The 72089-nt window shown below is 41.3% G+C and overlaps 2 protein-coding genes and 2 long non-coding RNA genes across 5 annotated transcripts in view; 3 read left to right on the top strand and 1 right to left on the bottom strand.

Moving 5' to 3' along the window:
- Positions 1–18799: 18799 nt before the first annotated feature.
- LOC128878581 (uncharacterized) lies at positions 18800–19763 on the top strand. Its single transcript, XR_008457437.1, has 3 exons — positions 18800–19068; positions 19209–19336; positions 19656–19763. It is a non-coding gene; the product is annotated as an uncharacterized LOC128878581 (long non-coding RNA).
- A 434-nt stretch (positions 19764–20197) lies between these two features.
- LOC128877996 (transcriptional regulator Myc-A) lies at positions 20198–56761 on the top strand. The gene is made up of 3 exons (XM_054125737.1): positions 20198–20725; positions 26804–27562; positions 44215–56761. Exons 2-3 carry the CDS (start codon positions 26809–26811, stop codon positions 44817–44819), a joined length of 1359 nt encoding a protein of 452 aa, XP_053981712.1. The 5' UTR covers positions 20198–20725; positions 26804–26808; the 3' UTR covers positions 44820–56761.
- On the bottom strand, positions 27585–40293 carry LOC128877997 (uncharacterized). Its single transcript, XR_008457330.1, has 3 exons — positions 36160–40293; positions 32740–35830; positions 27585–30109 (listed from the first exon to the last, which is right to left on the bottom strand). It is a non-coding gene; the product is annotated as an uncharacterized LOC128877997 (long non-coding RNA).
- Positions 56762–60880: 4119 nt separating the features above from the next.
- The window catches only part of LOC128878179 (tRNA dimethylallyltransferase), a 72185-nt gene continuing 60976 nt past the window's right edge, over positions 60881–72089 (top strand). For both annotated transcript variants that reach the window (XM_054126172.1, XM_054126171.1), the window contains exon 1: positions 60881–61047. In XM_054126172.1, the coding sequence (XP_053982147.1) occupies positions 60886–61047 (162 nt within the window). In that variant the 5' untranslated portion in view covers positions 60881–60885. The remainder of the gene's footprint in view (positions 61048–72089) is intronic.

The following is a 72089-nucleotide window of genomic DNA, read 5'->3' as shown; positions in this document are numbered from 1 at the left end:
CAGCACCTTTTCCGACCACCTTATCAACCAAAGTGGATGTTTACCGTAAAAGTGTAATCATTCTCTCGCGACCGAGAGCGTAACGCAGATCAAACGATCGAGAAACGGGATATAAATGACATAACTTAAATCCATCCGAAAGTAGGGAAAGGGGACAGGAAACATCGTGCAATTTTTCTTTTGATCTGGACGTATACTTAAGTTTTGCAACGACAAGAGCAACGATATCGATTGCTATTACAGGCGCAATTGCGTTCGCGTAACGCATTACCACGAATTAATCAACGGCGGCTGTTGGTCAAAGAGGAAGTCTTAAAATTGGGCTTGCAGAATTATAATATTTCACGCGTCACGCGGTCAAGGGAAACAGGAAGAAGATGAATGAAAACCTGATTTTCTTTTACCCTCGAGTATCAGGCGATTATTGCAAGAGGGATGCGTTTTTAAATAATTTTCTCGGAGCAGCTGCAAGCAGCACACTTTTATTGAATTCGTGACTAAGTGGACTCGCAGTCTCTGGCAAATCTAATCGTAAGACATGCGTAAGACGAGTAAATTAAAAATTATTTTACATGAAAGAGGGAACCTTCCAGGAAACATGGGCTTTTGTTTACCCAGTCAATCCTGTATAATCGCAAACAAACTTCGTCAGATGCACTCTCAGAGGGACCATCCGAGTGCAAGGGGTTAAAGAAGATTTTGGCAGCTCGCCATCGCGCATACAGATTACGCTCCATCGCGGTGCAGACAGTGTTGCCACTTAGCCGTGCGAGAAATTCCAAATTTCCCTTCCCCCTGCCATGCACGAGGGGGTCAAAATTTAATATTCCGTCGATGCTTTGACGATTCTCTGCAAACCTGCCACTTCCGACGAATGTGCAACGGCAGTTCCGGTGCGGATGGTAAATGTTATGCATTAACTTCTCCACGGGTTCCAGCTCGTGTACCTTCACCCTCCTTTTTTTTCCAAGCACCGTGTCCCTACATGGGTTTCGCTCACGCGCGTCGCGACCTTTAAGGAAGCGCGGCAGGATGCGTCCAGGATCAAGATTGTTGCGAACTTAATTGGGTAATTAATAAAGACTCCTAATTACTGCGTAGGTTAACCCTTTTTAAGCTTCTCCCCTTCTGTCCTGCGGGATGGGATTCGGTTATCTCCACTCATTCGTTCCAATCGAATCATGAATTTCACTTTCGTTGGTGGTTTCATCCTTTAACCTCCGAGAAGCTACCGAACGCTCGAGTGCTAATTAACGTTTAACGACGCCACGGATTAAAGTATCGTATTTAATAGTTCTCAACCTCGGAAGAACCTCCAGCTCAGAGAGTTGTCTCCACGCTGCTTTTTCTTGTTTGGGATTATCGAAGGCTTTACAGTTACTCTTTCGCGACTACGAACAAAGAGTAAACTACAGGTTAGGGTATAAAATATTATCACGATCACAGAATGCGTTCCACCGAGAATTCGATGCATTAAACCGCACATTTAATCTCAATGAACTAGAATCAAGCGGCAAAGAGTGAACAAAATTACAGGATGCAGTAATTATGTTGGGAGTAAATTTACAACAATGTAGGTAGGAAGTAAATTTATAACAATGTCGGTTCCACCACGTGTCAAGGGGGAGGTATCCCCCATTTTTTTCACCTGACGCGCGGATATTGTAGCTTGTTAAAATGCAATAGGTATCCACATAAATGCGAAAACACGGTTGCAATCTTTAAATCTTCTTTTAATTTAACACTGCCAGATTCCAAGATTTTGTATCGAGGCAATTGGGGAACTGGTAATATTTTCTACAAGCGTCCTACTTAGGGTAAATTAGAGGTATTCGGGGCAATTTGGAAGAACAGGTATGTAAAGATGTGTATAACGGGTGGGTCTACGCGTCAGCAAAAAGTTTCGTCCAAGGAGAACAAGCTAAAGAGGAGAACACGTGGAGAATGCAGCGACTCGATAAATAGTCCCTACTACGAGATTATTCGAGTTTATCGTCTTCATATTCTCCCATCAAAGTAATACCATCACGAGATACTGTTTAACGCCCGCTCTGCCTTTCGAGCAGGTAATCCCGGCGAAATTTCGGGCCAGGTAGAGAGGTCCCTTTGTACGGAATTCTCGACGTCCTTATTCGGTCGTGAAACCAACTGGACTTTTGCTCGTTATTGGGTCCATTTATTTTCGTTGGTTGCCGCGAACGTGCCACAAACGGGTAATTAAAGTATAAAGCTGAACAAGACCTTGGGAATCGACTTAGAGTTTCGATAGGAAGTTCCCCGGGCCCCGTCTCGCAATAAAGGGCAATGAAGGAGTCGAACGATTCGATAATTGAGAAATACACGAGTTTCTAAAAACCTCTGCCCTTCATCCGCGGGAATTCCATTCTCACGATTTAGGCAGCGCTGATTGTTCTCGTTTTCGAATATAATACACTGGGTATGTTGAACAACGTCTCCCACGGATTCTCTGGTCCTCCTTTATTTCTTTTTTATCTGGATTTCATCTTACCGATCGTATCACCTTAACATCGACGACATTCCAACGAATCGTAATTAATCAAAAAATAATCGGTCTGCAAAGAAAGATTTAAAAGGCTGTCGCACGTGTGCGACTTTTAACTGAGTCTCTGATACGATTATCAGGATTAATTTCTCTACTTGACGGTTATCTACGCGCGTGCATCGTATCTACATGTAAGAGTACTTTCAACTTATTCCAAGTGTTTCGACACATTTTCGGTCTGCTCTACGAATCATAAAACGAAAACTTGTTGTAAATCATTCGGAATTCGTGTCTATTTGCTTTATTCGTTTAAGACGTTGAATACACGTTTGGGTGGGTAATAAAAACGTTCTTCGAAAACGAATTATTGCTATTAATTTATTACTACTTTCAAGAAACTATTCTCAAGTCTCATCGAAATTTCACAAAAATGTTTCGAATCGATTTTACAGAATTAATTAAAAGTGTAGAATTTTAAATGGGTACAATGATTTTATAAACCAATCGTCTCATTTTTGCTTGTTCCGGTGTGACGTGCGATATCAGTGACAGATCAATTTCATCTACTATCACTTAAGTCATAGTTTGTCGTTATCAGAAGATTGATCTTCAAAGTCTAGACAAATCCAGATGCCAGTCTTTTCGCGCGTTGTCGATTAATTGCGGTATCCGTATTGGTAGTATATGTATATCGATAACTTTCACATGCCAAATAATTGAAATAGTCGATCGATGATTTCTATCTCTCGTTTGATTAAAATTACGTGGATTAACATGAAGCATGTAATATAGTAACAGGAACGTATCAGAAAAAGTTTCAAACGACTTTTAATTTTATTGCTTCTTCTACGAATCATTCGCGTAAAGAATGGCATTTATCGCTAAGTTACTAGATAAAGAAGATTTGTACAGCGTGGTCCAATCGAAACAGGTCATTTAATTATCTCGTTTAGTTGTGACGCACAGTGGGGCAGAATTAGAAGAAAGCGATAAAAATTCTGAAACTTTGTAAGTGAGCTGACAACGCGTAGATAGGAATGGGAGAATATTAAAAACAAGTTTAATTGAAAAATGTCGGGAATTATAAAAGGTACAAAATAAATAAATAAAAGGGTTCGATATTAACTTTAGGCAAGCATTGAATTTAAAAACCTTTAAAAAATTGAATTGATTCTGCTCAAACTCGTAGAGAAATTTTATCTTGGCAGACGGATAAAAATTGCTCTATAGGTGGTATATAAAAAGTGTACATATCATACATCATACGATGAAACGTCAACTTCCTTATTCTTAAAAAGGCATCAAATAGAAATCTCTAATAGCCATCTTCTCGTCGCATTTGTCATTGTAAAAATGTTTGCGTAAAAAAACAAAGATGTCTGGGATGACACAGCACGCTCAAAATAGAGAAGCCAGTTACATCATCTGGAGTGATAATTGATCCTATTTGTAACATCTTATCTAGCTTGGATATTAAACAGACAATGTCCAGACATACTGGGTAGTGTCCAGTATTTAATGCAATAGAATTTGGATAAAGTTCGTTGGTTCTTCATGTACGACTGAGCTGCCAATTAATGAAATTTTGTCTTCAATCGATACCTACATTCGAATATTCATTAAAGAAGTGAATTTTCGAAGCAGAACCGAAATTTAGTTCGCGATGTTATCACCCTCCAATGTACCCGAATGAGCAGATACTGTTCGTGTAGTTGAGTTATTGCTTGGCGAAGATTACACGAGTCTGCGAAGGCCGTCGATTATCACTGAACGCTACTTTCGTTCGAGCGTTTTGTCCACTTGGTTAACATTTGAGGACCGATAATTAATCCTCGCGATTCCCAGACGTCAAGGTTACAGATTGTAGATGTTCACGGTTCGCCGAACGCTGGAGCTTCGCCCGAGACGTGGTCTAAACTCTTGTCTAAATAAAAATGTTTAACAAGAGATAAAAGAAGTACTCTATACGTTAACAATAGAATAGAAATTCAAATTTAATTCTATCCTACTGTACCACATAACTTCATAAAATGAACAAAATTTGTACAAATATTTGTTCTAACAGTGCCTTTTTTAAAACAGAAACGTCTTCTTTTTTTGTCGATAATCATACTAATTCGATCGACGACTGTGTATACCGATGGTTCGAAGACCTCACTCGGTACCGTTATCACCAAAAAGTCTATTTTTAAAACCGAATTACACAATAATGCTCCAGTCTCCCAGAGTAAACTGTCTGCTCTAAAACTAGCTATCGAAATATCATCATCGGGTTATAATTAAGATTATGCTACATTTATGACTCCAGTAGTCGCAAGAAAAATTTAACCGGCTACCCTACACACATAAGGTCATTTTAATAATTAATTTCATTGCATTTCGAGAAATTTGTGCCTACGCTAAAGTATCTCGAAATTTGAAATGAAAGTGCAAGAATCGCATAAAAAATGTCTAGTTCATTTTAGTCGATTCGTTACCTCCGGAAATCGGCTCAGATCGTTCGAGCGTGCTTCAGGATCATGCGAGTACGCGAATGGTCAGATCGCGCGCGACTTCGAGACGTTAGGCTTCGTCGAGATAAAGACATTCGGTGACTGGTTAATTACCAAAATCGGAAACAGGCCGAGATATCAGCCAGTTGCTTTCTTATCATCCGACAACTTCTAAACTTTTCCATGATGGGCATCACTGCCATTCTTTTTCTATTTGTCTTCTCTAGTGCTGTTGATCCCGCGTGACAATTTCATGAACAATAAAATAGGAAAATGTGACAGTGGTCATGGAAATTGGACCGCTCGTTGAAAATATCGTTTGTTGAATGCGTCGAGGACATTGTATGGATGGTAGTTGTGTTTAAGATGATGGAACTTCCATTTTATTTAGATGGATTTTCCTATTTTATTTTTATATTTTTCTGAAGGACCACTAAAATTTAGAAACAATAAGATACTAAGATACAAATTGAATAATACTATTAGTATATTTAATATATGATGCTTGTTTTATAAATGCAAAATATCGACCCATCTTCCTATAATTGTTGCTTATGTACGGAACGGTTCGCGAAACAAATGATTGCATCTAAATTTATAGCTCGTACAAACATATAATTTCTGTGGAAAACGTAAACGTAGGCATTTTAAGTGGAGCCTGATTAGACTCTTACAGTGCGAAACTAGGTCACTAATCTTTACGATATGACGAAAGATGCACAAATAAAATTGTACACGTATTGGAAGAATTTAAAAATTAGAACAAAAAACATACCGCTAAATTAATCAAAATCGTTCCAGAAAAAGTCCCAAAGTCAAATTGAATTAATTTAGAAAATAATTTTCAAACAATTTTAAATAAAAGTTCCATGTCTTTTCTCAACTTTAATCCGAAAGCCTCTTTCAGAGAAGCTCTTTATGACGATAAAGTGTACAAATTCGCTTCGATAAAGGTGTGTCATAACTGTCTCAGTAAAAATGCTCACGTTAAGATTGTCTGATATTTTCCCCTATCCAAAGATACGAGCCCCACTATCGGTGACTAATTTTCACCAAAAAATGATTAATCGGTAGGCGAATTTCGGACTTATCGTTGATCGCTATTACGTGGGTCGGTTTAAAGCGTGCCCGAAAGAAAACAGCGGTGGTTACTTTCTCCAGCGCGCCAGGGTGCTACCGAGAAATTTTGTAAGCGAGGAACCAACGCCAACGCCATACTCGGGGGTAATAAATGTTTGTCACGGAGTCGAGTGGATGTGTTTATTTTCGAAAGTTCAACGATATTTATGGAAACGTCGTAAAGCAACGACTTCTCCGCGCTTTTTACCCTGGATTACCCTCGTTCGCTTCGGTTTTTTTTTTCCTTTCCCCGAGGGTTGCTCGGAGGTGTTGTGTGTCTCCTTTCTCCGAGGCGCCCGTGACCATTGGAAGAATCGTATTGCCAGAGGACGAAATGCCTGGAAACTTTACCCACGGTGGGCTTTGAGGAAATTTATGGTTTAATAGAACGCAGGTCAAGTACTGGGTGACCGTGGCGTTACCGTCTCGTGTATTGGGTGTTGAAAGAAAAGACTTGGCGACCTCGGAGGGCGAACTGTAATCGCTGAACCGAGCATATAGTGCTTGGAAAACACATCTAGCTGAAAATATTAACATGTCGATTGCCGGGTCATTCATATACGGGTGACGGTGATTTTCACTGAAAAACTAAAGAAATTAATTCTGAAAGATTTCAGAAGTATTTCAGAGTATCTCCCTCGATATTACGTAATGTTCGTGGTGGTCCTCCGGAGAGATAAATTGCCAGATATTTCCCTCGTAAGTATTGCATAAGACGTAATTACGTTTTATTGGTTGCTTGGAATCATATTGATCACTCCAAATGTGAAAGCACCATTGAGAGATAAGCTTTCGCAAATAAATATTAACATCGCTTATCACCATAAACATTTGCGAAATCCAAACATCGGTAATTCGGATTGAAATATTGTGAATGACAGATTCAATTATGCGATGATACGGTACACGTGGATTATGTCAACATGTTATCCGTATATGGCTGATCTATCGCCAGTTCGCTGTACAAGTTCAAACGAAAATCGTTGAAACTACAATACTATCGAAAAGTTGATAAAACGGAGATAAACCGTGTCCGCTAGATGTTTGTTTTTCGTGAAATATTATCTAACTCTGTAGTATTAAATAAACAATAAAGAACAAACAAAATCACGATCGCTTTTAACTTGAAAATCCGTAAAGCATCGTTCGAATTATATTTCGACAAAATTATTAAACAAGTATCGGGAAGTTTTTTTTGTTATTTGAATTTGCGTTATTAACGATCCGAAAAATACTAACACAAAACCAAACTGGGCATTAATAAAACGATCTGAATTACGTCCCTTTTGTCGGCTCGAGATTATCTCGTGTAGTATTACATTCCACCTATTTTGTGCCTCTTTCCGAGAAAAAGGGTTGCCAAATTCCACAGGCGAATCGGTCGGGAGGTGAAGGGAAGGCGATCATATGTGCGTTCCCAGAAATACCTTTCTTTTTTAGCCTATTTCCCTTCCACGCTTTCTATTCGGTAGACAGGTAATATGCGGTACGTGGTAGGCCAGGTAATCAACGATAAGGTAATTAAACATTTCGTAGGAATTTCGTGGGTGGCTGACACCTAACTGAACCTCACGTAAGGATGCATGTATATCGATCAGGTGCGCTGCATTGTTTTACATTCGTCTGCTTTTGCGGAACAGGTGCGAAGTTTGAAAACAGACGAAGTCCTCCTAGGAAGTTTACGACAGTAAGGTTTTCATTTATTCTGCAAGAAGTGCTTCGATCTCCTTTTTGTAGCTAGTTAAATCATGATGTCAACGCTCTAAACAAAATTCTGTCGGTTTTTTGTCAGGCAGTGTTCGGCGTGGAATTGTTTTGAAATATGACAGATCTATATGGAAAGATTTTCAAGAATCACGAAATATCTATAGTGGCTTGTTGCCAAGCTCGAACATCGAATCACGTTCCATGAAAAATGAGCCCTCGAACGACAGACGTTAGAACCGATCGCGAGATACACCGGCGTATCTGAAGCATATCTGATAGATACAAGACCACGGTTGACAACCATGATGAAATATCGTCAAGCCTTGATAATAAAACGAGTGTCAGAACTGTTCGACGTCGATTAACACATCGACTGCCACTTTGGCCATATCTGGCTGACGCCGTGTGATTCCTCGGGGACCCAACCTATTTTTGGCTGACCACGGTTCGACTGAACCGATTAGAAGTGACTTTCTTAAATAGGTATGTACAAGAACCTCGTGCGGAAGTGGTGAGACATCATGGTGGAGCATATTTATTCGACGAAAAATTAATTAATATAAGGTTGTAGTTCATGGTGGGTATTGTTAAATAATGAAAATGGAAGAAAAACTATAATTTAGAAATTAATTAAACATGTAATTTTAGAGTATTTTTTAAAAATTGTTAAACCACAAGTGCATTCTCTCAAAGCCCAGTCTTAAATTTCAATGAAAAGAAAACAGAAATAGGAATTTCATCCTAATCCGTGCACTCCAGCCAAAAGTTCCTCTTCGTCGACGTCCTAGAAAAACACATAAACGTGCACAGATTTATATTAAATCCACACGACAAACGAAAGCACGTGTAACATTCTTACCGAGCCTCGAGTGCGTCGTTGAACCCATATGACAGGTTCGAATACCGTTCGAACATCGTCATAAATTACTTTGTTACACAAAAAGGGGTTAATTAACGCCCGTTATTAAGGAAACGAAAATCCTCACGAATCCCCGGTTCGAAAGTTTCACACAATGCGGGATCCTTGGCTGCTGCGGCCTAAATTCTAAGGCACGTTATTTACCATAGACCCCATTACTCTTTCTCCGTCGGTCGGCCCCCTCTCCGTGCCGTCAACGTTTCCGGGGCCTCGAATCGTTGCGAAATTCGGGAACCCTTTTTCTGAGTATTCCCTCGGATTGGTAGCTCGGCTGCAGTCTACCTGATTCCTGTTACTCGAGAAACGAACCAGAAAAGCGTCATCGAATCTCAATGGACCGAGAAGCGATTATTCCGAGATTTACGACGCGACATGTGGTCGCAAGCTTCTAAAAAAAAAAAAAGATCCCTCGAAGAAAGAGGGGGAGCTCTCTTTCCCTCTTTCTTCGATTTTCCTTGACCCCACCCACCTCCCCTCGTTGGACCCGGATGGGATGGTGCTCTAAAATGACACTTCGAGACGCGGTTAGACATTTTTACGGCGGCTGCGCTGACGTTTTGGCCTTTCCGTCGTTTTTTTTTTCCAGCGGGTCCCTTTAAGCAAAACCACTTGTCGAATCTCGAGGAGCTGGTGAACCTCTGTTAGCGAGGACGATCGCCTCCATTTGCTCGTCTCCGGTTGCTGTCGGTCTACAGAGGAGGTCGGCAAACTTTTTCTGAAGGGGGCAGCCTCCGGATGATAACAATTTCGGGCATTGCTCGTCGAGAGATAATGCGGGGGGAAATTATCTACGTTATATATAAGTGGAGAAGAAGATTTGTATGACTTTTTTATTGGGAACGTGCACGATAGTTGCGTTTAGGAGGGCGTTGTAATCCTTTTGGGTGAGACATGCTTATCTCAGCGTGCTATTAATTGGTAATGTTGTAACGATTTCCTTGAAATTTTCGTGTTTTTATTGTTCCATTCGTGATACGTTTTACCAAGATAACGATGCACCCTTGAAGACTTGATAATAATAACGCTCACCCACAGAAAAGAAACATATACAGTTTAAATACAGTTTTACTTGAATCCGGAATCCGAATAAAATTCGAGGATCACGGTGATATAAATGTCGCCGTGGCGCCAAATAAAACAAATTCTGGGCTTGTTCAAATACAGTACCGTGCAGGTAAGTACATTTAAGAAATGGTCTGTTACCGAAAGATACGGGCGAGGGTTCCGAGAAAAGATAAAGATCGGACAGTCCTACTTGGTTTCGAAGTTTAAATAGGAGGCGTTAACATCGTTATCGCGGTAACCTTCTAAGTTTGTTAGTCTCACAAAGAGATTAGCGCCTGACCGTTACGTTATCAGCGGCGTCCCTTTTTTTGTCACTATCGATACATCGACTCGAGGAATTTCGACAAGTCTTGTCGGACTGTGTTTCATGGTAAAGAACGAATGCACAAGGCCTGGTGATGAACTTGAGATTAACTTGAGGGAAGCGCTTTGCAAATTTTTGTTTAACATACAATCGTTATATGTATATTACAAAAATGTTACAATCAATTTTATAGGACGATTTTATCGGAAACGGGAAGACTTTCGCGAATTACATAGGTGTCAAGTGGGTCCTTATGGAAACAAGACTAAATATCGAGCACATCTGAAGTGAACTGATACCGTATCCTTTCTTAATTAAATTCGTATCGAGTGTTTAATTAACGCGTATAATTAAAACGAACTTGTAGATTTAATTTTGGATAACAAGTGCTTGTATCTTCTATTGTAAGATAAGCGTTCCCTTCGCAAAGTTTCGCGTAGGATATTTTTACGAGATCGCAACGGCAGGAAGTAGTGCGTTAACCTCGAATTAAAAACACGAACATTTATATTAATAAATTTTTATGGCGGAACGAAAAGAACTATACAAACACTGAATTACAGTCTGTTAATTAAGCAAAAAGCATCGACAGATCACCTTGAAACAATCGTTCAGAAAGTTATGTACGTTATAATTACGATGCGTGAAGGGATCTCAGTTGAAGTGCACTGGAGATACGATCAAATTTTTACCGCCAAAAAAAGGTGAAAGTGAGCATCCTCGATAACTTTCGAAACTTACCACTACTTAATCAAACCACACGGAGTATGAAGCAACGTTGAAGTCGTACACAGTTACTCGGTAATACGCACCTTAAAAATGTCGGTACTGTAACATCAATCACTCGTTGAAGAAAGAATTATTCTCCATGACACGGCTTTATTCTTCCCGTGAATGATTTCATGCTGAATGCATCGATCTTTTGTTACGCTCCGCTTTCTTTTTTTTTTGTTCACCTCCTTTAACCACTCTTAATAGCAAAACATTGTTGCTGGTATCTCCCTTGATGCTAACAGACACTCGCAATATTGCAAATCATCGAGATCAATCATTCATACTGCGCGCAGAATCTCGATAAAAAAAGTGAACACGATTTCGTCCTTAATTTCTGCCCCCAAAATATCAGGAATTTAAGCGACCATTTTGCTGATTTCGAGTTTCCCTGAAATATCGAGCGAAGTAGGCTTAGGTAAATGTTCGTACATGTCAAGGATACAATGTCCCAAAATGTCTTAACGAGTCGAATTATGAATCTCTTTGATCCTTCGCGACGCTTCGCTCTTTTTCACCTCCCTTTAAGTATTCTTAATGGCAAATATTGTTACCGGTATCTCCTTCGATCTTGACGGACACTCGACATTCTGCAAATCATCAAGATGAGTCCATACTGCGCCCGTGCCCAGACTTTCTGCAGGAAAGAATATTCCACAAAAGATGTAATACCATTTCATTTTGCACCCCCGTGAAATGGTCTTCTATGGAATGGAATTACGTTTTCCTATTACACTGTTTCTAAATTTTACAATTACTTCAACGATGATCAACCTTAAGTCGAAATACAAACACGAAGACCATTCGTATACAGCACCGTTTCTACGCGCAAAGGGCGTTACGAGCAAGCCGCTTAAATGAAGATTGTATATCCGAATTTGTGTGTTAAAAACTAACTAGGAACGAGAGGAGCATATTGAACCGGTACGGCTAACTCCATCGTACGAAAACCTAATCCTGAGGTGGCAAAAGGGATTTATTGCGGGTGCTTCCTTACTACCTGGTACCGTTAGGTCTAAGGACGGTACCTGCGGTCGCTGCGAACTGGTCAGGAAAAATTCACAGAGATACAATACCAGAGTACTTTATATTAGGCGTTATTAAATCAACATGGCTTCCAGGTTACGATTCTGTAGTAGGTTTATAGAACAGGGTATAATAAAGTACACAATTCCGTTTCATCTAATCCCAGAAAACAATATCCGAGTAAATTATTTTACGACCTAGTGGACGATTGCCGCGGATACCGATTGAAATTTCTACATTCCTCCATAGCAATTTCAAATAATATAAACTGTTTCGGTATAGTTGCATTAAATATGCACATGGTAAGTATGAATACAGCGAAGTCAGGCATTGTTGTTGATTGATGTGATTAACGCTTTCGATTATCTCGGTTTCCCTCAATTTGAATAAGAATTTTCGAGTGGTTCTCGGGGATTTCAAGCAAATTCAATTCTGACCTGACGTGGGGATGGGAAGATAAGGTTCGAGGAGGCCTAGATCACCGACTAGATTATGTATATCTCTGGTAGCCCTCGGGAGTCATCTTTTCATTCTCGCGCGCTATCAAGCCTTATCACAGTGTAGGGCACCCGGGCCCACTTACAAGGATCTCGAATTTACACACAAAAAAGATAGTTAAGTTTGTACGTTCCCATAATCGGTTAAACATTCTTGATACCAAGAGCACTATTACCGAGTACTACGCGCACCATGAATGACATGATATACAACTATAAGCTTGGGGGTCGTCAAATGCCTGAAATCCAAGTATATTGTTGAACAATAGCTTCCTCCCTCTAAGCTTTGGTTTATTTCCATGCGACCAGTGCTCGGGGGTCCAAAGGGTTAATCGCGTGATGAAACGCGGCGAATCGATGGCGAATCGAAGGTTACGCGATTGCAGGAATTCGCATAAGATCCTCTCGAAAGATGGACGTATCCAGTGACGTCACCGTTGGCAAATCTCCTGGGTGGAGGCTAGACGCCGGTTGACCTTGCGCGCGCGGTCATCCGCCACTCGGTTATTCACACGAGATGGCCTGGAAGAAGAGGTGCGAAACAAGAAGAGGAGAAAGACACACACCGGGTGGAGAAAAAGCACCAGAGAGAAGGGTGTGGAGAGTCGCGCATGCGGCCACAAGCTCTCACTCCCACTCCACCGTCGCACGTCGATCCTTCTCCACCTCTACCTTTCACTATCTTCCGTCTGCCGTGGCCGAGGATACTTATTGCTGTCAGTCAGTGCACTCGCAGCGTGCGCGTGGTTTAATGAATGAAAGGAATCGGACGAGTTGTACTCGGAGTCGTTTAGCTTCGACGCGCCGAGATCGATCGCGCTCGCCGATAAGTAGACCGATAGCACATACGGTGACGTTTCGAGCTGACGCTTTAGGCAGCCTCCACTGGACCAGAGGTGAAACCGTTCGGACATAGGTTTCGAAAGAGGAACCAAAAATGAGGAACTTTTCGTTCGTCAGTGATTAGACAAAATTGAATTGTAAAGTTTTTAACAGGAGAATGCAATATTTTAGTTCTGTTGTGTTATTTGTTCAAACATTATTGTTTCATGACGAACCAATGGGGGCCTGTCTGAATAACTGTTCAAACGAGCAGTTTTCATTCGTTGGCAATTTACTCAAAATTAAAATTAGAATCGTGGAATGGAATGCTTTAATAAATAAAACTTACCCGAACATTGCGAGTAAACGGTTACGTGGTGTTTTAAAATTTTGCTCGTTCCTAGGGTGGTTCTCACCCCTTGGATATGAATATAAAACTCGACGTGTTTGCCAAGTATCGTAAGAATCGGAGATTATTCTTGTAAGACGTTCGATTACTCGATAAGAAAGTAAACGTACTACTTTCTCGGGTCGCGTATAGACGCCTTTCGTAGCCAGAGAGTTAACACGTTCGATGCGGTACCATTTTTGTAGATTTTAATATTTGGCCATGGGTCAAATACGCTCGTCTTGGAATTTCATATGTGGCGCCTACGGAGCCAAATGTGTCTCGTATACTTTTCGATTACATACACCCTGTACTGCAAACAATGTGGTTTGTTTCCACATCCGAAAAGTATGATTCAACTTTACAGACAGACTGCAAAAGCTATATATTATTTAATTATAATCTGTTAATTAGATCAAAATCAACATATGCATGTGTACCTGTAAACACAGAAACGTTCCAAATTCCCCAACCACAATTAAATATATAACAGCATCCCACGAATCCTCCCCGTTTTCGTTCAGCATTTAAATATAATTAACGAACTCGCATCAAAACGTGCATACTGTTCCCCGCGAACACGAGTCCTCGATTGCATCACGTAACGCAAGTTTTCGATTAATCCTGATTAACCATGTGAAAACTGCCACGAGATTGGACGATATCAACGTTGACTTCGGAGGCCGCGCGTTTCACTGCTGCGATGGGGGAGCGCGCAGGCTCGCCAGGTAACACGTAATGCATCACCCAGCATACAAAGTATGCCTGTCAATTAATGTAGCCACGGCAATTCGTTACACAAATTGGAATTAATAAAACGACCACACTTTCCCTGCGGTATGTAGCCGGCGTACAGCCAGCGACAGCGGCAAGAAAGACTTCTGTCTCGGTCCGTGGAATGTCGTTACGGTACTGTCAAAGACGCGTTCGGAATAATCCATCAACCATTCCTATCCTGCCTACTCTGGCCGGCTCTCGCTCCGTCCGACGAGTCCTCCGCGCCATTACACCACAAAAAGATGCACCGACAGATAGTTACCTCGGAAGAGGGAGACGATCCCGAGAGATTTGTCGGCGTGGTCCTGCCTCTTTTCGATACCTTTTCGAGAACTGACCGGCTGAAAGATCGTTTCTCTATCCGTTCAGGCTATCAACGGAAACCCACTCGATCTTTCATCGATTTCTGGCGCTCCTCGACAGACTACCATCCGCGATTGCTGCTCCGAAACGTGTTGATTCCATTGTCGTCGCAATGACGACTTGGTTTGTTGCGATAATGGCTCGACTGTGCTTCGTTTGTTACAGCAAAAACACAGATGAATGGAAAAAGAGTCGATTTAATATCTTCGAAAAGTTTCAGTTTTGCATTCTGCGCACTTTTCAAGAAAGAAAATCCCATCGGATTATATTTCGATACACGAGAAAACTCCTTTAACAATGAGTTGCATTGTTAACTTTGTGTTTTCAAGAATAATACGACACAAAAAAAATTCGGAACTTCTGGAAGGGCAAAAATACTTTTTTCTCGACATGAAGTGAAATTTGCACATCTGTTTACCGTAAGAATGAATGAACACCGTCAACGGAAACCGAGTGGCTCAGTCGGTTCTCCTCGCGAGATTCCTTTCAAATATGCGCAAGTATTGTGGAAAGCATCATGGATGTCGCAGCAAGCTGCCGTGAAAAATTCTGCATTGTTGTCCCACAGGTAACTGAAAACACGTGGACGTTTTGGAATTCGGCTAACAGTTTGGCCAGTCTCGGTAAATGTTGAACAGCAGCACAACCTTTTTGTAATTCCTAAGCTCTCCTTTCGATGCATGTATCGGGAGTATCTCCAACGCAAACCGTGGGAAATATTCTGTTTCTTTAAAAACATTTGTTCAATGATAGTACCTTGTGCTTCCCAACATTTTTAAGCAAACAAATATTTAATATCCATTGGCAACGAATACGAAATCAAAACGAAACAATAACATCTTGTCTGTCGCGTTCTTTGTTTCGCGATGAAACCTCATCCTTCTAGACAAATACTAAAAGCTCGCGGTAAAACGTGATAATCACTGTATTAAATTAAAAAAGAAACAAAAAAAAAAGAAGAAAGAAATACTCGTAAAATTTGTATTACACAAGTTTGCTTGTAAAATTAAGAGTCGAGTTGTTCGTTCGGTGAGTGGTGAATATTTAAGTATAAACAGAACGCTGTTCGTACGTCAAGTGAGCGCAAAAATCAGATTTCTGAGAGATTAGCTTTCGTATGTTTTCGACGCAACCTCTGAAACTGGATCGATTTTCAAAGTTATCGAATTTCAGGCTGACTTCAGATCCACGGTGCCGCGATGCTTCCGTACGAACCAGCCAAGTATGAACTGTCAAGGATGATCTGCCTCTTTGCCTCCTTTTTATTGACGGCTCCAATCTAAACAAAGACCTGTTTTAATCCTATTTTGACTCGAATTCAAAATACCCAGGCAGGCTTGACCGCACGGACGTGCGTCAACATTTACAAAATTTTCATCGCCGCTATCCCTACGTCGTATTTCGAAGTCAATAAATATAGATCGCAGAGGATAGACAGCACTCTTTTCCAATTTGATTTATAGATTGAAATTTTTTTTAAACTTGAGTAAAAAGTTGAAACCTATTTCGAACTGGTCGAATCTAAATAGAAATCTTTAAATTTCTTATCTAACCTTCAGCTGCTTATCGTTGCTTTGGTCCCCCTTTTTTTGTCGGAGATCTCGTAATGGGATGCCACTGATTAGTTTTTTCCCCAAGTCCAATATCTATGCATAAATAACTGAGTGATCCCATAAAATACGACTAATAGAAAAAACAAGTTTAATGAGTCTGCTTTGATATATATTCCCAGATAATAGGAAGTACAATATAAAAATTGTAAATTATGTTTCACGTCAGATCAAGCTTTGACCATACATATATAATTATACATAATTTATAAATATTATATTGTACTTTTCATTATCCATGTATACATAAAAGTATACATAAAAGAAGACTCGTTAACCACTTAAATGTATCCTTACTTGCGATCGAAATACTTTTTCGAATTAAAGCATACATTATATTAAAGTGAGACCTCATATACAAAAAAAAAATCATAATGATCATATTTAGAACTGGTATGAATGTGGACTTATTAACCCTCTATGTATAATTCCTACTTTTGTATACAAATTCCTAGTTGAAACAAAATTCAACCCCTCGCTGACACGACGCGCGCACGCGACTGACTCGAACCCGTCACTAGTCATCGATGCCGCGTCAACCGCGGCGCGCATTGTTACGCGACGAGAAAGTAGTCCGCAGCGGATGCAACTCGCAATGAAAATCTCTCGAAGTACGCTAGGACAGACGCTCGAACTCGTTAAGAAGCTTCAATTAGCGTCGTAGGCGAGCGGAATAGAAGTTGCCCCAAACGAAACGACGTAATTTCTGCAAAATATGCAACATTATGGCACGAGAATCGGGCGGGCGCGGCTCCCTGTACGGATTCAATCAGTGTCGTATCGCGATCGCGTGGCGCCCGATCTGAAAAATTGTTATCAACTAGTTTTTTATTAAAAACTACAACGATCGAAATTATTAGCACGATTAAAGAAATATATATTCTTGATCATGGCAATATTAGCAACATGTAGCGATGTAATTATAATTGTTCATATACAATTGTTTAGATTTTTAAACGGTTTGATATAATTTTAGACTAATGCAACACGATGGATTTTGAAAAAGTGGATGTAGCATTTAAAGAAATATTTTTACTGCGAATTACGTCTTATTTTATGTAAAAATGACTCATTCTCTACGTAAAACTTTTATTTATAATTTGACCTGCGCCAGTTTACATTTAGATGACCCTTTACACTAGAAGCGAGTCAATAAAGGTCACCACGGTTATTAAAATTCGATGAAATACTATCATATTTAATTCGGTCGCATTTATTAACCTCCGAATTTTAAACAAATACAACTACTGGAGTTTTTCAAAGAACCGCTGAAACAAAATAAGAGTATTCCCCGGCTTTCTGCAAGAGTACTCTTGTGCCGGCAAATTCGAATACGATGTCATAAATCGTTAAATATCTGTCAAACGTGATTATTTTATTTAACTTGGATTCACCACAATTAATCCTTAGATAGTGACGTACATACATACGTGCTTCAGTATATTACGCTACCTTGTACGAACGATAAAATACTTTTCTATATTTACCATTTAATGATACTATATCTAATATGTACTATGGCAGTCACTTAACTGGAACGTCGAGTTTCTTTAATAAAAGTGAAAAATAACACTTATACTATTATTGCTACTATCCTATGGTATTCGCAGTTAGTGTACAAATACTTCCGTGACTCATTGCAATTAAACGCCCCTCGATGAATCGTTTACGACGCGTGCATATGAAAAACGACGTTGAAATTTCAACGACGCGGGTATGATCGTCGAATAAAACTCGTTTGATCGGTCAATTTGAATGGAAATGGCACCGGTACGACGATTTCGTGAGATCTGTAATCTTGGTTCATCAAAACCGCTCGTAAATCTAGCCCTTGATGCTGGAAGTGATGTAACGAGACGCTATCAGCCGTGCTTTCCGTGCTGCTTCGAATTGCACAACATTGTGTGTCAAGGGCTACGCACGTTACGACCAGCCTTCCTGGACAAAGCGCACAGTCGTTCTTCGTGCAGGAGTCCTACGTTAATAAGCATTTCAAAGAGTACACACGGTGTTCGTGTGCATCGCGATGGGAATATATTTCTCTTTTTGCCGCGACGGTGTCAATCGCGGAATAAAAGGAGCAACCAAGAAATCAATAACGAATGCCTCGAGCTGTTCTCTTGACGGTGTTGAAATCTTTCGTACCTCGTAGAGGTTCTCGGGGTCGGGATCCTGTTGTACATCCACGATCATCGAGGAAACCGTGGAAATCTTCAATGGCTTGTTTACATTTTTAGCAGTCGACACCTTGTGCTCAACTACAGCTTATTCGAAATAAGTTAATTAAAACCCCACTCTTATTAAAATTTGGGGGAATTTAAAGATCCAGAGAATGGAGTTACATCGATCGTCAAAGGATCAACGATGGACGTGAAACGGCGTCGCGTAGAATGGTTTTCCCTTTCGTTTTTTTGACTATCTCTTTGCGATGATATAAGCCCCCGTTTAAAAGCGGCGACATACGCGAAATAACAGGAATACGATTGTTTCAGTTGCCTTGGAAATAAACGTACCGAGAGGAAGTTGTTACTGGATTACGTATAAAGGCCCGGACGTGTAACTCATAAAGTTATTTACTGTTTACCGCGACAAGCGGACGAGCCCTTCGCAACAGGAAATGCTTTCCGCGAGAACAAGTAACATAACTAAAATTTCGCGTACAATCGACGAGAAAAAGGGACCAAGGGGTTCCGTGCTACGAAAAGGTAGTATATTAGATATATTTGTATATTAGATTTATTTTCGGTGGACGGGGGTACTCGCGTGGAATAGTAACCGTGGGAGGGTCGAGGAATATAGTTTACTTTGATATTAAACGACTGGCTGTAGTATTAAATCCGTACAGGTTCCGACAGGTTGCCAACCACAACCCTGCTCCACATGTGGCCTCCACGTTTCACCCATGACAAACTCATACGAGACGGCGTACATCAAACCATAAACATATTCTCTCAACTATACGTCGAGCAGCTGGTGTGTACACAAAAGAAAGCTACCTGTCCGATACGAGCGTAGGGTAAATGGCATTCATAATACGATTGTCGTAAAAACAATGATAGCTTAATCTTGACGTTTACTACTAGCTGTATTGCATATTTGTGTCTCGATCCCCTTTCCGAATGAACTTATTGTAGTTCGATTCTTGCAAGTTAAACAAACGCAACAGGCATCGTAACTTGCGCGGTCCGAATTTTCTCGCGAGAGTAAATCAGATATTCGTGGAGTGCCTATGATTGTATAGTTCAATTATTACATGAATAGGAATTTTAATAATTTGTTCTTTCTGTTAAAGGTTCACAGACAAAGGTAATAAGAAGATTAGAAAAAGCAACAAAAACCATTCATGTTTATAGTATAATACCTATAAAATGAATAAAATTGAACTCGAATAGTAAAAAAGTGAATAAAAATAATATATAACAGTTAATCTGTCCCCTTTACTCCATTAAAACGCACTCAACGCAAGATCACCAGCAATGAGTATCACTACAAAGATAATAGATAATTTTAATTTTTATTCAACTAGTATTCCAACGGCTGCGCGATCTTTGGAGATGAAAATATTCACCTAAATAATGATTTCAGTCAATTGTGTTGGTAGGCGATAACGTAATTACTCGCGCGTATTCGGATGTCGGTGGCAAGAAAAGACAGAAGAGCGCCCCAAGTGTTCGTAAGTAGCGACGCGATTATCGAGCGATACCGACACAAAATATTCCCCAACGAAGCTAAACGAAGCGTGTTTGGTGGTGGGGCGCGTAGGTAAAGAGAGACGGCCCTGATGCCGGGTCCCGTAGCGGTGGGCATGCCCGCGGAAGATGGAAGAACAGTTCAGTCGCCTTTAACCGGCCTTAAAGTAAAGATCGGATCGCCGCCGATCGCCCCGTGCGCGTGCACAACAGAGTTAGAGCCACCGGCTTATCGTACGGATCGCGCCGAGAATGAAATTCTTTCTTTGCCCGGTAGAATACAGAAGCAGCGGCAGTGTCTCTTTGTATAGCAATCTTGACAATAAAAGAAAACGGCTGGAACGTTTATGGCCGAACGGCAGTAGTACTAGTGGCTGCATCGCCTGAACGGATATTTCACCGAGGCATTTTCCACACGTCTACTTTTGCACAACGTTGCGAAATACCGTGGCCGGAACACCGCGAATCGAATTGCTCGCTCGTGGCACTTCGATCGTTTAAAACCAGAAACGAGAAAGTAAATAGATAATACAAAGAAAACCCGGATAAAATTCGCGGGACGCGCCTTTCTTGTATCGGTTAGTTTCTTAGCACGAGATTCGAACTCGCGCCAAAGTGTGTTCCACAGTGGATACTATTTCTCTTTTGGGTTACAACAGGAAGTGGCCGATAGGTTAGTACCAGTGCATTTATTATCTTATTTCTTTTTACTTTTTTCGATCTTGGTGAATTTTTTTGTCGAATCGTGGGACGCGATCGACGCCGGCGTGACATCCAGAAATGGACGAAATTTGGCTCGAGTAGTAGTCGAGTCATTTTTATTCTTTTATTCAATTTGAAGTTTTTATATAACGAAGAATTTCGCCCATCTCGAGTGACACATACGCGGTCTCTGTTCGGACAATTAAAAGTAAATATGTACCCCACAGTTCGATTTATGGAAATTCAAGATATATACGTTACACTTTTTATTGCCGCTTAAAGCATAAAATTTCCTAAATTTAGATTCGTTCGAGCGAAGCGTTTTCGATCATTCGCAAGGCATAGTGACGCTTATAGATTTTCAGACGCCTAGAGCTTTTCGGTTGGGCGCGGTGTTCCCGCCGACAATGATTTGCCAAATTATTCAAAGTTCCCGGTAGATTCGGTTCGCGCGTTTTTTGGTCATTTTCGATTCGAATTTCTGCACGTGTATAAATATCGATGAGACGTCGTTTGACAAAAAGAGAAATTCTCTGAACACGCTACATCAGGTTATGACTTTCTTTTTTGGCAACTGGCCTCTTCCTTCGAATTATACTCTATCGGTTATAAATAAATCGCGTAACAGTTGCTAATATCATTTGTATATGTATATTCACACCGGTTCGGATTTTGCCGCCAAAATGCATACAGATCGATCTCTCGCGGGAAATTCTTGATATTTGTAATTAATATGAATAAATAGAATATAAATACCACTCTGCGCGTCGAGGACAGTGAAATTTGAATTTTTATACATTATTTCGAGACATTCTCAACTATAATTCTCAACAAACATTGTGTATGATTCGTTTGAATTATACAGTTCCGAACATGATTTTTGTTTTATATTTTTAATTTAGCGAATTAAGTAATGGAATAAAAATAAATAAATAGTAACATAAATTATCAGATTTTGTGTCGTTTCGACAATTTTCCTTTATGTATCTTCGATAATTCGAATTGTCGGACACGAATCGCCAACAATATTTCGTTTTTATCCTTTGCGATCGTAAGTCGAGTTGGGACCGACAAAACATCCACGCCCCGGCAATACGACCGCAATGATTTTCACTGTTTGACACTTCTCACGGTGAAACTACTTTTGCCATCCATAAACAATTTCTCTTTCTATTAGTGTATTTTCTCTTCCGTTTTCGCGGTTGCTCTATTTCCACCGGTTTTAATTTGTTATGCTAATCACCGTCATAAATAATATTCATTCATATGGATATGATTTACAAGCCTCAACGTGTAACATATGTATTTACACAAATTATTTCAATGCTGATATATTCGGATTTATTATTAATATTAAACAAAATAGCTTGAACGAAACAAATTTGACGTTAGTACAAAGTAAGGCTTCCGACATAACACTTCTGTTGAATATTTTGTCTTCATAAAGTTTACCTATTGCATTATTTCGTCGTCGAGTACGCCAACGTTTTCCGTGTTTATGGTACACGAGATAACAGTTACAGTATATGACGAAAATCAAATGTTTGCGGTGATCTGTCTCGCGTTTACGTCTGGTTTTATACCGAGAATCGCTTTGTGCCGATACGTGTGCACGTGAAAATGTATTTAGCGGAGATAAACGGTTTAACCGGTCTATTGCACTTTCTATCGCAATGTCGCAAACATATCAATCCGATTCTAGTTTTTAGGAATTCGTTCGGCGCGTTTGAACGAAGGCCGACCAGAGTATATTTCATTTCACTTTTGCCTGTATGATCGCGTCCTTTCATCCCGAGAAGAAACCCACTTTTAATTAGAGTACGGTAGGAAAGCTTGTCAGCTCGTTACACGCTTGAACGGTAGTGTTCGGCGGAAGTTAGCGAGCATACCGCCACCTATCCGAAGCTGGACCGGTTTCTGGTCCAATGTATAGGCAGAAAAGTTTGATCCATCGATCGTCGGCCGTGGACATGGAATGTGTACATGCCGTATACAGGGTGGGTCGAAAAAAGAACACGTATTGCCATTCGCGAGGAAGAGGGTTCCGCGACTGAAAAAATAATCAGTGGAGAGTCTGTGCATATGAAACGGAAAAATATTAGGCAGTCTTAAACAAGCTTTTCCAACTCTCTAGCCTTGACATATTTAGTAGCAATTAATTATGTTTTACAATTTCCTCGAGAATCGACTATTAGTTAACACCGACAACATATGTATAGTGTTTCAATTATGGTTATCGAAAACTTTCACAGTCGACGTTCTTATAATTTATACCTTATACATTTTTTAGGTGTACACCTTGTTACTTTAAAACGTTTGCGACGTTTCGAGCGACAGTTAAAAATGTCAAGTTGATGACCAATGACCCGTGACATAACCATGGGCACTTTAAATAGACGATAACCAGAAAAGAACACCGTTTATACCGCGAAGCTTAAAATAGAAGCAATTATTGCGGAATCGTTATTCTTGGAAACGGAACTTCCCGAGAGGAAAAATGTATTTTATCGCCTCCATTAATTTTGGCGCGTAGAATATACGTAGAATAGTATTGCGGATTGTACCACATTTTTCGGTTCACCCTTTGTATAGATTTTCGAAAGTTCTTTGATGGATTAGTCCAGTGTTTCTCAAACTGGTCCACGGACCCCTGGGGATCCCTGAACGTGTTCATCGGGGTCCTCCAGCAACAAAAGCATACTGCATAGGGGAATAAAAATGATTCTCATAATATTTCATTGTTATTGAAAAATACTCGTTGGAGAGTTTCTGGTTGACTGTAGTAAAAAAAGAATTATAAAATAAATAAAAGTTTTTCTATGTCAAGATGGCCCATGATAAAGTAAATTTTGAGAAACACAAGCCTAGCCATTCTTTTTCTCTCGCTCACAAATAAATCGCCAAAAATCTAGAAAGCATCATCGTTTAAAGTTCATATGTTAAATATAGCTTGTGTTTGCGATAGTCATTTCATGGCTGTATTCTCTCCTCTGGCTAAGAAAAATGGCTTCCCTAATTTTTGTTACGAAAAGCCAGCTATGTACGTGTCGATGTTATTCGCACGCGCGAAATTGTTCGTACGTTTCTTCCAAAACATTCGGCTGTGTTTACTATCCGGCGTCGAACACTTTTCTCGGGCGTTCGCAGAGCCTTCGAGAACGATTTAACGAAAGTTTATTGTTTTTGCCCTCGGCACCAAGAACATGAACACGTCGAATGCTTTCTTTCTTTCGTTTTCAAGGCCGTTCTAGGAAGGTGATTTCCCCTACGGGAGCGTCTTTTGTTCAGTTCAGCCGCTAAGTAGGGGCAACGAGACGCCGGATAATGTATCATTGTTTTTCAACGATGCGCGTTTTTCACGGGCGACCGAGTCACAAAAGCCACCACGGGTCTCTCCCTCCTTCCTTTCACTTTTTCTTCGTGTTATTTATTTTTCTGGTTCTCCTCGCCGGTTTTTGATAAGAATCTCACGATGAACGACTTGTTTAACCGTCAAACGTCATTGCCGTAACGCTTGTCAAAATATCAACACTCGTGTATACGGCACTTGTTTCTCGTCGGATTGCCGAACCTCGTTTATTTCTATTGCAAGGGCCCTCGATTGTCGGCCGTTTGTATTTTTATTATTATCGGTTATTTAGAATTTAACCTTATTTAACTTCTTGAAGAAAGGATTTGCAAATTATGCAAAAAAAAAAAAAATTCAACAGGTTAAATATAATACACCGATAATAGAATAAATTAAACGAGCTTCAGTTGAAGTACTATTTCCAATAGTTTCGATTCTACTAAAATGATAAAAGCTCGTCAAATTTCATCGCATTCAATTTCGCGTATTTTTGCTATTTTTCGATCTTGGAGGTACCTTCAAATGTGAATCTATTTCGAAACTGTCAATTCAAGGTGCCACGCCGTCTGAGGCGCATTTTATTTACTAATTCTTGCAAAAGCAGTCGTGTAGTACGAAAGCGACAGTTTTCGCGGGAATTGGGACACCGACGGAAGCGAAACGATGAATTAAAACATGATGGTGGTTCGTCTGGTGCGCGTCGAGAACGGAAGATAACGGTTGGCGAACGTCGAGGTGGGCTCAGTCGGCCGGATGTAATGTTTGCACTCTAATATGCTGATAATAAAACATAGCGTTGTGTCTCCGTCGCATTGATCCACGAAATGTGATACATTAGTGCGTGTAGTCGACGAAATTCGTTGCAATAGTGAGTCACACGTTTGGCTCGTCATTCCATGTGACTTCTATGCGTGACCACCGGCGTCTCGTACACGTCTTCTTCTGCCGATGCACCGCAACTGCACTCGAATTGTGCCAGTGTTATGAACTCCTATGTAAAGTGATGCGTCATACCGTGGAAGAATTTATATTTACACGCATCATCGACAACTCGCTGTTCTTCCTGGTATGATTCTATCCTGTTTGCATTCTGACTTCGACTATTTAAGTCGGTAAGCACCGAGCGTGACTGGTACGTGTTGATTAGTTGGCGCTAGCGCTAAATCTTGATAAATCTGAATTTTCTTGATATCTGCTATTTTATTTCTTCTTTTGTATTTCAACGGAGATAGGCCTGGGTTAGGACTTGCAAAATATTCTTGTAGGTGACTTTGCGGTGGTGTGTCTGCTCTCAGCCACCAAAACAAGGATAGTTCTGATTTTATTACATTTTTTTTTTATCTTAACAGTATAATAGACACACTTCGCTGAAATATTTTTGCTTCTTAAAATATTACGAGCACATGAAAATATCCCATTAGAAAATCTAAATATCGCGTCGTTGAAAATCCTCTTTTTCCGGCTAAGCGTCGACTATAACCCGTGGCATGTTGATACTCGACGAGTGCGCTTAGGATTAAGATACCTATTTAAATTGACACATATTGACGTAGAACCGGCTGTTACGTGAATCGATCAATTTATGCGACGAAATACATTATCGATTTTTCGAAACTGTCCTAACCCCTTGAGGGTAACACCTGGTGGCCCAAAAATGTACGGTTGGAACGGTCGTCCACGACTGTGAGAAACAAGACGCAACGGTCTCACGCGGCGAGGGAAAATGCTCTCTCGTCTAGGGATTCGGTGTTTGGCTGTGATTTATCGAAGGTCAGCTGTCCTTAGCGAAGGAGAGTTTGATTTGTTACTGTACGCGTTACCGGTTTTTTTCCAGTCTCGTTTCGGTGTCCGCGTCTGCGATTCGTCGCGGCAGGTCCTCGGTGTTCCCTTACGCTTGGAATGAATTCGAGAATTCTTGTCCAACGAAAAATCGCGTATCACGAGTGTCGTGTGTCACGTTGGTCCCCTTCGTTAGGTTCGATATTGATTTTGTTTTGTTTAAACGCAGCTTTACCGAAGCGCGGCAAAAAGCATACAAATTGATACACGGCAACGAAGGTCGTCTATTTTTAATACACACACACGCAAGGCAGTTACGATCTTTGTCCATATTTTCATACCGCTAACTGTATTCGTTTCACTGATTCCCGCGATAATGCACAAGGCGTTACGACACGCGGTGCAATACCGAACGTTATTACTTGCTACGGGTGAAGCAACATGTCGTAACATCGAAGAGGAGGAGGAAATAAACGGACGAACGTTGAAAAGGCACGAATACGAAAAAGCCCGCAATCGAAGCTTGTTAATCTACCGTTGTATATTAATAACTAGACTTTGGTTAGTTACAAAGTATCGACTCTTACGGGTTCCCGCCGTCTTTTTAAGCGACTGGTGATCTGTCGCTATCGTTCGATAGACATCCCGCGCTGTCGGCATTATAAAGAATCGAGTATTTTTTTTTCTTTCAACGCGTCTGGTTAGCTTCCTTTGTTATCGGACTTCAGTCATTTCAAAACAATCGAATTTCTTTGTAAGCTTTAGCTAAATATATCTCGAGAAATGATTCGAGACTCGAGAACGATTCACTCTAGTATGTTTGGAAGTGAAAATAGTCTATTCATCTTTCTTCGGATGATTTCATTTTATATTCAATTGCGGTGTTGCAAGTGCCACTTTTTAAACTTGTAACGTTTACAGGCGAGATGCCGGTGCCGGTTTGGGATTGCTCTGACCTGGGCCTGTTGGACGAGCCCCTGGACACCGCGATGGTGGTGTCCGACGACATATGGAAGAAGTTCGATATGGACAAGCTGGACCGAGCGGATTGTAACACGGACACGTATCACGATCGGAACATCGACGACAGTATTCTGCCCGACTTGCTATACGGCAAGATGACCTGTCTGGCATCGCGCAAGATACGCCATCACGACTGCATGTGGGCAGGTCTGTGCATCAGCAAGGAGCACAATAGGACGTTACCCGCGAAGAAGGACTCTCAGATACAGAAGAGAGTGCCGGCTGGTCGAAGTCTATTGATATCGCGTGCCAACGCGGCTCAGACGGCTACGTCTTATGGCAACCAGCAACAGGCTCAGCAACCGTGCCGCGCGAAAAGTCTGGAGAGCGACGGCGATTCCACGAGGCCGGAAACACCCCAAACTTCAGCATCCGACACAGAAACGGAGGACGAGGGGCCTTTCTTCAGGCACGATCAGATCAACATACACGAGAAACTCTCCGAGTGCATGTCGGAAGTGGTCACCAAGGTTGTCCCGGTGAGCGAGGTCACCGGTCAGCTGGTCAGATTTCACGACAGGAGGAAAGAGGACGACAAAGGTCAGTGTCAAGTGTACAAGGAGACCAACATCAGGAACACCCTCAGCGATCACTGCTATCACCTCAATCAGCCCAAGAATCTGGAACACCTGGGCGTTCAGACACCCTCCGATTCTGGTGAGTGATTCCATCTTTTCGTTACGCGTTACTTCTGGATAGAGGCTGGTAGATTGTTTGTTGCCTCGAGGATCAAAGTTCTCTTTCTTTTCACGTAAACTAGCAAAGGCAATGTTTAATTTAACGGTTAAGTACTCGAGTAAAAGATGGGGCGGATGCCTATAGAAGGAATAAACAATTCTTTTTAGTGTTTTCTTGACACAAATTTTGGAGAACGTTCGCAGATGGAAACGAAATTTGTGTTAGAATCGGTGATGCATTCCAGACTTTGAAATAGCGTTTCATATGTTGTCTTAGCCTTCGTCTCGCAGTGGATAGCGTGAATGACAATTTCAAATGCAGAATGACCTAAACATTTTCTTTTATTGATACATCGATGGACTGGACAATGTATATTTTAGTGCATAATTTTTATCTATTCAGGAACGAATTGATTTGCATAAACTAAAATTCTAATCTATATAACGATATTATTATGTATACTTATTCGCAGTAGTTCAAATGAAAATTTAAATTTCTTCTTCGAGACATTTATTTTGTCCAGTTCTTTAAATAATTTCTATATCCAATGAAAAATGCAACTTTCGAATTAATTCAACTAAATAAATAATTCTGGGCTCCGAATTTCTCCCCTCCTGTTCAGAGAACATCTTTCGGAAAAACGTCGAATAAAAGTATTACTTGACACCTAAAAAAGTAGGTAGTTTTTTTTTTTTAATATACCTGGTGTCTTTAAAAGGTAAGTGAGACCCGCTGACTGTGGACAGGGTTAAACGTCGAAGGTTAAACGTTCCTTTTATCCCGATCGGAAACGTTTGCTCCCACATCCGCCGTGGCATCGATAAGTTTAGTCATCGCCTCGTTCTTTCGTGCCCTCTCAATGGAGCCGGCAAGGTCGAACTAAGGATCCTCTTAATCGAGTGCAATTGACGGCACTACGGAGTGCACTTCGCCGAATTTGGGTACCCGCATGAGTATGCTAATCGCGTCGCGGTCGCTCGTGATTGGTCGAGGCGCGGCTGAATACGACACAATCGTGAAACTCGTTTTAAACAAGTTCGGAGGTTGGTACACTAACGTTTCCCCCCTCCGGGTCAACGGTATCCTTCCCGCGAAGAAAAAAGAAAGGAGTCGTGAGAAATTTTTCGGCGTCGCGGATTCAAGACTCTCCACCCTTGGCGAAACGAAACGCGCGGATTGCACGGAACAATAATGCTTTTGTAGTTTGCTCAGGCAATTCGGTAAGCGGCAGTCGCGCAAGCATATAGTTAGCCGCGCCGACAAAAAATCTTCCTTCCCCTGTTTTCTGCGCAGGTACAAGAACAAAAGGGGAAGCGCCCGATCCTTTTGTACTTCGCGCCGCATAATTTTCACATTTTCAAAGGTGAATCCTTTCTTGCGAACAGAGAATTGCTTGTTGCGTGGGCGTAATTTTTTAAACGGTACCTATTTTACACCTTAGTGTTTCTCAGATTTAAATTCTCAGTGTAGAATTGAATTGATTTGTGTTAACACGATGCAAAATTTCTATTCAATTCGAGTAGTTTTGTACGAACAACACGATGAACACGGTGCTGCTTCTGAAATCGATAGAAAATTCTCGTAGAAGAAGACACGCTTGATGCAATAAAGAGACAATTGACAGCGAACAACTCGATGGAATGTATAGAATCCTTTTGAATGGAAGGGGAGGTGCCCTTTCGAAGGTAATCTCAGTATTCGTGTTGCCAGACCTCGTGAATACTTACGATATTTCTTCGGATACAATAGATTCCCTTGGATAGAAACTCTGTATCTTTAACGTAATAACACCGAAGACTATACGCGACGTACGCTGGGCATAGAACGTAAATGCACTTTAATTGCTATGTACGCAACGTTCGTTTGCTTTCAATGACAAGAATGATTGCTATCAGAGAAGACGCGACTTGATAGATTATTATTGCATCGATGGCAACCGTTAAAAAGTCGCATGTATTGAATACGTGTCAAGGTTAAACAAATTTTTTTTTATTTAAAAAGTCAGTCGAGAGCGAAACGACGGCTCGAAACGTTTGTTAAGAGTCGGGTTTCAACATACTATTGTGTGGCTCATAAATTCTTCATTATTTTCTTGAGTCACTTAACTGAAATATTAATCGGTACTGTAGACAAAAAAAAAACAACTCAAATTTTTCTCCTTTTGTTTCTTGCGAACAGAGAAGTATCAATTATTTTTATTTCATTCCCTATCGATGTTATAAACAGGAACGCAGAAACCATTTAGCACGACCACTCGCATGAAAAATCCATGCGTCACATTGACATTCTTGGAGTGGTCGTTAGATTGTCTCATCCGCGCAGCTCGCGATTAGGTTTCCAGCCGTTCCGCGAGCATTTTCAGGGCACGTCGCGCATCCTCCTGGTGTTGGTAGATTTTCCGTCGCATGCCTCGTTCGCTGGGTCTAACTATAGGGATTCCGGGGAGAAGTGATTTGGCGCGAGTCGCATAATTCGCTTGGGCCGTACAGTAGCGTCTGGTCGAGGAAAATTGTGCCGTTTCGCCACCTGAAAATATGTTGCGTTACATGGCGACATCTTAGGTTCTATAGATACTAGGCATGCTAGCACACGTGCATCACACGATCTAAACCAGTGTTTCCCAACCATTTTTGCAAAGTTGGAATATTTATGGAATTAAATACTTGTTATTGAACGTTACTGTTATATTGGTTTTCGGTCCTCCTCGGAAGTAATTAATTTTAGAGTTGAGGAACATTATACGATATTATATAATTTCATATTACTAAACACTAGGTATTTCTGGTATTAGGTTGTCCCAAAAGTTTCTTCCATGACTTGCACTCGATTACTTTGTGTGGCAGTGGTTATATAAATAGACCCTAATTTATTAGATGTTAATATTGTATAACAGTAATGGAGCAAAATGAATCAAATATTGTGTACGTATTACTTATTCATGAAATGGAAGAAACTTTTGGGACAACCTAATATGTATATATTCTGTACAAAAAATTAAAATAAGTACGTAGTTATTTTTAATGTATCGCAATGTCAATAGTACATATCACTCTCCTTTAAAATAAGAACTTGACGTCTTTCTTCGAACAATGAAAACTGTTTCGAACCGTATCTTGTCATTAAATTGTTAGAAATTTGTTCGCGACACACCCACTGTTGCGCATGAATCTGTCGCGACACACCTGTTGGAAGCACTGGCCTAAACGACGGTCGGCGACTCGTGTGCTTTGTTGAGTATGATAGGAGAGCATGACGTGGAAAGAGTGGCTCGACGACCGTCGGTGCACACACGTGCGTCGCTGCATTTGCACGCACGTGACCAAACACTTACGTACGGACAGTCTTCTGATTATACATCATATTCGACGACATAACCACCTATCGGTCTATTTTTCTTCCTCGTGTCATTATAATATTCCGCACGCGAAGGAAAACTGTAATGTTCATTTAGCTGCTCGACTTAACTGTTGCATAGTAATTTGCACGTGGAGCTTATTTGTATTCATAACGTAGAAACAACGTTCCGCAAGGTGTGGTTCACGGACCACCAGGAGGTCTACGGAAAATGACAGAAGCGTGTGTCGCGTAAGGTGTTCTGGTAAACGTGCCACTACCACGATCCATAAGTTTTTCTCTTTTCCAAATCGAAAAGGATACGAATTTTAAACATCCGAGTACAGTTGTGCAGGACTTGAAAAATGATTTAATTCTATTCTAGGGGCCAAAAGTTTTTTTCGTTTAGGGAGTCCAGTTTTTGTTTCAATTCAAAGATACAACACAGTGTGTAGCGAACCAACGCAAATTGATAATTCGATTAAAATTAAAATTAAGAAGTTGCCGATCGACTCGAAGGTTTAATCGACGCGGTTAGAGTCTAAGTAGGTGAATCGAGCGTTAAGATGGCGAGAATTTGTGACCAAGGACGTCGGTAGGGTCTTATAAAGTATGCCGTTTCCTGATCGCCGAGCTTAATGGACGAAGAAGACGGTATCGTGCGACCGGACACACAGCAAATTCGGGCTTCGTGTTGTTGTCGATGTCACTGTTCGTAATTGGTAATTGCCAGGGCCACGACTTGCAAATGGCTACTTTTGACCGTGACCAGACGGGTCAGTGAAACGCCGAGAAACCGGTGTATGGCGAACAAAAGCACGACCTCCTTAAGCGTATTAATTATTACTTAACATCGCTTTCAGCGAATCTAGCCACGTTGGTCGACACACTGGCGGTTCTTTACGACTATCGTGAAAATACATAGTTATAAACTGCCAATTACTAAATAGGAAAGTCCCTCTTCTTCGTTTACGCTATCATTTAAAGAATATATCGAGCCGTTAAGGAAATTCGAGGCAACGGCGCAGCGCCTGGGAAGAACCGATTTTCCTCTCGATATTTTCTTCGTTATTAAAGATGATACGGACCGGTTTATCGTCTGTTCTGGCTCTCTACTAATTTAATCGCTAAACATTGCTACTTAGTGGAGTGCGATAAACATACGACATTTCGTTTACTTGTGCTAGGGAATTCCAAGTAAGAAGTTGTTTAGATGATTATTAGACATTTTTATCAAGGAATAGAAATGATAAATTCTTCTCTGTTTTTTAAAAGAATTGTTTGAATTACGACAAGGCGAGGGTCAGGGATTCTGGACCAGAGAATCGCAACGGAAACGCGCATGCTCGCTGTTCTCATCTATTACGTGAACTGGGAGCTTGCGCCACATTGCGTGAAGTCTATGATAGCCGACCCATCATTTACCACCGTGTAACAATAAGTTACTTTTTTCCTCTTACCTTGGTACAACATTTCGAATTTAAACGGTTCGGAAAAAGCAGATAAAATTTTTCCTTTTGGTTAAGATAACACTAAACGTTGTCGTTTGGATTATTTAGAGGCTTCACGGAAGTAATTTTCGAAAATGCGTTCTAAACTTTTCGCTACTCAATGATAGTAATTATACTAAGAAAATTACATGGTAGAAAATAGTCTTGAAACTTTTCACTTATAGGAGAACACTTTCTTTTTAAGAAACATTTTATGTTCGTCAAATAGATAAAGCTTCAAAAGGGTTAGGACAATTTCTATGGCGTCTGCCGCTTGTTCGCAGCGAAAGGGTTCGAGATCAATGGAGTTTTCGGATGCTTTCGTATACCTACGCATTTTAACGGACGCCTCTGCGGATCCACGATCCGTGTGCAGGTGCATGCCGGAGCAGGATCGTCTGAGCATGCGCAGTTAGTCGCGCGGGAACTCGAAGGTCATGCGGTACCAAGTGACGTCAATCGATAGCCGGCCGGCCGGTCGGTCGGTCGCTGGTTGCGGTCAAGCGTGGGACCCCGCCGCGGCGGTTTAAATGGTCGCCGGAATGCGGTTAAGCCTTTTTGCCATTCGCGCCGCAGTCGCGTTCGCCGTGGTGAGGGATACTCAGTACCGTGTTACGCGGGCACCGTGCCCCTTTGGCATCCTCCCTTCGAATCGACCATTTCCTTCACTTCCCTCTTGTTTCACTTCATTTTTAAAATGTGTCAGCAGGACTAGGAAAACTGTTTGATTTTCGTTCTATAATAGGAGAACACTGGGCCAAAAGATATAGTAATCTACCATAAAATCAAATTAAGTATTTTTATAGTAATGATTTGATCTTAATCGTGTTATTACATATAAATAAAGCGATTTAATCGATTACTTGGGAGTATAGATTAATGTGTTTCATCGTTTGCATCGTCGAGGACCCTCCCTTTGCACAAAGGATCTTGAAACCACTTAAATCTTTGGCGCTGTAAAGACTTAACTAGCCGAGCAAAAACCATACTTTGCACGGGAGAGTAATAATTGGTTATAATTTGTAACCAGTGGCAGAAGAATGTTGCTAAACGGAAACATCCCTGGTAGAAGAGACCTTCTCTTGTTTCATCAGAGTACCTTTTGTACTTGGAATTAGTTTTCCGCATTCCATTTGGTCTAATCACTTTCACCCATCGTTTATCCATTTACGCGTACTTCTTTCTATTTGTTATACAATCCATGAAATTCTTTTTATTCGTTCTCAGTCCTTGGCAAGAACAAAGCTTTATTTACAAAGTAAAAACGCCATAAAAAAAATACTTAACTGACGAATGGAAATTTTATTTAGATTCTCCAAGTCCAAAGTCTTCGTGTAAATTATCAACATAAAATTTAATTACTCCGAACATCCGGAACTAAATAAAATTTCCATCCATTCGTAAACTATAAACAGCCTCTACTGTTGTGGAAACGTCAAAATTTCGTCGGAAGGTTGTGAGGGAATCGCTCGTCGTAAGTTGATTGAAATATCACTCGTGCGGCGCATCACGTTGACGGGTATTTCGTGTCGTGAAATATCGCACCGGAGTACCAATATTTGCATAATACATGCGGAAAATACCTCGTGCATTCCTGGCGCAATTTTGTTGTCGGATGTTACGCGTGACGATTCCGTGGACGTGACAGCGATAATGACCGTCTGTGTATCGCTTCATTTTTCCTGCCGTTCCCGCGCCGCTTTACACTCTTTGATCCGACGATGTTATCTGTACTCGCGAGCGCGTCAGGTGTGGCGCCAACTGCAGTTGCTTAGCGCCTTTAATTACGTAAACGCCGATAAGTACTGTGTTAAGTTGAACCGCGAGCGCTGACACTCGGACGGGGGATTCCCGGTACGGAAAGAACGATCTCGGAATTTCTCGTAATCCAGGCTCGACCACGGAATCAGACCTGCATTTTAACGCTCCTCGGTTTTCAACGCGATGCGTGTAACGAGGTTTCGCTGAAACCTTTACGACTCCTGTGTTATAGAGACTGATAACGTGGGATTTAAAATAATAGATAATCGCGATGTAAATTTTGGAATTTACTGTATTTTAGATTACGGATTTCAATTAGCTCTTGATGGCTGTACAATTTTAATTGTGATACTTCATTAAATGTTCATATAAAGATCTGTAGCCTTTAGTCGTTTTTGCTATATAAATTAGATTTGCTCTATAAAATATTGTTTTAATCCTGGATCAAATTTTGTAAATAAATTCTTGTATTTTCTCTGTTATTTAGCAACGTGATAAACGGTTAATCGCACAAACAAACGTATTACCGCGCTTACGGTTAATTATCGGTCGAAAAAGCATTGCGTATTCCGTCGTGCGATCGTTCGCAATTCCTTGGAAACGAGCCTTTGGTCGGTAGCAAAAGCGTATTCCACCTAAGAGTATCGAGTTAGAAATCGTTGGACGTGTCTATCAGACCTATTAAGAATCTTCATCGACTCCGTAATACAACGACGAAGGCCGAGCGAAGTCCTACTTTCAACTACATACGTTGAAACGATGGAAAGCAAAGTATGCGTCTGCAATGATTCCTTTTTTTTTTTTTTGTTGCTTCGTTGAACGGGTGCTTTTGTAACTTCCTCGTTAAATTTACATATTATTCCAAACGAAGAGTTTCTACACTTTTATACAATCATCGATTAGAGTTCTCGCCTCGTGTGACATTTAACCCTTTTACCTTGGCGTGAGGCGTCGATGGTCTCGCCGATAAATAAAAAATCTTCACAGTTTATTTAAAATAAAGAAGCCTTCGCCAACCTGTCAATAGTCACATAGATAAAAAAAAGAAAAAAATGAAAGTGTCAATGTCCCAGGTTAGTATCGAAATTAGATGCGCTTACCTTGGCTGAAACTGGTTGTAACTTTCTCCCGGTTAGGTGTTTCCTATGATTTCATCGAGACCCTCGCCGAGCCGAAGGCGTGCGGGCGCGTTAGGTACGATCCTGATCCCTGGGACACATTCACGAAGACACCCATGGCTCGTCTTACGTCTGGATCTTTTTTTTTTTCTCGCGGTATTTGCACGCAACCCCGCCCCGGGTTCTTTTTCCATCGATGAGACGAAGCAGAGTTCGTTCCGTTCGTCATGCAAATTCCACGGTTAAAGCTTCCAGGAAAATCGCGCACGCTGGAACGCGGGCGTCTATAATGCTCATAAAAAATGTATGCATCGTCGTCGTTTCGCCTCCTCGAGTGGGCTCGCTCGATTCTGGAATTCAGTGGGTGCAGCGGGATATGGGCAACCGGCCGAATGTGAGTTTCGACTTCAGCGAATCGGGCGAAAGTCGATTCTAGAAAGGTGATGCACCGTCGCGAAAATTCGCGGTATCATTTTCACACCGGACTGGAGGCGCCAACTCCTTTAACCCATTTGCGCCGATCGCGCATGCGGACACGAATTTTCCTTGGAAAAGTGTAATTATACTATTATTTTATTTAGACAAATTTTGGCGATGAGCAATTGTAACATACAGGGTGGACCGAGTGGGCGTAACGACTCCGCTATCAGTGCTGTTAAAGAAAAATACCAAAGTAAGGCGAATGGAGCATTATTTTATTAAACGGAAATTCGTATCTTTTTTTTTTTGCATAGACTTCATTCGGAATTTCACAAAAGTATCGAGATTGTTCTCTAACAGCACTGGTAATGGCTCGTTACGCTAACCTGGTCCACTCTGTATGCAACCGATCGAACGAGGGAAACGCTCGTTTCCTATTATTAAAAGTACATACCATGCAACCCGTAACGTGGGTTGCATTTCTGATATTAACCGAGAGCTGTTTCACCGCGAATGCGTAACGGTCCTTCTGGTTATTGCAAAACAATTCAGCCCCGTAGTACCAGGTTTGCACGCAGGTGGGTTTGGCATCTCTCGAAGGTATTAGTTAACATTCTACGCAAGTATAATCTGCGAGCGATCGTTTTCTCGCTCTCTTTCTCTTTTCCTCGTTACATTCTCCAGTACCCTGGTGTGCCGGCTCTCTTTACCAAGGCGACTATAATTATGCCTTTCCCTTGGGAGATGTGGGCGCCTATTTTTGCGCCGGAGATTCCACATGCACGTATAAGCGCATCTCTGTCTGTGACGTAATTCATTCATTCATTCATTAAGTTCGAACGCGTGGAAGGGACTGCTGATTAACATGGTGGCAAAAGGATCGCGTTTATGGTCCCTCCTACGACTTTTACTCTCGGTTCTCTTACGCTTTCCAAACGCAGCCATTCTGGTTCTTCTTGCCATATAAATTTTATATATTCCAATAACAGAAACGTTTTTTTTTCTTTCTTTCTTTCTTTTTTTTTTTAACGATCAGCAATGATTTATCTTTCTTACGCTAAAATAGATTAATATTTTCCGCGCACTTTATACCAGTTTCATTCTTTATTCCCCAACGTTCATCGATTTGCATGAAAGGTCACGACACCGTACGAGGGTTAATTTATGCGGAACCTGTATGGGACACGGAATAAAAGTAACGCAAGAAATGTTAATCTAATGCCTTTTATATTTTTTTTCCTTGTTCTTATCTTGCAACCAGGTTCTGTCACATAGAAACTCGTTTCTTTGAATCTGCCTGGCCGTTCGTCCGCAGGAATTGATATTTAATTATTCGCAACCGTCTCTGGTTTGCCAACTGGTGTTACATTGAATTACCTATTACCTTACGCAATAATTCTCTATGCGAGGTAGAAAAAGGTATACGAATTTTTTTTTTTTCTTCTTACGACTTCAACCGTCCTTGAGCGATTCCCGACGAATCCGTTCTCTTATTTCAACGTCTCGACGTCTGGTCGACGAACCAGGATGCCTTGACTCTTGCACCAAGAATTAGGAGGTCGGGCATCGAAATGTCAAACTGGCAAAACCTGATTTTGGAATGTTGACCGGCATCAGGCGGCGATCAAAGAGTCCCTTTTTCTTCTTTTTCGAGCGCCGATTCGCTCGACTCGCCTTTTTCCACCGTTTAATATGCAACGCATCGCGCTCAAAATCGTCCTCGAACGGAGAACAGAACTTCACCGATGCAACTTTCCCTCCAAGGCTAACCTTTGTACGTAATTTTTATTCGTCACCAACGCGTCACGTTGTAATTACCCGTATATTCCGCGAGCAATATTTTTGCTAATCCAACGTACTATCTTCTAACGCGGAATTAGTATTTCCGCTCGTCTGAGGAGGCCCGCATGCTCACCGATGACTGAAACATTTTTCGTTTAATAAACTACAATTAACGCTGAAGTTTCTCGCTCGAGTTCGCCGGATAACTGCTACTTCTACCCACAGAAAAAGTTATTTTCTTCCGTTTGGTTTATCGGCGAGGTTGCATCGTCCGGTATCACTTCTTTATCAGAGAAAGTGAGGCGCATACCGTTGGAAAAGAACGATCCAGCGTCGTCGAAGTCGCTGGAAAGGAACCAAGAGCAAATATCGCGTCCGCTAATTAGAAATTCGAAATTGATCGGGCGACGGGGGGCGGGACGGGGTCCTCTTTCACGTTCCTCCCGCGCTCCTGAGCCCCAACCGGGCACTCCTTTCCTCTCCTCGATGCCGGCAGCTGGATGGGTTCTCCTCTTATTGCATTTCGTTCTCCCGAGGCGGCATGCCAGCCGCTGCATTCGCCTACTCTCCCGTGGTCGATCGAACGGAGAAGCAAGAAAAGAGCTTGTCGGTGACAGGGAATGGCTCGCGAAGTGGGGGTGCGAGCTGAGAGAGAGAGAGAGAGGGGGGGGGAGGAGAGAACGGTAGGGAAAGGTGAGGAAGAGAAGGAGACGGGATGTAACAACGGAGAGTAACTGGCATTTTCCGTGAGTTAATCGACCGAGAGAAAAAGATGGCAACGACTACTGTTGCAGAACTTTCCTGGTGGCGGTACACAGAACTCATCTAATTCGCTCGCTTTTTATAGGTCGAAACTTCTAATTGAAACAGACTGGCGTCCCATGGCAATGTTCCCCTTCGGTTCTCGTTGAGGTTCTTCGAAAATTTAATGGCGTCGGAGTTCTGTAAATACAAATTTAGAATATCGTATCATTTTCATATACTGCACAAAAAAAAAATCGCAAGAAACACATGGCACATAAAAAAAAATGTCATAAAATCACGTACAAGATGAGCAATGTCGTGGTTGTTTTAGCATCCTAGTAGACAGCGCCAATCCGCTGGTGGAAGTGAACCGCGGATGTGACGGTTCACCATCGATGACGCGGTGCATCTCGTTGCGGGGGCGGATCTCGAGTGGGCTGGGCTTAATGGTGTCTGGTCACCGGGTCGTTTCCTGGCTACTATCCCCCAGATACGTCTGCCGTATTTCGATTCTCGCGTAGGTTGTTATCCAAGGTAGTATCTCGCGGCTTGGTTTCCAAGTGCATCCGTGTACTCACGCGACCACAGAACGGATACGCACGCCGAGGCTCGTAATTGGACTTGCCCGTCGAATAATAACGCGTTATGGTCTCTGATTTTTTCCCCGCTTTTTCTTTTTTTATTCTTGCACGCTTCGTTCCCCCTCTCTCGATCGAATAGACCGCTCGAGTAGCCGACAGCGTAGAAAACGGGGCGTGGGTGGCTCGAGTTGTCGACGTGTACCTTTAAATCACGGGGTGTCCCGGTGGTATTTAGAATGTCGCCTGCGCGCACCGAGGAAGAATTTATCGACGCGGAAAGCGAGGCAATTAGAAAATCTAGCAGTTCCGACTTTCAAGGAATGCTGGTCGACGATTACCATCGGTTGAGTTTATTCTCGAGTGTCGGGAATCCCCGAATTGCTGATGTCGAAAACTGTACCCAACTATCATAAAAATGTTCAGGTGGGGGCTGCTGTAACCCTCGTCTCGACCAGGAAGAGAAACGTACCGTCACGTTCGCATATGTGGCTCTGCCCGGCCAAGAGGGATCGTCTCGAGGTACTTTGAACCGTGGGACACGTTCGGGCTAGAGTTCCACGAAAGTAATTTCGTGCCCGCGTTCTCCCGTCGTCGCGCACTTTTTGCCGGCGATATCGTCGGAATTTGGTCCGGTAACGGATAAAACGCGACGGAGACGCGAAGGGAGGCCGCGAGATACGGATTACATGTTACTTTGAACCGTTATTATCGAGCCCAGATTCTCCGTGTATATTTAGAAGTCGAAGTTACATGTCGACCGTTACGTTATCGGTCAGCTCTTGAAACGGGGTGCCTAGATATCTCCGGCTATTACACGTGGTGTCGGAGAAGCTGATGATCCATGAATGACGAATTAGCGCAAACCTATCGGTCGGTGGCGGGGAGTTCGCGCCATAGGTCGGCGTCGATGATGCAGACCGCGAGCTGATTTCCAAGCCGACTTGCACAGAGGGTATTCGTATCTGGTTGGTTATCTGGCAAGTAACGGGTCATCGGACGTCTCGAGACCTACATATCGTTCGCCGTTTGATACACAGAACTACGGGTATCCAGAGCGTGGCGAGCGTGGGGGGCATGGCTGGCATTTTCCTCGGCAATCTTTTCCTATAAATTGCGTCAATGAGCCCGGCGCGCCGATATCGCCGATTGCAGCCAGCCGCGAAACACAGAACAGCCTTCATTCGCCGGCAACCTCACTGGCGACTCTCTCGGCTCGAAAGTTATCTACTTTCCCCTATGACTATAGCACCGAGCGGAATTTTCACGCCCTTCCCAGCTCACGGCTGGAATACTAACGAGGAGAGGTCCCTAGGCTGGACCGATTAGGCAACGAGTTTTTGCAGACTGGGGACAGCGTGGTTTTTGGGAGAGCATAGTTGTTCATAGTATATCTATTCTACAAAGGACATCCAGAAGAATAAAAAATTATTTCGTTTTACGATAACTGCAATAAAAAGAAAGAATTGAATTCTCGTAACACTGTAATGGAAAAATTCATGCTTAAAGAGTCAGAATTTGTATTCTTCAAGAATAATGTCCTTCGTTTGAAAGGAAATAAAATACGAGCTAATACGTTTCTGTATTCTGTTACTGGAAAATTCCATCATGAATATCCATTCATAATTTATCTACGACTGCAGTAGCTACGACTTACAAGGCCCGAAGTTAATGAAACACTAAAGGTTACGTATGCGCGAGTATCGAGAGATTAGGATGGCTTGATAAATACGAATCGAACACGCGCGATAGAACTTATGGTCGAGTGAGACGGTATAGGTGCACTCACCCTATGTGGAAAGAATGCAGTCGGTATTGTTCCGCCTTTTTTTTTATCACTGTGGTCGTAATTATTGCGCGTCTAATGGAACGTAACACTGAACTCTCCGTCTCTATCAAACTAAATTCTATCATTTTTATCGGCTGGAATCCAGTTTCTGATCCGACACTCGTTTCGTTTATCTTCCAACCGGATCGGAGTAATGTCTATAATACGTTCACTTCTGGAGCGAGCATGGGGGGTAACTATGTATTTCAGCCTTCGCCCTAGAAATATTCGCCTAGTCGGGACGGATGCCGCCGCGCCCTGTCGGAAACAAACGGAAATCAAAACTCGCGCGGGGGAGGCGCATTGTTCACCTTTCGTGTTTTCAACTAATCTTACGTAATATATAAATTAACGTCGTAATTATCGCGTAACATTTTAATTCGTGTTTTTAATCGTATCATATTAAAATTCTATTCGACCATAATTTCCTCAACCGTAAACGTTTTTTCTATATTCATATATCACCTTATTTAAATACACAAACAAAACTAAAAGGGCGTAACAATCGAAACCGCTAAGAAGATCGAAACAATAACGGATACAAGACAGATCTCCGTTACGAGATACGTCACACCGACGTGACATATGTAAACGTACGCGATACCAAAACGTGACATCGCTAATCAAAGATTAATCTTCGTTCGAAGATGGAGCAGGGTCACCCACTCCCACGCAGTCGACCATGATTATCCTCGCAGGATTCGACGGACAAAAATGGCGAGACTTGGTAGCGACAGAAGTTCGAAGCGGGTCTCCACCCTGTTTTTCGGAGCATGTCTGCCGGCGAAGCGACCGTTCGATATCGCGAAAACTCTTCCCTTCCCCATTTTCCCCTCGGCACCTCCCGCGGTTCACCGTCTCGCGGTCGCCTATCCCAACGAGAGAGGAGAGTCGATCGATTCGCGTCGACGTAGTACTATGGCCTGCTTACACGGAGAGCACTGACCCCCAAGGTCGCTCTTACGCGGTTGCACGTGCTGCGGCAAATTGACGCTAACCCTCCCCCTTCCCCTCTCGTGACCAACACCTCCCTCCCCTCGTCCACCACCTCCACCATCTCTGCAATCTCCACCACCGCGCACGGCCATCGCGAACGCGACTGGGCTCGCAGTTTGCGTGGTACCACTACGTCGACTCTCTTTTTCTCGCGGTAACCGTTTCTAACTTTCCTCCTACCGCGCGAGCGTCGCGATCGCCGAGACGTATCGGTTCGCGGCGGCGACCTCGTCCGCGGCCACCTTGATCCAATCGCGACGGAGTTCCGCGTGACACACGCACTCGATGATTGCTTTCCTCGGCGCCTCGTGCCGTCGATCTTTATCGAACGATCAAGCTGTCCGTTCGCGTCGAATTCGACGTCCGTTGTTCGCGAAGTGAGACAGGCTCGGCAATAGCGATCCGGTTGCTCCGATTCTTAGGATTCGGAATTGACGGATTACAGTAAAATTAGATTAACTCGTAGGATCTTACACAACTCGGAACCAGTACGAAACAAATTCTTACGGCGTTAAGTGAAAGTCAGAAGTAAGTACGCATAAATGGGGTCAACTGCGTCTTTGGAGTCGACTTCCGCGTTCACGATTCGCGGGCTTCTTTCTTCAAATACATCGGTGAACCGCGTCCAATTAAACATTCGATGATATCGACTTACACACGTTAACTGGCCCGACCGATGACAGTGAAATGAAATACGAGACACTTCCTTCCTCGGCGAGTGCTCATCCTCCTTCCATCCGTCTGCGTATGATACGATTTCGAAAACGACGAAAAGAAAGGAAGAAAAAGGGGGAAATTGAGTGGCGAAGATAGAGACGGCACGTGCGTGGTCGAATTAGAAACGACGCTATTCCAGGGGCGGGAAAAGAAAAGATAGAGAGGGGTGAAGTAGGTTCGAGTCCGTCGCTGATTCCTAGCGGTCGGTTAGGTGCCTTCTGGTTATTTTTAGAAGTTTCGCGCCTTTTAGCAATTGCTCACCGCGACCTGGCCACGCGCCAATTTCGGCGAAGATTTCGTGTGTCTGGCCGCCGGCGCGATGAAACACGTGGAAGCTGGTGTTACGACCGGGAAGATTGCATACGTTGCTTCACACGTATGCGCAACGCATGGCGGCATCTCGTTCGGTCGCTTCCTCGTTCCTCGACTCCTTTCCGCTTGGCCCCGTTTGCGTCGTCGTTCAAGGGATCACTCGGGCAATTTTAAATTAACAGTCTTTTCTGTTTACGTTTTCTCGAGGTTTCGACGATTGATAATATTATCTCGAAGAGCATCACGGTGAAATTTGACAAGTTGAGGATTTTATAGGACTTTAACGCGTTGACTGCCAGATAAATATTCTTGAAAGTTTCTGCTAATGTAAACGAAATATTATTTAAACATAAAACTTCACTGGGAGTGAATAGAAATACTGCTTTAAAAGTATGTTAAATGATCGATCAAGCTTGTTGAGAGGTCAGAAAATGAGCGAATCGTGTAGATCGACGGGGGTCAGACATAATTGGACCGAGGTGGCTCGTCGCGAAACGCGTTACATCGACATTGAGCGATTGTATTTCGAAGCTGTCCTTGAGGAAAGAGTTATGACCCGTATCCGCACGAGAGAGGAATCTGGACCAACCGGATTTCCACTGATTGTGCCAGACGCCATGGATGACACAGTTTGCAGAAACGCCCACGGTGTCGTATGTCCCTTCGAACGCCTCTGCAGCCACGTGTTCCCGAAGGATTCTGTCACAACGTCGCGCAATCTTCCTCCGCCATGTGGAACAGCGCCTGCAACGACGAGAATCTTGAGATAAACGATATAAATTCTTTGCGCTCGATAAAACATTTCATGGAAATGTCCTCCCATCGCGAAAGCCTGGGAAAAGTCTAACACGTGGGCGACACGATATTCTTGTTTCATGGTTTTACTTGTGAACAATTCTCGCGTGGAGGTTGCTTAATGAAATTTATGATTTCTTGGGAACAATTTCTTATAATTCTGAAACAGAGAAGATGGAGAACATTTTTCTAATAGTAGCGTGGCCTTCAGAGTTTTCAAGAAAGCTTCTTCAGTGGTGCCACGAGAGTGTTTTAAGAATATCAAGGGGCAAACTAGGCATAATCTCTTCTCTTCGAGTCTTGTTCTCTTATTTCTCGAAGAGCCGTGTCACGATCTTTCCGCTGTTTGCAGTCAGCCTTCACCCTGAATATAGAATTGTCGAGGTTAGGACAGAGGCGTGCTTGTTCCGTTCCAGCCAATTAGCAACGTTTTACGGCTGTCCGTGGTCGCTGATGGCTTCTCAAAGAAGATGAACCACTCGAGACGTTTGTGTCTCCGAAAGATGTGGACGGCAGCATCGGTCTTCGTATTTATTTTTCGAAATTTGCGACGTTACTTTCCAACGAACCGTGGTCGCTAATTTATCTATTTTAAGGTGTGCTTAAAACGGAATAGTTTGAAAAATACTACACCATATTTTGTATTTTACAAGAAACTCATTATATATGAGAAACCGAGAATTTTTCAACGTTATCGCTCCACGTTGCTATAGATGCGGACAACCCTAACCTTCCTTCCTGTTTCTTTTTGTTGCAGAGGAGGAAGAGATAGACGTAGTGACCTTCGAGAAACCCTGCAGACCAGCGGCCCTGCCGACGTACCCGAGTCCCGCGGACCAACAGCACTTCCAGTTGACGGTGAACACCGCGTTCAAAGACAAGAACCCGGGCCCGAGACCTCGTGGCAGGCCTCCGTCGAACCCAGCGCGAAAAAGGACCGCGCAGCCTGACCACAAGCCGGCAAAACGGGCGCGTCACAGGCAATACCAGAGGAGAAACAAGGTAGGACGATGTATGACCGTGTCGTCGCCACCGATGAAGATGACCGTGCAGACAGTCTCGAGAAGTTCCTCAGACGACGAGCTGGACACAGAGAAGAGGAGTTTGCACAACAACATGGAACGCCAGAGGCGGATAGAGCTTCGAAACGCGTTCGAGGAGCTGCGGGTTCTCGTTCCAGCGGTCGAGTCGAAAGAGAAGGCGCCGAAAGTCGCCATATTGAGGCAGGCATCCGTGTACTGTGATATGCTGACAGAGATCGGCCAGATCACCGTGGCCAAGGTGACGGATCTCAGAAGGCGACAGGAGAAGCTCAGAGCAAGACTCCGTCAGCTGCGGACGAGTCTCGCCATGACGCGTTGAGGGGAGACTCAGGGAATCGTATCAGATTCGGCCAGCCGGCTAATCCCCGCGCCATACGCTTGAGTCTAATTGAAAGTGGATCGGCAGCAATCTCTCTGCTCAACGTTTGTGGAGATTTCGTTGTCCTTGCGAGACCATCGAAGAGGTCTTCAGGCGATCCACCGAGGGGGAATGTGTGCGGGCGGGCATTTCGAAGCCTGGCTCGAGCGGAAGAGCCCCTTCGTGTTCGACGGTTCCACGATTCACTCGATCGAACGAATCGCGAAACGTCGGACACTGGCGAATCTTTCGGTAGTTTTTAACGGAGGAGTATCATCGAGTTTCGTTTACCTGATATACATAGAGCCGAGTACTGTCGACCACACACCGAACAGAATACGTTAAAATTGGTGCCAAATATTAGGAGTCGAGGAGATCGAAGGGAGATGGGCAAAGTTTGATTCGGACGACGAACGATTGGAAATACTGCGTAAAACGAATCGTTTGCCACGTTTGATGGATCGGTTAAAGAGCGTTTTTGTTCGCTACACGTTGGATGACATTCTACAATTCAAATTAGCGGGAAATAAAAAGTTGTTTATCTGTTACTCGGGTACGCGAGATTTTTATCTGGATAAGTTTGCCCATCTCTCGGCGAATACTAGGTTCGGCTAGCGTACCACCGACCGGAGATTTCAATGCTTTCTTGCTTCTTCTTCTTCTTCTTCTTCTTCTTCTTCTTTTTCTTCTCTCTCTCTCTCTCTCTCTCTCTCTCTCTCTCTCTCTCTCTCTCTCTTTACGTTCGCGAATGGAAATCAGCGCGACAAAAGGAACTGTGAACTTAAAGTCGATTTCATTCTTATCGTTCGAATTCTCGATCACTGAGCGCCTTATCGCGCGGATTGTTGATCAAGACCGGATCAGAGGAACTTGGGTACCCGGTAGCGTGGATAGTTGCGAGGAAAACATTACTTAGTAAGCAATCGAGTATCAAAATACATTATTTACGGTTCCTCCATTTTCACTTTTGGATACAAGAGTTGCATTTACGAAGTTGAGACCAATCCCCGACAATAGTCGAGGTGGATAAAGACGATACTTACAGAGTACGTGAAACAATCGTCGATCGATTTCCATCCCTCTTGGATTTCATCGGCGATGCGAAACGTACGCGAGAAGAAGCTTGGATACGAAACTTATCGCAGCTTATCCGACACGCTGGTATCACCAGTTCCCAACCGACGACTGGTCTTAGGACATGCTTCATAGCTGAACCGGTTTCCAAGGCGTATCTTTTCTTTTTTAACAAAAAGAAAGAACGGGGAAACGCGCATGCAGACTTTGGTTCTTTTTCCAAAACTCGTATCGGTAACTGGGAAAGAAGTTACTCGTGGAAGTTCTCTTTTAAGAGGAGATTTAACATGTAAAAGTCCGAACTGGAAGAGTCAGGTATATTCCGCTTACGACTGGTTGCCATCGAACGAGCAGCTAACTGACGATAAATAATACGTTTTTCAGAAACGAGCCGAAAGAAACTGCATCCATCGGTTGTCGAGCGAGTTTTGGAATCAGTCGAAGTTAAAACCCATTCCTCGTAAATGTCGTGACGCGTACCGTAACATTTTTTAGAATCAGAGAAACCATCCCCTTTCGGATTTAACGTTGGGTGTAAATTGCATCATTTCATATATACAAGAGAGAAGGGAGTGGACAGAATATCGTGAACACTTGTGAATTGAGGTAACAACAAACGTGAACACCTGGAGTTGAGGTAACATTTGCATTTATTAGAGCAGTTTATTTTCCTTGGAATGGATGCTAATTTTGAAGTTTTCCGGACTCCTATCGAAACGTCTTCCAATCGCTTCGGAGCGATTCGAATAGCTATATTAAAAAATAGTACCATTCTTGGAGTACAGTATGTAGAACATAGTGTAAACCTCCGAGTACCTATAATATCGAGTTGAACATTGAATCATTTTAATTTTTCATGTTTAACAATTGGAAGTACGTTTAAATGCAGAAAGGATGCATCACCACCTTCAAAAATAGCATCATTCTTGGAGTCCAATACGTAGAACATAGCGTAAACTCCCGATTATTTACAATATTCAACAGAATATCAAATAAGCTCTTCCTCCATGTTTACCAGTTGCAATCAGTCCACAATTAACTGTATTCATATTATTTTGCCCAAACCCTGTGTATCCTGGACTACAGAATATCACGCGTACATTGCCTCCAGGTCCGAAAGGGTCGAAGAAGACGAGGGATCAAGGATCCCAGAGGATCGAGCGTAACCCTCGGTTGTTTCGCACGATTGCTTAGAAAGCGCGTTCGACGTTGCAATTTTAGCACGACAGTGACAGCTACGATTAGCCAATCTCTCCATTGTCAAATCCCATTGTTTTCTCCCGCGTTCTTACCGTCGTCGTTGATGGGTAGGTGGTTCGCCGATCGATGATCGCTGTGCGATTTTGAAAGTTCCGACTCGTGGCGCGATTCGATGCATCTAGCAGTGGTTGATATTCTGTGAGGCTTATAAGTAGGTGAGCGAATGAATCACGAGAGCGTGTAGGTGGAAACAGTTCGAATCCAGCATGAGGAACGGAAACATAGGACCCCTTTCCCCCCGTTGAATCCTAATTTCGCGCGATAACTTTCTTCGCGGCTTCTCGTTAGCGCGCGTCGTCGTAGTTCAATTTTCGAATCGAAGTCCCTTTCGTCCGTCTTCTCTATTCTTCCTCCTGATCGCCGTAGACGGTGATCCTGAGGTGACGGTTATCCTGACGGTTATCCTGATCGTACCGATCATCAAATGGAAGGTTTGCCTTGCTAACATTCGAGCGTTTATCCGATTTCTCGACGAATAAACTTTGAATTATAGAACGAAAAGTTGGAATCTGTGAGGTTGTTTTTATTTGCTCTTAGTGCTCGAGTAGGAATTTTTTTCGATAGTTTAGTCTACCATATATAGGTCGTAAGAGCAACAGTTTATTTATTCCACGATCACGAGTGTGCGACGTTAATTAAACTTTTGTTTTTTCTACTGTATATGTAATATTTATAGGACCGAGATATCTCACGTTGAATCGAATGGAAAATGTGTTTCGAATAAAGAGGTTTTATTATTTGCTACGTGGGAACTCGTAACTTCCTAGATTGAACCGCTACGCGTTAGTTTCGTACGTTGTTTGTTGTTCGAATGATAATTATGCCCATCTCTGGTTGTTTCTCACATTTCGCCCTTCGTTTATACGATAAAACTTTCAACGGGTGCAATAAAGGCAAACGATAGGAAAAAGGCTCGTTAGCGGATCGTTACTTTCGTTAGTGATTGATAGAAATAAAAATTGCGAACGAGAAGGAGACGCAGCGCCCGAAAACTGATTAAAGGAAGGATCGAACGATTTTTTTTACCAAGCTCGATCCTTAACGTGAACGATCGTTTCGCGAGCTTTATCGCTGATAGAATTCGTGACGATGGGTGGATCTCTCAGTCGCTTGAAAAATAGCGAAGTTCTCGGCTCTTTTAATCGTTCGGTCTGTTCGTCACGGTGCTCGTAAGGTGAACAATAACGGGGATTTACAGGAAAAAATTAAACAAATGGAAAAAAAAATTTCAAGATTTTTCCTGGCCTGTGATGGCCTGACTACGCTTTTAAATGTATATAAACACTGTACATATTATATGTATATCTATAGATATATACATATAGGTTTATTTATATAAATATATATAAACACACACGCATACGTAATATACGAGCATATATACATATATATTAAATATTATATACACACGAACACCGCGCGCGCGCGAGTTAGAGAGACTCCTAAATATTGACTTAAACATTATTATTATTATTATTATTATTATTATTATTATTATTATTAATATTAAGGTTTCTTAATATCACCATTACTATAACTATTATTATTGTTACGAGTTTTAGTTACAAGTTTTCTTTTCTCGAGCATTTCATTGCTAAACACGATGATGATTCATAATAATTTTATTACAACGAACCAGATCGTTCGTAAGTGAACGATTGTTGCGCGATTATATTCATTAAGTATTAGAAAAATCAATGAAAAATAAGAAAATATATATATACGAAATGTCGTCGCGGCCGATCGCAGAAATCTGTTTATCGAAGTGGACGCGAGCGCGAGTGATGTCGCGCAAGTGGTGTTGGGGGGAGGGAGATAAAGAGGCAAAATAATGTGTTCATTACAATTGTAGGTAACAGTATTCGTTTATATACATACTTATTACGGACTATCTAGAGAAGAAAAAAAAAATAGTTACAGAAAGGAAAAGGACCTTTCGAGTGACAAAGGCTTTTTTCACACGTCAGACACATACGCACGCGCGAACGTGAAAAATACAAATTAATATACACACAACACACACACACGCGCGCGCTCGCAGGTGTACACAAGTTTTTCGAAAGCAGTCTTGCCTACAATGAATAAAATATTATTCGAGCAGTGTGCAAGCAAGGCCCTAATCGGGAAGCCATAATCGTGGGCCTAAACAATCAACATTGCTATCAATGTTCGAAATCGCTTAATAATATACTGCTCGTGATTGAGTACCTCTTAAAGGTACTTTTATTAACCATTCGAATACTCCGAAGAAACTTGTTTTTCACACACGGCCCCTCGCTCATCGGTTTACCTACCATAATTAAATTAATTATTCGGAATTACTGCTCCGCGTACCCAATAAATTAAATCTGTCCCAAGAAAATAGATTGGTCCTAAACAGCATCGCGGCGCGTATAGATTAAATTTTATTGGAAAATAATCTGTGCTTAGGGATCAAATTTTATTACCAAACGATTTCGCCATCGAGTAAAATAATCCATAATAGGAACTGTTAGAGATTATTTTATAATAAAATTTAATTTCTGCGTGCTGGCTCGGTCTTGGCCTCGAAACCAGTTTCCCACCAGCAGTGATATTACGTACCAAAAATATTACTCCTGGCGCATAAAGGAATCCTTTTTTTTTTTTTTTGTTTAATATACCGGGAGGTCTCTAGAAAGTAAGCGACCCGTGCCTCTTTGAATCCCTGAGAGGGCCTGCGTGCACGTGCATCCGGAAATAATGTCCCAAACGTATTCGTCATTCCTCGTCCCGCGTGTGACACACACTCATACACATACACACATGCTCACGATCAAACATGCATACACATTTGCAGACGAAACGCGTCGCGTACACGCGCTAACACGGGTACAGGTTAATTAAAGACTAATCGACGACACGACGAAACCTGAATTGCAACTCAAGTGCTTGAAATTTATATAGGTACATATAATCGCAAGAAGTGTAATAATGCAGTTGGGAACACGGGTGAACATGTTTCATGATCGTCGAGGGGGCGGGCGGGCCGGAGGGGTGGGATTCAATTGCAGACACGTTGAAAAGTTCGCTCGAAGGGTTGGCTCGAAAGCCCTCGACGCACTGGAATTTGTTCTTTCTCTCATTTTCAATTGGTCGAATCGTTCCCCGACGATCTCAACCCCTCGTACGGTATTTTTTAGTACGACTGGGCAACTCCGCGCCATGTTTGTTGGTCCGTCTCTACGAGCTGAAAGTGTTCTTATTCCCACCACTGATCATTAATTCTGATTAAATTTGTTTCATTTTCTTTTCGACTACATTTTTTCCTACGAATAAATATTATATCTTTGCAACATTGGTTACCGACGATAAACGATACTGGTCTGACAGTGGTCGCGAAGTTGTATACCGAATGTGTCAGTGGAGTGCAAAGTCGATTTCACTCGAATCGTGCGAGGACCAGCAAAGACCAGACTCCATTAAAGTGCTGAAATTTAGGAGGAGATAGTCTTCTACGCTACGTAAATGTTTTGTTTTCCGTTTCCCCATTGTTTTTCATTTCAAGGTAGAGAAATTAATAAGGGATACCAAGTACTGAACGATATTGCACAAAGGCCTTACATAATGAACCACGGTGTAGAGTTTCGACGTTCGTGCGTCCGCGATCCTAGGTGTGTAGCTTCCGGTTATATTTCTGACATATTTTTTATACGTTAACCCTGACGATCGCTGAAGGATATTAGAAAATAGAAAAAAAGAATTTCTATGAAGCCACTTGTCACGGAAGGAAAAAATAAAAAACGAATTAACGCGTACACGTCATATTAGACGAAGACAAAACTACGTACACACATACACACAGACACACAAATACACACCAATGAAACGAAAAGACTAAATAAACAAGAGACAAAAAAAATGTTTTATAGACGAAGAATCGGTAATTTCCGAATATTCTACAGAACATTGTTCACATACTCAGGATAACAAGAGGCGCCTTAATTTTTAATCTTGAATTCGGTCTCTGAGATGTTTACGGATAGCTTCGCGTACAATGTCTGTATCTATGTATATAGGAAATCACATACGGTGTAGGTATACACACGCATACCTATACATTTCTCTTTCTCTCTGCGTATAAATTTTGTCGGGGAAAGAAAAGCTGTATCGGTCCACGTTTCGAATTTCTTCTGCGTTCGACGAAAGGAAACTCGACGATACATTATATATACATAATATTGTACGGGGTGTTCCGTTCGTAACAGACCACCTAATCGCACGTGGAACCTCGATGATCGCACTGGAACCTCGTTTGTCGCGAGATAACTCCAAGAGAAAAATGCTATTGGATTGGAACATCCGTCTTGACATATTGTTTTCCATTGACAGAAATAGAGGAGATCATTTGCCGGTCTGTTTCGAGCGGGTCGCCGTGTATATAATATACATACCTCGCAATAGACTTTGCCTTCTTAAGACGGCAGCCTTTTCTCTTCGCGGCTGATAAATAGTAATCATCGTTTAGCAGCTTAGTTATTTTTGTTTTTCTCTCTTCTTTACTTGCTCGTGTGTCCGACCTGTGAGTTCTCTGTATCGTGCCAAATCAAGAAGGGAATGGAAGGTGGACTGAGAGAGGAACCATAGTTACGGATTTAGCCGAGCGTTATTTAGTCGAATTTAATCGATACACGTATTTAGAATTGATTAGTTGGAAAGTGCGACTCGCTTTATTTAGCCGAAACTTGTACAGCTCGAACGGGGTGACACCTTTCGGGGTAATTGGTTCACGTTAAACGTGCATTTTTCACCTCTTCCTTTTTACGCCTAGTTCATTTATTTTCTTTATCCTTTTTTTCCTTCTTTGTTTATTTTTTTTGTTCTCCCTTGAATTGACTGGAAATTCTAGGCCTTCTCTGGACAAAGACATTTCTTCGAAAATTGCTCAGAGTAATCCCCTTGCTGATGGATCGCGGAGGTGTGCTTTTTTTGTTTTCTTTTGCTTCGTTTTCGAACGAAAATAATTTTTGCTTCTCGACTCGCTGCGGTTTGTCCAGCGCGACGATTTTTTATCCTGTGAATTTCTTGTTCGGAACGGTGGCTATGTATGTGCTATTTGAGGCTTCGAAAAGGAGAATTATTTTTCTCCGTTTCTTATATATAGGCTGCACAAATATATACGTTACAAACATTTATATACAGGAGGGACATCGCAGTGGTGCATCAAGATTTTTTAATATATTCACTCGCGCGCGTAAATGCAACCTTGCAACGCGCAAGTTCATTAAAGTTTGGGGATGTGCACGTATAATTAATTGGTCATTACAGTGATTACTTTTGTCGAAAGTTCATTGGCCATTTAATCGCGCGTTTGCATATTTTATAATAGAGCAAAATAATTATACAGAATTTATATTATTCGAAGAAATGACTCCCCGAATCGACGAAAAATGATTTACACCACTTTTCCCCCCTTGTGTATATCGTGCATATTGAAAGGAATATTAATAATTATATACGACTCTGTAATTTTATGCGAAGATACTTGCGCGTACATTTAGAGTAACTTACGCTGTTCCGAACGCCGCTTAGAGTTTTATACGCATTTATCGCAGGGACGACCGAGCGAATTAACGATTAAGCAGAAATAAGAATTTTTATAAAATTCCTAACGTAAGCTGACATAATACGAGTCGAATTGACTCGTGAAAGAAACGGTATTGCGAGAATGAAAATCTCGAATAACGAATAAAGAGACAAAGAAATATGTATGCGTTACTCGTTGAACGAAAACTAGGTGAACGAATAAAAGTTCGAGCGTGTAATCGTTCCATCGAATGAAATTTTATTCGAACGAAATTCAGCACGTCTCCGAGATACACTATAGGAAGAATAATAGTCGTGAAAAGGGAGGCGTATTTCTGCGATCTGTCAGCGATTTTGAAGAGTGCAAACGTACCTGCTAGCCACATAGACATTAAAAATAATAATCATAGTTACTGTATAGGACAGAGAGAGGTGTGAGGGAGATAACTCGTTTGTAAAACGACGCAACGTCGACGTAGCTTTAGCTTAGGAAAGGACAAGGCAATTATTATAATATTGTTATTATTGTATAAACGACTCGAAGTGGACACGGGATTCGTCTCGAAGATTTAAACGTTATAGAAAATATTGTTATAGAAAATATTCCGTTTTTTTTTTCTCCCGTTTCATTTTTCACTTTGCAGCGTCATCAGAGCGTCGTTGTAATCCTTTAGTGTTTTTCTCGCTGGTTTAGACGAGGATAATTAAATAATCGAACTAAACGTTCGTTAATTGTTGCGAACACGAGCGAATCTCGCGTCCCCACTGCTTTCTTTTTTTTTTTTTTTGTAAATTTTTATATACGCACAAGCGTGCGTGTATATAGGGAACGATATGCGTGTCCCCTCCCCCGTGTTATAATAATGGACAAACGATTTCTTCCAAGTTCTTTTTTTTTTCTTCTTGAATATATATATATATATTTTTATTTATGTTCGTTTCATTTTGTTTCCGAGTTTTTTTATTTTCGATGTGGCCCGAGCGACGACACGATTATTCGATTCGTGCGCCGATATTTGCAATGCACGCGTAAACAATGCCACGGGGATGACTTACTACTGGTATGCGAGTGTATAAATAATTTGAAAAAAAAAAAATATATATATATACATAAAATGCGATATACATAACGAGCAGAAAAAGAATACGACGATGAAAGAACGAGCGATTGTGAGACGACAGGATGCGACTGAGAGACTGAAAGATTCAGAAATCGAAAGTTTTATATAAATGTATATAAATAAAATATAGTTTGGTATAAGAAACCGTGTACAGTTGTACCAAACCTTTGGCGTTAAGAGTACGTATAGAAATATATGAGTAAGGTGTTTAAGGATGCGCGGTAAACGGATCCAATTTTTTCACGGGAGCAGGGGAGGCAGGAGAGGATTCTTGACAAGAATACTTAAGCGTAACATTAGGTTTTTTATTCAGAGCAAAACAATATTTTTTATTTATCCCTTTATTTTTATATGACGTTGCTACTGGGAACCGATTTGTACGATGGGTGTTCGAGACGAGGCGTGAATGGGGAAATTAGTTTGACAGGGATCGAGCCAACGCGAAAGAAAGATTTAATTATGTCGATGATAAGTGGTGACCAGAGCTACACAACGAAACGACTGTCGGAAACGGGAAAACAGCGTGACGCGAGAGGGGAAAATCGCGAAAGGGAAATGAGACAAAAAGAGAAAAAAAATCATTGGAAAACCCGATAAACACAGATTAAACTGCGATATTCATGTTATACTATATTATATATATTATATGTATATTATATACAGATAGACCGATAGAATCTCTTATTTTTGCAAGAAAATCAAACTCCCGAGAAAACTAAGAAAAAAAATCGGGAAAGAAAACGAGAAAAAAAATATCGAACTACGTTCGTCGTCGCGCGATCACGAGGACGCGGGACGTTTTCTTTAAGTTTTCCATATTTGACTATCGACGTTGGTTCTTTTGTTTTTCCGTTCGATTGGTTCTTCGCTGATGTTGATCCACGCATATTCAAGACGAATGATCAAGAACGAAGAGAAATTATTAGTCAAGATACATGAACGATGTTAACGAATTAATTATTGATAATTAACCTAATATTTTTCTATTCGTAGCTTTGTTAGAAAATGTCCTTTCACACAGGAAAAAAGAGACACGTCCCGCGTGTTCGTCGATCGCGTTGAAGATGGCGGACGCGCACTACAGAGACTTAGCCGCTTTAAACTGGGGGTGGAGTCGTTGGAATTTCGTCTCGATTCGCGCGACTTATCGACGACACAACCTATATACGTAATGACGATACGAGTAGAGAGTAAAGTATATTAAATCGTGAGCCTAGATTTCGAAATTGCTAAGAAACGATGAAGAGAACCATTCGCGAAGGAACCGTAATTTCTGAATGACACCACGATAGATATACGGTACGATAGTATATGGGGTGGGTTTTGGGGGGGGTATCGTCGAGTTTGCTGCTATATTACTATATTATCAAGTATCGAGCAATACTATTAATAATTAGTTATCGATTAATAACGAAGGACTACTACTCGCGTAATTGTATGGTAATAATACTTAATATATAATATTATATAATATATTATATTATACATCCACATATATACGTATAATAGAAGAGCGTACTGTATAATCGTTTACACCTAAATAATATAATATATTATCGATAATATTAATATTAATTATTAGACGAATATATGTTCGCTCGGTGAGAGGATCGAGAATATGGCTTCCTATGTATCGAGTCTCGTCTCCTGCGGAGACGAGATTTCAATTTGTAATTCGTGATCGGTCTCCGGATGATCCACGCGGATAATGGACGAAGTTTACGGACCCACCTCCTTAAAAGAGTTCACTGTACCTATACCTCGAAGATTGTTGGATAAGTAAGGCGAAAGGAAACGCTGCGATTTAACGATTTCACCGGAAACCACCGCGATTGCCGTTCCCCGATAATGCAGCGTGTCCCACCGACCGTCTCTCTTGGTGTATTTCTTCTCCCTTTGGTCGACCGTGAGGGGCGCGGGGGACCGGAAGTTGTGAGGAAATCGTCGAAACCTAAGAGTCACCCCCCCATCCCTCACACGTACGATTACGTAATATTCACCTCGACACACGCATACACGCACGTTTAACCGGGGAAACGAAAATAAAAAGATGGACACCCCGTGGACGCTGACGGAAATTTGTAAGGATTTGTATGTACGCTCGTAGAGGTACACGTGGTGTCACGTGTACGTGCGACGTGTATATACATATATACATATATAAATATATATTACATTATAGATAGAGAATAATAAATGAAGAACTAATATTTATACCAGAAGTTAATAGTACTATTAGAAATAATATTTATATCTCTATATTTACTATTTGCATATTATGTAACGAAACGTAACCCTCGCCAGTTCCGTGAGATAGATCGGGTGGATTTTGTACAGAGGGAAATAAAAAATGACGGTGAAAGAAAAAATGGCGGCGTCGAAGAGAGAGTATTCCCATAGAGATAGAGGGAGTGTACGGGAGAGTGTGTGTGTGTGTGCGAGAGTGAGAGCACGGAAAGAATGAGAATATAGCGAAGAAAAAAGAATAGGTTTTGTACTTAAATTTAAAAAGAAATGTCGTCCATGCGTCGTCTGAAAGCGTTTTCTTGGTAGATTTTTCGTTTTCTCTCGACTACGCAGCGGTTTGTAAACGGGTAAAATTATTAATTTTCGACGTGACGATTGATATGCAGTTGTTCTTATTTTTTTTGGGCGACGATCTTTTTCGTTAAGAAGAAAAAAATTTGTGCTCGACAGGTAGGCGTTTTAAACGACGATGTAAATTGTGAGTGATGCGCGTACTGCGATGTTTTCTTTTCATTTTTGTTAGTGATCAGCGAAAGGTTAGCAAAACGAGAGTCTTCGATGTTTCTTTTTTTCAGGAGAAAGGGTCAGACAGTTCCTTGACGTTTATATTTCGAATTATCTTATTATACGAATAAAGCTATTATCATTTACCTGGAACGCTATTTCTTCTTGTACCTTCGCTTCGTGACATCCGTTCATGTTATCAAGGATTCCAATCCCTGTTCGATTGTATAGCGGTGTAACAGTTTCGTATCGTATAGACGATAGTAAATTGGACTCTTATAATACAGATTTTCAATATTTTCAAAGTTTAAGATTTTGTATACGTAAAATTCAATGTGTAGAACTTTGTAGAATTTATGAACAAAAGCCCAACAAATCTGTGTGGTAATGCGCCAAATTATAGTGTTCCAGTCTGGAGAACACTGTTCTTGCACCCCTCGTCGAGGAATATCCTGTATAAAATGACCATCGCTCTTCCTACTTGCTTGTATTGTATCTACCAGTCTTCCTCCTTCGACAAAGTTCCCGTATTTTGACGAGGGCTCGCGCCAAAGGGCGGAATCGCTATGCCCAAGATGGCTAAACCTAATATTTATCAAAACGTTTGATAATCGAATTTCAGTGATCCGTATCATTTCGCTCGTATCGTGTATCATGGTTAACGGTACGATCGACGACCAGCACCGGTTTTACGAGCCTTTATTTCGTTCGTTGATTTAATTCGACGCCATAAAGAGCAAGATAATGGCTGGCTGGATGTATCCGAAACTGCGAGCCGAGGAGAAGGTAAGCGAAGGCAGAAATTTAACGAGAGAGCCACCGTGGTCGCGGTTATGTGCCCCCGAATCAACGAAAACTAACGATTCAGCCGATCAGATACGCTCTTTCTCTTTTTCCCTCGATCTTTTTGCCAGGCGGACTCTCTGTCGCTCGGGAAGAGGATCTCTTTCTCGATCTTCCTTTCCTTCGAGCTTGGCTCCGTTTTACTTCCTCCCCTCGGTGACACACCCAGAAATTCAGCAAAGGTTTATTAAATTTTAAAAGAGAAAAATTATTGGAACATAATATTTGCGCAATATTATTTGCAATGTATACTGCGATATCATTTATTTGTTGGTGCGATGATTTTGCAAGCATTCAATTTACCAACAGAATGATTTTAAATATTATTTTTATACTCGATCGTTAACAAAATTTAATCAATTAAGAACAGCAGAGGCAACTTAATTCTAAATGAATTAAAATAAATATACCATAAATCTTAAGAAAAATTTCTTTTGCCATTTAAAGAAGTCGAAAATCAATGCCATAGAGATATTACTTGATTACAAAATGTATATTTTTATCAGGGAAGGGATTACACCCTCCAATTCCTATGTATGCGTCACTACCCCCCGTCTACAATTTTCTTTCGTCTCCGTTCGCTGCTTCCAGCTTTTCTACCCCCTTCCACCTCATCTTTTCGCTCGTTTCCTTCTCCTCGACTTGATTCTTCCCGTTTTCCATCTCTTCCCGTTTCCTTCTCTCCATTTAGCTTTTTTCCCTTTTTTTTCTATCTTCGACGTTCGCGTTTCCTGTGGAAACTTTTCGTGCAGTTGCGTCAATAGAGTATTTCGACCGGGCCAGGCCGCGATTAGGCGGCTAAATGTGAGAATTATGGAAAGCAGCGGCAACGTGCACGCATCCGCGCGGCCAATAAACCGAATGATGTATAACGGGTCCCCTCCCCCGAAACACTACTGTGTAATCGAGGATTCAACGAAGACGACTGAACGCGAAATTGTCGGAAAACTTTTATCGGGTGTAAAATTGATGATAAATCGTACTGCTCACCTCGACGACGACATTGAAACTATCTGAAGATTGTGCGGCCATATTGTTAGAACCTCCGGATCAGGGCAATTTTTCCTTCCAGTTTAGGATTCGGGCTTGTTAATTGGCAAATTAGTTACCTTTATGTCAAGTAAAATTTTTACACAGGTTTGTTTTTATCGTTCCTTTTATTAGGAAAACATGAATTTGTAGTGTTGCAAAACAAACATGTGACAGTAGAATAAATTGAGAAGGGGCTTTCATCGCAATTATCATTTATTCAGGGGTGTATTTAGCAGACTCGATAAAAAATTCTTTTCTAATTTAGGAATTCATCAGGAGGTTGTGAATCACAGTACACGATTACGTTCCGTCGTCGTACGAATTTAATTTTGGCCCATGGTGGAAGGAAGTTGGGCGATAACCTTGCACGCGGTTCACCGGGGTTGCAATCGCCCGAAAAATGTAAATGCTCCTTTTATATGCGTACAGCATTGCGTACGACTGATTAAGATCCGGACAAACAAGTGGATCGGAGATCATTTTCAAACATATTGTTATTAGTTTCATTTTCGAATTCGTACACGTGCGTCCCAAATGTGGTGGAGGTATACTAAACATTCAAACATTAATAGAAATAAATTGTCTGTTTGAAAGCGAAAAGAATTTTATTTATTTAACATTCTATAGATTCTATTTGTTTCATTCATATCGGCTCGAAAAATACACCTCGAGCCGGAGCATCCATCAAGCTATGCTCGAAACTCGAGTAATGTCAGTTTATTAGTTTCGCCCTCGAATAATTCCAAATATTGTTTGAATTTCAAACTCGCACGCGGTATGGACCCCTAGAGAATTTCTAAGCCTCCGCCTAGCATCGAGGGTGATTTTATAGCGAGGAACGCGTGTCAGTCGAACTGTGGGAACTTCATTTTATGGTTACTATAAATAGATTTTGTTTATTTGAATTCTGCCGAAGAAATTTTCAGAGTGGATGGAAATTTAGGATTGGCGAATCGTAAACTGAAGCACTCTAAACAGTAGACTCTTTACATTTCACACATCCAGTCAAACATCGCGGCTCGGTTGGCTTGTGTACATTTCATAGAGAATTTATATCGCCTTGAAAGGAAACGCCCTCGAAATGTCAGTTTTTTTTTTTAAGTAGAAATTGTAAAGGACACTCAGTTTAGGATGAGATCCCTGCGTATCTCTGTCTTCGCTATGTGGACTCGTAGAGATGGAAACTATTTGTGATTTCTCACGGCCAGGTGAAACGAAACATTTTTTTCAGGCAGCTGTGTTATCTTATCAACACTCGAGAAACACACAGGAAAACCATGACATCCCGTGTGTGTGTGTTTCTTTTAAGAAGCAAGATTGAATCAACTGTACCAGTTAGACGGTGGCTTGGCAAATAGTCCTAATAAAGTCTTTATGCAATAAAAATGTTTGGAGATGTGTAACTTGCCCGATAACGATTGCTAGGGAATCTTGCGCAAACGATGTAGGAATAATGAAATAAAAATGATATCTATTATGTATGAGCTTTAGGACTCGTGTAAAATATGCATCGCAGTAAAACGCAAGCAAAACGCAATTTTACTTTTGTACAGGGATCAAGAAGTTAACTTTTTCAGCATACACGCGTACCTACAGCGATTTTTGTCAACTTTATCTGTCAATGGTACGGTCTGCGATGTTATCAAAGTTCAATTACTACGCAACGAAACCTCTGAGCGTAAACTACTTGTGATTTTTAAGAACACGTTACAGTACGTGTATATCTTGTTAGAGGACACGTAACGACACGTTACATCTTTCTTCGCAGTAATAGACTTTGAAATATACATCTCGGTCTAATCTATGTGTTATGCTTAATCAGCTGAATTTGCAGTTCCGCAAAATGTGATTTTACGCAAGCGTAACTGTTGTCTGTATCAACAAATTGGATCTGAAATTCTAGAGAAGATTTAAACATTGTAATGTTTATCGGCATTGCGTTGTGCAACCGCGCTGGGCTGTATGTTTTTCTTAGTTAGTTAGAAGATGCTAGGTCACCATACGTAAGCATCCTTTTATCTGCTCGATGATAGCTCATTTTAACATGCAAAACTTATCCCGATGTACAAGTTCTTCTAAAATATTTCTCTTTTCCTCCTTTTTATGTATATTTTCTTAATGGATTATATCGAGAAGAAGTGGAGGATCATGCACGAATCAACTGTGTGTTTATTCTGTAAGTAGAGGGAAAGAATTTAACCAAAATCAGAGTATTCGTATCGCAAAATAAAATTTAGACCAAACAGTCGTTTAAGAAGGAATGTGAAACTATAAAGTATAAAATTGTTTTATATTAACAGTTATATCCACGCTGTACACGAAGCTCACGTATGCTGATTTAAAATGAACCGCCATCGCGAGTCACGTGGGTGGGTCGACGGAACACGCATCCGTTGTGGCGCATGCGCAGTGCAAAACAAGGATTGAGTGATTACGGAAAGGTCGATATGTCGCGTGTGCCAGTTTTAGTTATTTTGGGTTGCACGGGTTGTGGAAAATCGCGTCTGGGCATCGAGTTAGCCAAGAGATTTTCCGGAGAAATTATTTCCGCCGACAGCATGCAGGTAAGAAGACAAAAACTTGTTTCCTCTCGAAACGTTACCGTGTCGTTGCCTTTGTAGGTTAGGTGCACGTTCAAATGTTGTTTATTACCGGTGTTTAATCGAAACTATTTGCCCTAAATTCGTCTCGAATAAATATTTCAGATCTGTTACCACATTTATTATTCAAAACAAAGTACGTCAAACGTATGAATAATTCGTCGATGATAGGATAAATTAAAATGTTTCCACCGTGCTGTTTCTATTCAGGTTTTCGTATTTAATTTTTGTTTACACTTCAATACAGCAAGGTTAGAGCGATTGCAGGAATATGAATCACATTTTTCAATGGCAAATTCATCGTTATACTGGATACGTGTGAATATTCATGCGAAGATACAGTTACCAGCTGTCACGTGTTGTATTTAATTACAAGTGAACGTTTGTTTTTCATTTCGTATGCATTCTTTTTATGCAGTTTCGAGACTATACTGTATTTGCAACCATCGCGATAACAGTCACGGAGATTGTGCAAATTGAACGTATTATTCCGCTGTCGAGTATCTTGACATGCGTTTCTAGGACATTGATTGTGCAATTGGAGTACTGAGATTTTTTAATGTTAGATAGATGAGAAAACTCGCGTGTAAGTATGAAATCATCGATTAGGTCGTAATGTTTTTGTTACAAACGTTTAATACAATAAAAAAATCATTTATTCGACGATGAACTCTCGGATGAGGTAAGGTTAAGTCATTTATTTCCTCGGAAGTTTCTCTGTGTAACACGTGACCAACTATGTGACCTATATTTGAGTCATCTCGTTTAAATCATGGATCTCGCGAGATCGTACCATTGATTTGTTTCAGTGATGGGCAAAACCCTAGGCTTCGAATAAATCTGAAGTTTGCCGATATGTTTGTCTAGTCTCCTCTTTCGAACATTTTCTAGAGAAAGAAACGAGACAAACATTGTTTTGCCCATCACTGATTTGTTTCTAAGCACGTCGTAAATTCTGGAAAATTTAAATTTGACCTATTATTAGCATGCGCATATTGAGAAGTAGTTTTGATAAACGTTCGTTGGAACGGTAAGTCTTTTTTTTTTTTTTAAGTTCTTTCGTTTTAGTTTCTTTGTAGCGGTAGATTTTAGCGTGGAAAGCTTTGAGTTAATCACTCTAATTGTCTTGCTCCTCCATTCGTATAAAGCGACCGGCGAGGGGCGTTTAATTATACGCTTGTAACATGAAGACGGCCGAAATTTTGTCGGAAATGACGTGTTCGTAATTATCTTCCTACCGCTTTGTCGTTGATCTTGATACGTGTTAATGTTTGCGTCGCGCGTTTCGACGACAGAAATTTATATTCCCCTAGGATGGTCGAGTATATCATCCTTTTAACGAGGGAGTATCATGCCAGGTTTATTTAAAAGGCGCTACGTTGTTTATTATTTGCTTGACAGCCATAAATAGTGAACATATTTATATTATGAGCACTCACTTAAATTAATACGAACAATAATAGCTGTTATTGCAATTGAAAAATATTGAATAGATATTCAGTGCTTCATTCGGAGTGTTATCATGAATGAAATTCGATTGGGATTCACCATTCTTAAGAACCCTTTCAATGCGGGTATATCATTTCCAGTGAATTCTTTAAACAGTTCTCGAGAACCCCTTCGGCAAGAAGAATTCATCCGGAGATAAATTAAGTTACGTAAAGTGCCCGGCCAATTGACGCATTACTTTACATACGTACATACACACGTCTTCCGAATTAATGGTCGACGATGGGCGGCTCTCGACTTATCCCGCGCTTTATTAATATATTCGAGTGTGTTTTATTATCTTGTGGCGTGGAAGCAAACTGTATAAATGCAAAGTAGTAAAGATCGCATGATACTCGTCGTAAAGTAAGTGGATTGAATTAAACTCTGTCCTCTTGGAGTGTGCGCTGGATAAAGGGTCGTGGGATTTCCGGTTCCTTTTCGGTCTTTGAATTGATAATACAACCGGCGTTTGTTTCCGTCGCGTAGCATTCGAAGGAAACTGATACTTATTTTCGAACAGATCGTGCTCGTTTTCGATGAAACAAATTACATATTTTTCGAATTATGTATCGTTCTCAACCTATATTATTTATTAAATTTGAGTTATTCCAAATGCAAATTGTGATTTAAAAATAATATTTGACATCTCTCTTTTTTTTTAATAATAAGTATTTAACATAAGACATGGTTTGAACATGATTTGACGCATATTTTCGCAATGAGTATGGCTCATCGGGCGTTTCACTCGTCAGGCGCCGATTCTGTTTTTAAACGGACGATCGCACGTGACTTTGCTCTCATGTATAAATCACGTGTTGCGCATTTATACATGTGCGTAATGACGTTTCCTCGTACGGTTTATTTCGATACATGTCTAGACGATTCCTAACGTTTTCATTTATTATATATAACTTCGATTCGTTATACCTCGCTCGCCACCCTCGCAACATTTTTACACGTTGTTATAAATCACGCCCCCGTCTTTTCTCTTCTTTAAACCGCGACGCCTTTAACTATTTCAATATTTTATTTTCGCCCATCCCTTTGTCGTTTATTGTTGCGAACAGTTTCAGATTTTATTGTCACGGTTTTGTGGTCGCTATCGTTTAAAAGCAAAGTCTTTGTCGAGAATACTTTATATGCATTTGGTTTTTATTTTTTGAAGTTACTAAAGTGTAAAGAATTATTATATACAGAATACTCCAGCATAATGGCGCATAATAAAGCGTAAAGGTCGTTTCAGACTATACGATACGAACCGGCAACGACACGTACCGGCACCGACACGACAAAACATTAAAACACGCGTTTCAATGGAACTACTCACACTTAACTGACACCGATCTGAACGTTCCGTCAACGGGAATAGTGTGAATAGTTCCATTAAGACGCGTGTTTTAATGTTTTGTCGTGTCGGTGCCGGTACGTGTCGTTGCCGGAACGTGACGGTCCGTGTCGTATAGTCCGAATCGACCTTGATACGTAACTCCAGCAATTTTTCCCATATCGATAATCTTAAGGTTGCTTGCACAATTTAACGTGTTAGGCGTCCGCGGTGAACGTAAGCCAAGTCCGCTCAGCGGTAAAGTGTTAATAATAAGATCCTCTCTCGCGTTGGGTAACTCCCTGCTGGTGTGTTGGAGTTCCACGCACGTTTTTTTTTGGTTGCGTGCATAAACTACACGCCTTCCGTTGACCGCGTGTCGAGGGTACCCGGACAAAATCGGACGACACGTGTCTGCCCACACAAGCGCGCGTTCGCTCTCGCCGAAAAAAGATATCTGCAAATTTCCTCTGGGTTCGCGAGTGCCGCCCCCGAGATTCTTCCTACACGGGCTCGCACGGTAGAAGAAGGGATCTTTCATCGTGAAATTATGGACGGCGGGGAGGGTATTCGGTCCTCGTCGCGGTGATAAAATCCTCCGGGGAGACATCGTCGGCTGTCAGCCACCGTTAACGGAGTAATTCTCGACCACCGAGGCGAAGACCTTCTGGTTTGGCGGTTTCGGGGACGGGGAATCGATGAAACGTTACTCGACAGTGTCGACCGAAAGTCGATGAACTGGATACACGGGCTGTTCGAGCCGTGGCGTGTCTCGAGCACACTTGGGCCATTGAATCTTAACATCGTCGTTAGACTTGGATGGGAATTCGAGCGAGTCGTGGCCTAGAGTTCGCGGAATACGGGTCGAGATGAATTACTTGACTGTATAGTTATTATTTTAGATTTTGCGGGTATTACTCCTTGTAGTATTCATGACTTCTGCGAGGGAGGAATTGTTCCCTGACTAATATAGGCCCGTGAGCTAATTAGCATTGCGGATAACCAAACTGTGGTTGTTTGTGAATTTATGGCGAGTTAAAGTAAGGGGTAAATGCGAGGATGTGTGTAAATGCAAAAGGTATATAAATATATTAGGAATAAAATACGCGGTATACTGTCTGGAAGATAAGAGATGCTTTCATTTAAATTTCAATTCTTTATCTGAAATTGTAAAAGCGTGAATTTGCATAAACACCCGCAGTCTAATAATAACGCTTCAACTACCAGCCTATTTAGAAAGAGACTTCAACTTAGGAGAGTAATAAATAATTATGTAATCAGTAAGCGGTCTAGTCGTCGAACTTTGTTAGATAACGCGAGCAATCCAATTAGATAATTGTATAATTACTTGTAACTACTTCGGGTCCAGAAATAGACAGAATTTCCATGTTTAAAAGGAACTCATTGTTGTTTTTTTTTCGTGCGAATTTTATTAACCATTCAGCTTTGGTGCTATTTATAGTTCCGGCGCCTCCTGTATACTCTATTAATCGTTCCATGGGAACGATTCCATGTTTTGTCGAAACGTGCATTCTGTTCTTCGCCAGAGATTCTGTTCATGACTGAACAAAAGGTATAGCATAATTTGGGACTCGTTAGACCCGTGGGATAGATTGAACTAGCATGCTGCGGGTCACGAGCAATGCGATTTGAAGCCAATCTGTTCGATGTACGATTGAAGAAAGTGAACGTTTCCATGGAACCCTTTATCGCACGCATGCCGTACACTTTTGCTCTCGTTTCGAAGCAAACGAGCATGAAAGGCACCGGTAGTTTACAATTTGTGTGCCAGCGAACGTAGACGGCTATCTAATCGTCCGTGGTTATAGTATTCACTTACGTTTGGTAGTACAAAGTCTGAAGTTAAATGGATCGAGAGAGGAAAGCGTTTCCCACGAAGAAAATAATTGCAAAAAGTAATCATGATGAAATTAACAAGTGTAATCATATCGATACTACAACTACCAAAGACAGCGTATACCTGTTAAATACGCTACTATATTTGCTTAAATTTAGAGGAGGATATAATTAGATTTAATCGATCGAGCTTGAACTCTAGTCGTGATCGATTTTCCAAATTTCAAATACATCTTGTTGAAATACAGATGAACTAACGACAAACGATGTCTACGTTAATTGGATAGATTATTTTCGTTTCACTATTTACGTTCATCCATCACACGAAGAGAAATCTCGGTTCACGCCAGGGCAGATGTAATATCTGCTCCAAAAATGTCAACCGTCCAAGGACGCGTGGATGTTCGAAGAATTTCGGGGCAGGTTTTCTTTTCTTTCGGGCACGCTATGGTACCGCTTTTGTTGATAATTTATCACGCCGATGACCCGCGGAAGGCAACGTACCGCGGTCCTTGAATTCAAAATAGTTTTCGTCGTTTCGGCCAGAAAAACCGCTGCGTGCCGCGCATGAAAAACTTCCGCTGTTGCTCGTGAGAATGGCACCTCGTATTACGGGAGCCGGAATTTCTCGTATGTACGGCCCACGAATCAAATTTTCTAACTATAGTCCAAGGACTTCGCGCGAGATTTCCGCCGGAATCGATAGGCAAAGCTTTTTGTTCGAACTGTTCTGTTGGATCATGGCAATCCAATTTAGTTCCATGGTTCACGCTAAACATTTAAATAATCCGAGAAAGTTCTTTTTCCTCCATATTTCTTCACCGTGAAAAATGTAAAAACACATGCACTCCCAAAATAAAACTCCCATAATTTATAATCATCTCCGTATTATGATCTTCTCCAATGTTCTTTAAAGCTTGATAATAAAATGTGACGAAACGAAGGGAAAACTACGAACGTATAATAAACAACACTTGCGCACAGTTTCGTGACCGAGCTCGATTAATCGCGATGGTTTCTATAGCTCCCTCGACTCGAACTTGAAATTGATCGAGAAACGATTCAACGTGTAAATGAAGATTCGTGCGGAGTACACGATGTGGTTCGATGATCGCGGCTAGGGTCTGGTACGGGCAATATGAAAAGCGCGGTAAAAATCGTGAATTACACCTGGTCACGTACATATGTACGAGCCACTTGACCAACCGGTTTTAAATCCACGAGGCGATGACGCGAAATTTACGAGGCTTCTTTGTCAACGTGGCCCTCGAGAAGCATCGCGACCGATGTTTTACTAGATTGTTGTGGTACTTTGGCCGTTGTCCTAAAAAAATATATATATAAAAATTCTTTCACTGTCTCTTCATTTAGCATAGTTGTGTTACATTAACGTGACAATAATTTCCTGACTCATCGTATCACGTGTGAGCAAATGATGCATAGAGTGTGATTCACAGCATATCTCAGTTGCATATCATTGTGATATTCGCATAACGATCGATCTGCTTGGACGAATTCGGTCTGGTTGTTGGTAGCTACTTTGATCCACATAGACCTACAATAAAAGAATTCGGAAACATATGAACGTCGAACAGCAGAAAAGGAGACAATGACTAAGCTTGTCGACGCGCCAAGTAATTTGTGGGCCCTGAGCAGAATTAGACAAAATGTTTAGAAACAACCAAGTCATGTGGAAATTGGAAATTTAATTGGGGAATTGGTATTGCACAATAAAGAAACGAATACTTAAAATAATATTTTGATTCGGAATGCTGGAAGCTGCGTAGGATTTAATTTAATCCAGGAGTAGTCTAGTCGGTATGGTACGACCCGCAGGTACCCCTCTATCGAGAGGGTTAGGAATTAGAAGGAGATGACGCAGCGCATAACTTTGTGGTCGGTGGCTCCCTTCTAATTTTCAACCCTGCGGTTTTCTCTGCGAATCGATGCCAGTTTCCGTCCCCTTTCAGGCTCTTCCTTTATTTTATGCCTTCCTTTTGATGTCGGGCGGAACCATTTTAGCCGAATGTTCTCGATTTCTTATTCAATTTCTTGCTCGCAGCGTCGAGACTCGGAAAATTGTCGTATTCCATGGATCTGGAATATAGTAATAGTAAAGGAAAACGATAAATTTGTTATGGAGACTGTATCGCTTGTTAAACATCGCAAAGAAGTCTACGGTAAATATTTTTCATCAAATTATTTAGACCATAATCAAGGTTTTGTAATTTTTTGTCTCGTGCGTGTTAACCTTGATATTTTGGGACTCCCTTTCCGAGATAACGATAGATCTTTTCTCGCGTTTCCCTATCTCTAAAGGTTTATTTTTCCAAATCCTTGGCTAGATAGCGGGATATTATAATTTACAACCAGCATCCGTAAACCACTGTGTTTGGCTAATATTATACTTTACACTAGTGTCTCGGGAAATAATAAATCAAATTTCCTTTTTTTTTTTATTCAGACGGCTGGAACGTTTCGCATTGGAAATGCAACTCTATTCAAAATGAAAAACGTTAAAAGAATAGTGTAACAAATAATTCATTCATTTATAAAAATATAAATAGTTTGACATGTTTCAGCAGTACTGGGGTCATCCACTATTATAAAAATAGAAAGTAAGGATCGTTTAAAATTGACCAGAATATTAGAAGCTGAGGATCATTTACTATTCATCGTCAAAACAGAAGCATCGTGAAAAGTTTGTCATTAGTCAAACGTTTCAACGCTAAAAGTCAATTTTTTTTCTTCTCGGAAGTTTTTCCATTAATCAGCTAACAGCTCATGCAGTGACGTTTAAGATGAACAACAGCGAATGCGTCACACGTTTCTTGATTAGCCTCCCTAGGAGAAGTTAATTATACCTTTATGATTAATGCACTGGACCGTGCGCTCACTATAGGAATTGTATAAGTCGCGTCTTATCATGGTTAAGCAACGATGTTACATAATTTGCTGGAGATTATTTCTTTACATAATTTTATAATTATTCATACGCATCCCGAGAATCGATAGCTTTCGGTTTTCCACAGTTCTTCTTCATCCTCTTGTTGTGAAATTCTTATTGTAGCGAACAAATGTGCAGATTGCATTTATATTTCAATATTAATCCCCATAAAAAAGAATGATATCTTTTTCAAAATAACCAATTAAATCAGAACTTCTTCTATCACCATCAGAATCACCATCTATTGCAGTCACGTTCGTAATCTTGCGTTTCAATATTGTTTCAATTGTCACTATCTAATCTTGAAGAGCCACGAGCACTCCAGTGTAAACAGAATTGGTAGCGCCGTAAATTGATCAAAGTGTTTCAATTGGATAGATTGTAGGACATTTAAAAAAAAAAGTTTCAGAAATAGCTGGAAATAGTTGTTTTCTTTTTTAGCCGTCGATAGTCGTCGACGTTCGCTGAAACGTATCGAGCAGTCTTCAAATACTGTAACGTCATTGCGCTCGGCGAACAGTTAAGGTCACTTCGATCTGATTATTCAATTTTTCTACGATGAATTATTACGATGGGTTAGATAACGTCAGGTGTTACGGTAGATTGCGTTATCAGACCGTATCTTCGCGGTCTTACATCCTTAAGGGAACTGGCGCTAGAGATGGGTGGAGTACTTATACAGATAACAATTTCGACTAACGAATAAAAATATATTATATCATTGGTAGAATTATGAAGGTAGATAATTAGAGGAATTATAAAATCAAATTATATTTCAAGTCGAATGGAACGGTTATATTTTGAGTTTCTTTTGACTTGTGTCTACTAGACAGACCACTAGGCTAGACAAAAATGTTGCGTTGAAATAAATTTTAAAGAACACGGGTTAACGACACTTGGTGATTTAAAAAAAAAAATACACCACGAGGAAATTAGCGTTACTTCAATTAAAAATAGAAATACGAGATCTGCCCACGTATCCTCGACAAAGAACGTCAGCGTCCGAGATACCCGTACGAAAGACCGTGCTAATATTGCCTCGATCTGTTTTTAGAGAAAGATGTTTCTCATAGAGTTGTCTGAGTAACGGCAGAATTGTGAACAATTAGCCGTTGTTACTGATTTCGAAAGTTCTGCTGGGTAGTTTCGTTACAGAAGAAAAACTAATTGTCTCTTAGGAACGATGAATGTAATAGATTTCTGAGAATTTTTTTATTCAATCTCAGTGATAGAAAAAAATCTCTGGTATACGGTAATCACTACCTCGCTAGGACAATGGATGATTCATCTTAATTCCGATCTCTAAGGAATCCTCGTCGCGAGTAAGAGTTCCAATAGTTCTACTGAACTCTGGATTTAAAGAGTCCATTATCTGTAATGACGATAATCGAACTTCCTCCAATTGGACGAGAATCATTTCCCTCGTCTACGGCACTAGACCGTTCCGGACCACTGGCATCCCTTGGGCGAATGCCAAATAACAGAGAGAATAGAATAGAGTGATAAGAGTCGAATTTTGTGAAAAATAGTAACGGAGGCTTCGAGACGTCCGAAGTCGTGGAACAAATATGGTTGCGAAAAATTGAATACATCTGCAGGGCCCCTGCACTGTACGAAATAAACCTGATCAATCAATCCCTCGTCTAACACACGGAATAACCTAGAAGTACGTTAGGTCACAATGCAATAGGATATCGGTTCCACAATATCCCGCTCAATTGAGCACGGTGAGCAGGTGCTAAACTAGAAACTAGATCCTTGGTGACCATCGAGCAGAAACGCCGTTTCAAGAATTCCAAGCTTCCGATGAAATCCAGCGTGGTGGGATCGCCTCGATCGCACGTGAATGGGATTTAGAATGCCCCGTGATCCACGATCGTGTACGTATCCGATGACCTCTTCGGGGATTGGTTGCGCAATTGGCACATCAAGGTCGCGCTTCCAGTTCTCCAAGGTTGGAACAGATAACCTTTCCAATCGTTGCTTCTCGATTTGACGAAATTCTTTCGGGAACGAAGTTCCTCTTTCGAGACGACTCCGAGTAGGAGAAATTAGAATGGCGGACGGTCCGAGGTCGATGCTCACAGGTGTGACGCGAAATATGAGTACTTCTCGGTAATGAATAATACTGATGAAAACAGTAAAATTCGCAAGAATGCACAATCACAGATACAGTTGCAGTTCTGAAAATTCTCTCTGCGCGGAAACCACATCAAATAGACTCGAATAGGTTTCTGTTAGCTCGAATAAAATCGTCGAAAAGTAGCCTGTCACGCGAAGAATGCGTGATGACGATTAATATTCCAGCACGTTACATGGAAATTGCTGTATTCCCATAGTACCATGGAGTTGATGAGTCAATTACTTTAAAACTTCACGACCCACACGAGCTAATAATGTCTGAGGTTATTAGTGTTCTGAATTCTTCCTCATGTTTGACACGCCACTGCGACTCGCAATTAGCCTCACAGCGTTTTCTTGGATAAAACGTGTTACGATCTCTATTATACAAAATCTACAAAGACAAACAGCATAGTCATTTCCCAAAGTTCAAATTCCTGAAATTAAGTAGTCTATGGTTTTCGTTGTCCAGAGCAGTTGATGACACACTCTTCATTTTCCAAACAACCATCATACTCCATATTTATATAAATGTTCAGCTTAAAAGTAGCCAAACACTGAAAAATGTTTAACAAAGAATCTCAAGTAATCCCAAAGTGTAAACGCATTTGCGTCCACGCAGAATCCTTAAAGGGTCAGCGTTAATTCGAACGAAATTACGAGACGACCGCGAGACCTTGCGGAACGGACGTATCGCTAAAGAAATCGCGAAACTGGTCCCATTAGGGTTTTCAATGTATATCGTAGATTCTGTGTGGACCGGCTCCTCTGTACGAACGTCTAAGATCCGCTTAACGTTTACGATAATTAGTAGGAATCCACGATGCTAATGGCCGACCGTTCCATTCGCGGCTGGCGCAAGTAGAGGAACGTGTTGAACCAGTTGTTTACTTTGTGCCTCTTTTATTTCACGTTTGTGTTCACACTACTGCTTGGAAACAGCTTGCTCGAGCTGTGCCCCTTTGGCGAAGGTGATCTTAATCTTCCTCGAAACTTTGGCACAGCGAGATTTCGTTTTTCGTGTGTTAACGCGAGTTAAAATTGTCGAGATGACCCTTCCTTGGACGAAAACGATGAGATTGATGGACACTGTACGGACTGAAAGACACGAATTTCTGGAATAGTTTAGCGAAAAAGCAATTTATCAAAACCATTTAGATCGTCGAATCTTTCTGTCGACAATTTCCGTTTCCATCGTGGAATTCCGAGTATTCGTCTATAAATACGTGAAAAAGAAAATCAGAATATCAGGGATTCTCCATTTAA

The sequence above is a fragment of the Hylaeus volcanicus genome, chromosome 6 (genome assembly GCF_026283585.1).
Source record: "Hylaeus volcanicus isolate JK05 chromosome 6, UHH_iyHylVolc1.0_haploid, whole genome shotgun sequence".
NCBI classification, from domain to species: domain Eukaryota; kingdom Metazoa; phylum Arthropoda; class Insecta; order Hymenoptera; family Colletidae; genus Hylaeus; species Hylaeus volcanicus.
Note: the sequence above shows the minus strand (reverse complement) of the source record. Positions and strands in the feature narration are given on the sequence as shown.

Excerpts from the sequence above, each read along its gene's own strand:
- LOC128877996 (XM_054125737.1), top strand. The coding sequence starts at position 26,809 with ATGCCGGTGCCGGTTTGGGATTGCTCTGACCTGGGCCTGTTGGACGAG. Across the intron at positions 27,563-44,214 it reads TCAGACACCCTCCGATTCTG|AGGAGGAAGAGATAGACGTA; the intron begins GTGAGTGATTCC and ends TTTTTGTTGCAG.